General features: G+C 33.8%; 1 protein-coding gene and 2 pseudogenes across 1 annotated transcript; all 3 read left to right on the top strand.

Moving 5' to 3' along the window:
• The first annotated feature begins 3,182 nt into the window (after positions 1-3,182).
• On the top strand, positions 3,183-8,394 carry LOC148585349 (protein FAR1-RELATED SEQUENCE 4-like; annotated as a pseudogene).
• Positions 8,395-40,898: 32,504 nt separating this feature from the next.
• LOC132181772 (F-box protein At3g07870-like) lies at positions 40,899-41,961 on the top strand (annotated as a pseudogene).
• An 18,749-nt stretch (positions 41,962-60,710) lies between these two features.
• Positions 60,711-63,698, top strand: NUC (C2H2-like zinc finger protein). Its single transcript, XM_059596077.2, has 3 exons — positions 60,711-61,061; positions 61,296-61,692; positions 62,441-63,698. The coding sequence occupies exons 1-3, from the start codon at positions 60,947-60,949 to the stop codon at positions 63,198-63,200; spliced, it is 1,272 nt and encodes a 423-aa protein (XP_059452060.2). The 5' UTR covers positions 60,711-60,946; the 3' UTR covers positions 63,201-63,698.
• Positions 63,699-72,089: the final 8,391 nt, after the last annotated feature.

The raw sequence follows: 72,089 nt of genomic DNA, 5'->3' as shown, positions 1-72,089 counted from the left end.
AATACACAGCCTCCCCTATTCTTCTTCTATTCTTTCTATACTTTTCTTCTATTCTTTTTTCTCATACAAACTAACATGGTATCAAAGCCAAAACATTATCCATATACCCACTCCTTCATCATTTTTTTTCCTTTATTTTCTCTGTTATTGGTTCTACTGCAATCTGGAAAATGGGCTTCATGCCCACAAACCATGATTAACGGTAGATGGGGGTCGGCGTGGTGTTTGGCCAACCTCGTCTGTGGTGTCTGGTGATGTATGTGGCTGCCAGAGGTGACGTAAGTGGTTGACAAAGAACCTGATTTGTTTGGGCAGCAGCTGAGTTGATGTTGAATCGCTGCCTTGTGGTCATCGATTGAGTCTAAATTCGTTGGTTTTGATATTTCCAACGTGGTCTTCCGGTCTCCGGTGAGTTTGATCTGTCTCCGGCGAAGAATCTGCAGAAAAGATGATCTATGGTCGCCGATCGCTTCTGTAGCTTAAGGGTTTGGTATTGCCGGCGTTGTCTGTCTGGTTCTGGGGAGTTTGGTTGTCTCCGGGGAATCTCTGTTGAAGCTCCGACGAAGCTCCTGTTGGGTGTTTTCAACTATATTTCCACTGGTTTTTCCTCTCTCTCATTATTTTACTGATTGGTGTTGGTTTAAGCTAGGTTTTTTTTTTTTTTGCCCTTGGAGTTTGTTTTTGGCCTCTTTGTTGATTGAGATTATGGCCCCTACTAGTTCAAGTTTTGTTCAAGATTCTAATCTTATCTCCATTTCAAAAGATGAGTATGCTCAGTTCTTGGCCTATAAGCATTCCACTTCCATTGCTACTCTTGCTCAGTCAGGTATTGCATCTCACTGTCTTTTACCTCCACTTGCAACTCATAGATTATTGACTCTGGCTCCAATGAACAAGCTACTAGTTCGGTTACTTCTCTCTCTGATTATCATCTTGTTGATGCACCCCACAATGTCACCCTAGCTAATGGTTCCCTCTCTACTGTAGCCGGCTCTGGCCACACACATTTGAGTCCAGATATTAATTTGTTTGATGTTCTACATGTTCCTAGTTTTCCTTTTAATTTATTATCCATTAGTAAAATTACCAAAGCCCTTAATTGTTTTGTTAGTTTTTACCATTCTTTGTGCATTTTTTAGGATCTCAAGACGCGAAGGATGATTGGTATGGGGCTTGAAGTTGGTGGCTAATATTATCTGGATCTTGCACCTTTGGGTCCCCCTCGTGCTTTGCAGTCATCAAACTCCGCTCTTCAGTGGCATTGTCGTCTTGGTCATCCCTCCCTTCCTACGTTGAAACATCAGGTCCCGAGTCATCGTCATGAGTTGTCTGCGTCTTGCAAAGCTTGCCAGCTTAGTAAGCATCATCGTGATCCTTTTCCGTCAAGAGTTGTTAGTTGGGTTTCTCATCCTTTTCGGTTCGTTCATTCTAATTTATGGGGTCCTATGAATATTGCGTCCAATACATTTCATTATTTTGTGACATTTGTGGATGATTTTTCCCGCATGACTTGGTTACTTTTAATCAAAAATCGGTCAGAATTATTTTCAATCTTCCAAATTTTTCGAAATAGGATTAAGACTCAATTTTCTCAGAAAATTCATATTTTGCATTCTGATAATGCCAAAGAATACACTTCTAGTTCTTTTGCTTCTTATTTATCTGATAAAGGCATTATGCATCAAACCTCATGTGCTCACACTCCACAACAAAATGGTGTTGCTGAACGCAAGAATCATCATTTATTGGATGTTGTGCGTTGTCTTTTAATTCATATGCATTGATAAGCACCGAATGTTGCACATTCAAGCCCCTTAATTTACATATGTTAATTCCTTAGCATTGTTATTTGTTTGATTTTGTTTGATTTTTGTGTTTTAGGTCTTATTTGACAAACCATTGAAAATTGGGCTTAACAGGGCAAAAAACTGGGCATTCTGGATCTAGGATCGAGCGCAGCTATTCCTGAGCTTGAGCGGAAGTCTGCGGCTAGGGATCAAGCGCATGCCTGCGCTTGTGCGCATAATAGCTAGGCTTGAGCGCATTGCACTCGAGCGCACAAAACTTTGAATCGAGCGCACTCGGGCGTGTATTGCACGGCAGCAATCCTTTTCCAGCGTAAATTTGGTTTTCAGTCTCCCAATTGGAATGGGAGACTGACCTCCGGTTTTCTAGGATTTGCCTAATCCATTGTAAACAGACACACCGCTTACTAGAGCTAGAAATCAGAAATTTGTCTTTGAAGCTTAGAAGATAATGAGCAGCTACACCCCTTCATGGGGTGTTGATGTAACCCTATCCAAGCACAATGGTTTGATTGTATTTAATTTCTATATTTTCATTTTATGCATGTTGATTGTATAACCATGAGAATTGCTACCTTTTGATTCTGTTCTTAATTATTAAATGCAATTGTTCTTAAATTCCAAAATCAATAGTTGTGAAATTCTTCTATTGTCTTAGAAAGTATTTTACTTTTATTGATCTCAAATCATTCTTGTTTTCTGTGATTATGAGGAAGATGGTTATACAACGGGTTTAATTGACATATGATCAATAGGATTTAATAGGTCATGCCTAGGGAAGACGGATTGTACTACACCCTAATTTAGTGTAATTTAGGTAGATAGTCTGTGCCAACCGAAGATGGGTTACACTTATTCATTGATTGTATGTATCTTGTTAAAAAAAATTGATAATTTATACCTAAGGAAGACGGATCGTACCGTATCTTAGTGGTTAGGTGAACGATCCGTGCCAACCGAAGATAGATTATGTTTATTCTTTAATAAGTTAGTTTCTTGTTTATTTATAACATGCATATAACAAATTTCTGGGATTAATTATGATTAACCATTGTTGTGCAGATAGAGGTGAAGTCAATACCCTACATTCTCTCTTATTGTAAATCTCTTTTATTTTTATGCACTTTAAGTTTTAAAGAAAATCAAATCAATTCTCTTTTTAATTAAGTTAATTTTAATCTTTCGAATTTTGATAATAAAATCCCTGCAGTCCTTGAGGTTCGACACCCTCAATATAGCCCAATCCTACGGGATTCGTCCTATTACGAGTTGTAATTTCATAGTTGATATTTTTGGTCACAAAAATACCGCATCATGCATGTCCCCAAACATTTCTAGAGTGATGTTGTTCTCACTGCTAATTATCTCATTAATCAGATGCCCTCCTCAATCTTAGATGGTGCTTCTCCACATTCGCTCTTATACTCCTCTTCACCACCATTTGCCTTACCACTCAAGGTTTTTGGGTGTGTGTGCTATGTTCATAACTTGGGTCTTGGGTATGATAAACTTGATCCTCACTCTACTAAATGTGTCTTCCTTGGTTATTCCACAACTCATAAAGGATATCGTTGTTATAGTCCTATTCTTCGCCGCTACTTTACTAGCGCCGATGTCACATTTGTTGAGTCTCTTTCCTATTTTCCTGTTGATGCGTCTTCCAAAGCGTCTACCCTTGATCCTAATGTCTCGTCTATTCCGCTACCTGTTACATATCTCTATGAGCCTGTCGTGTTGCCTCCATGCGCTTGTGCTCCTCTCCAAGTTTATACACGTCAGCCACTCCCATCAGCTCCTACACCTCCACCATCATCCATCCCGTCTTCGGATCCGCTGCCACCTACATCTGATTCCTTGTCCATTGCCCTACGAAAAGGTACACGTTCTTGCACTACTAAACATTTTATCAATTAGTTTATATCCACTAGTTCTTTATCTCCTTCCCATTCTTGCTTTATTTCCCATCTTTCTACTGTTTCCACCCCAAGGACAGTGCAAGATGCCTTATCTGACTCTGTTTGGAAGCAAGCTATGGAATTGGAAATGAAGGCCTTACATCAAAATAGTACGTGGGAACTTGTTGATAAGTGCCAAATATTGCATATTTGGACCCCTTTATTTACATTAGTTAATCCTTTATATGTGTCGTTATTTAATGTTTTGTGTTAGTTTTGTATTAGTTTTGTATTTTTAGTATTTTGTAGGTTGTTAAAGAAAAACTACAAATTTAAAGGGAAAAATGCTAAGTTTGGAAGAAAGCATATATTGTGCAAATTCTAATATACTCGCAAGTGCACGAATCATTTGCAACATAATGTTTTGCAAGTGCATGGTCGAACCCATAGGAAATTGTGTTTTCGAAAGAGCAATTTATATCTAAACTAATTAAATCCTAATCTAGTTCCAAAAAGGGTTTTCATTTTGGTTTTAAAAATTAAAAGACAAACATAAACTAAGAGATAAAATACTACGGTTTGGGAATTCACAATCACCGAATCATAACAACATACTTTCATGTTTATCAATATTAATATGAAGTTCTCACAATTAAAATTTTAGATATGTTTTACAAATGCTTCAAACAATTAATCAAAACCATCACATGTATCCATTCATTGCACAAATCACAAGAGGAATCCAATATCAATTAAATCATCAGATGTATCCATAAATCACAAAAGATATCCAATCTTAATTGAAACACCAAATGTATCGTAGAACAAATCACAAGGGATATCCAATTATGTGGAAATTATCTTAAATCATCAAGTATATCCTTAAATCACAAAAGATATCCAAGAATCACTCTACACATTGAAAAGAGATAAAACAATTGAAATATTAAACGCAATAAAATCAGATAAATAAAGACTTACATGAAAATATTGATGTTCTTCATCAATGAGGTTTCATCCCCAACCTTAGTTGGGAATTTAACTCCATATAAAAATAAAACCTAAATTTAAAGAAAACCTAAACTAAAAAGAGAAAAATTGCAGGATTTTGCTCTCTGAAATTCTATATATTTTCTTGAATGCAAGGAATTCTATTTATAGGCTTAGGGAAGTCCTAGAAGCCTAAGTAAACCTAAATAATTCGGAGGTCTGTCTCCCAATCAAAATAGAAGTCTGAAATCGGAATAGAATTCTTCCAAATTTGTATCCTTTTATTGCGGGGCGATTTTGACATAGTAACCGTCCGAATTAGGAAAATCCTATTTCACAACGAATTGTATTATTTTGAGTTAGCTTTCCAATACAGCTTGAATCACTTCAATATGATATTTGAGCGCAAAGTTATACTCAAAATACTGAGACATTTGCAGAATCTGAATTTGAATCAAATCCGAAATTTTATCCAATCTGAACTTTAATCTAATCTGACTTTTAATCTGATTTAACCTTTTCTTGGATTTGCTTAAACTTAGCCACATCATCCAGGTCTTCTCAAAGTATGCTTTCTTCCAAACTTTGCATTTTTTCCTTTAAAGCTGTAGTTTTTCTTTAAGGGAAATGCTAGAGATCCAAACATTTTTCCAGAAAGTAATTTCCAGAATGATGTGGAGCCAACGTGGCTGATGCCATGTCTGTTAAATTCAAACAAGTAAAAAAAAAATATATGGCCCACAGAGATTGCGTTTTGGTTTGGCATTGGAGAAATGGTGTGTCAGGAGTGATGGGCGACAAAGACTATTGGTGCATAAGATGACAAAAATTCAATAAAAAAATTTTTCCTTCTCCAATTCATTCCTTTTCATTTTGCCCCAAAATTTTTCCCTCCCACCAAAGAGCACCTCCCGCCCTCCGTAACATTCTTGTGACCCACCAGCCACTCCACTACCGGACACCATCACCTGCAATCCATCATCTGTAAAGGTAACTATTTTTTTGTTTTTTTGAGATATATATTTTTTTAGAGATTTTTTAATTGTTGTTGATGACACATATGGTTGTTTGATTGCTTTCTTACTAGGACTCTCCTACAAAAATTTAGACATTTTTTTGTATTTCACTTAGTTGATTTTGTTTTATTGATAATATTATATCTCTCTTTTGTTGTTTTTTTTTTTTTTCTAACCGTATATTGAATGGAAGTTTTTTTTTTTTGTTTTTTTTGTTAATCTTGGATTTTTGAATGGAAGAACATAGTTATTTAGCTTTCTTGTATAGGGCAATCGTTTTGGTGTATAAAAGTTTTTTTTTTTTTTTTTTTAATGCTGAGTGTGGATTGACTGGATTGAAAAATGTTAAAGGGTTAACAACCTTGGTGCTTAGAACTAATGAACATTGTTTGACTTTTGTTTCTTTGATAGAGAGGTTCTTTTAGCACAAAAGTTAAAGAGTTCATTTCTCTCCATCAAGTTAGGATCTCCTGTAATTTGACATTGATACCGAGTTCAATGATGAATGTGAGCAACAATGAAGCTCTTGACCCTCCTCTTGGCCTTCAAATTGGTTAGTTAAAAAAATAATTTGCTTGTATTGTATGATTTGTTAAATTTATGTTAATTGTTTCCTTTTAACTTTGTTTAGATATAACTTCTCTTGAAAATCATATGGTTGAAGAACCAACAATTGGTATGATGTTTGATTCTGAAGAAGAGGTTTTTCATATTATAAGCAATATGCCAAGCAAGTAGGTTTTGGTGTGACAAAAAGATCTCGTAGACTTGGAGATGATGGAAATGTAAGATACTTCACCATTGCATGTCTTCGTGAGGGCAAGTCAAAAAGCAAAGCATCTAATTTCGTTAGGCCAAAACCAATGGAGAGAATGGGGTGCAAGGCAAAGATCAATGCAAAAGTAAGTCTAGATGGAAGATTTACATTGTCTAGTGTCGTGCTTGAACACACTCATGTAGTTAGCCCAAGCAAGACAAAATATTTGTGATGCCATAAGAAGTTAAATTCTCGTGTGAAAAGAAAGCTTGAACAACAAGATGATGCTGGAGTCCGTCCGAGTAAAAATTACAAAGCTCTTGCTATTGAAGCGGGTGGGTATGATAATCTTTCATTTGGAGAGAAAGATTGTCGAAATTACATTAACAAAGTAAGGAATGAGTTACTTGGAGAAGGAGATGCAGAAGCATTGCGTAACTATTTAATGAGAATGCAACAAAAAAATGACCGCTTCTTCTATGTCATAGACATTGATGATGAAAGCCGTTTGAAAAATGTGTTTTGAGCAGATGCACGAAGTAGGGCAGCATATGAATCTTTTGGAGACGTCATAACATTTGACACTACATACGGACTAATAAATACAAGATGCCATTTGCACCTTTTGTTGGAGTGAATCACCATGATCAATCCATACTTTTTGGGTGTGGGTTACTATCAAATGAGAATACCGATACTTTTGTGTGGTTATTCGAAACATGGTTGAATGCATGTCAGACCGAGCTCCAAATGCAATTACAACTGATCAAGGTAGAGCTATGCAAGCTGCAATTCGGAGAGTATTTCCAAGAGCTAATCATAGATTTTGTTTGTGGCATATAATAAGCAAAGTTCCGCATAAGCTTGGATCTTACTCTCAATATGAAAACTTTAAGGGTGCTCTATTAAATTGCGTATATGAGTCTTTGACATGTGATGAATTTGAAACAAGATGGCAACAAGTCGTTGAGAAATATAATCTTCAAGAGAATGCATGGCTATGTTAATTATATGGAGAGCGGCATCAATGGGTACCGGCATATGTGAAAGGTATATTTTGGGCCGGAATGTCCACTACACAACGAAGTGAGAGTATGAATGCCTTTTTTGATGGTTATGTGGGGCCAAAGACTCCGTTGAAGAAATTTGTTGGGGATTATGACAATGCTTTGATGAGAATGGTGGAGAACGATCGTCTTGCTGATTTTGGTTCGTACAATAAAATGTTTCCACTTATAACTCTTCATTCTATTGAGTGGCAACATCAAGCTATTTACACAAATGAAAAGTTCAAAGAAGTTCAAGAAGAGTTTAGGGGATTCATGATGTGTTTGCCATCCTTACTAAAATGCGAAGGTGCGATTTCTACATACGAAGTTATTGATCGTGTAAGAGTTAGTGGTGACTTCATAAAAGAAGCAAAATATTGTGTTTACTTTAATGACACTGAATGTGAGGTAAAATGCACTTGTAGATTGTTTGAATTCAGAGGAGTCATGTGTAAGCATGCCCTTATTATTCTTACCTTGGTGAAAGATGTGAAAGAGTTGCCATCCAAATATATTCTCGACCGATGGAGGAAGGACTTGAAACGAAAATATACTTTCGTTAAAAGTAGTTATGACGATTTGAGTGGCAATCCTAAAGCACAAAAATATGATGATTTATGCAATGATTTTTCTGAAGTAGCATTTCTCGCGTCAGATTCCAATGAAACCTATATGACAATGAAGGCTTGTGTACGTAAGTTAAAGGAGGAATTGCTTTGTAATGGGTTAAGAAGTGAAAGCAGTTTGAGTAGTGCACCTTCTCTTCACATTCCGGGTGCATATCAGATTTGTAATGAAGCAACTAATGGGAGGTATCAAAAATGTAACAAGTTGCGGAGTCCTTTAGTTGCAAAAAGTAAAGGAAAGCCGTCGTCAACATGAAAGCAATCCATTGTAGAAAAGGTTGTTAGAAAGTTAAAATTCACGAAGGTGAAGAAATGACAAGAGCAAGTTGCAATTTGTATTCCTATTTTGATCCTTGATACTCTACTGTTAGGAATACCTTGAAACTCTATAGTTTGTATTCCTATTTTGATCCTTGAAAGTCTATAGTTTCAGTTTGTATTCTTGTTTTGTATTCTTATTTTGATCCTTGAAACTCTACAATTTCAATTTGTATTCCTGTTTTGTATTCTTATTTTGATCCTTTAAACTTTACAGTTTCAGTTTCAGTTTCTGTTTGTTTTGTAGTTATGCTTCAAGAAAAGCAAATGTACCAAACTGGTTTTTTTTTTTTTTTTTTTTTCGTTGAGGATGTCATATCCAATGCTATAAAACATTCATAGCTAGAATATAGAAGAAGAAAGATTTATTAATGTCATTTAATAAATATGTTAATGATGTATACAGATCTTCGAGTTACAAAATCCATGTAAGATGTATTCAATAGCAAAACATTCTGATTTCCAGCAAATGTTTTTTTTGGATGACACTATAAACAAATAGACAAATATTAGTAGTTTCATTGCATATGATAGACTTTTTAACCTTGTTTACAACAACAATGATCAAAATATGAATACATAGTGCCAAAACTTCAAGGTCTTCAATCCCTCAAAACTTCAAGGTCTTCAATCCCTCAACGACTGCAACCTCCCAAGTACAGTAGACTACTGCAAAACCAGCTTTTTAATCGGACATACTCCAACTTTATCCATTACTTCAAGCTTTCTTTTCACACAAGCATTTATTCAACCAATTGGAGAGCCAAAATGAAAGAGCTTCATCATTGATCCTACTTCACAAGTTACAATAGATCCTAACAGATTATACCAAGAAAAAAATATCAAGATTGGTAATTTTTTGAAAAATGTATGCCCAATAACATTGCAGATACAATTAATTAGAATACACAAACAGAAAACTAATTAAAATCAAGCATCCCATTTGTGTTTTCAAGTATTCTTAGTCGTCCAAACAACAACCCACTCTACACAGATAAATCTCACAAAACAATCAACATTCAAAAGAAAACTGCCACAACCTGTAACACCCAGAACCCCATTTGGTTTGGATTCCAAAAACAGGAAAAACTGCCTAGAATTTCTCAAAACAGGAAAAGCTGTAGAAAAAAAACTAACAAACCCAAACCACCATCTGTAGAAAAAAAAAAAAACCAGAAACCCAAAAGCAAAAAATATACAAGCAAATCATCCAACAAAGCAGCTACACATGTAAAACTACCACAAATCCAAGAGCCCAACGGAGAAAACAATAGCCAAACAGTAAGTGGAAAAACATAAATCTTCTCCCAGTTGGAATCAAAATCAAAAAACGAAAAGAACAGAGAAAATTCTCATACCCATTCTGTCGGTGGGAATTTTGGTGGTACGCCAAAACGAAAAGAAGAGAGAAAAGTACTTCTTTTGGTGGCCTGGCTCGTCGGTGGTGGTAAGCCTAAGGTCGTCGGTCAGCGGCGGAGGTGTGTTGAAAGGAGGGATTTGACCAAAATCGATTCTTTGCCGGTGGCCAGAACGCTTTCGTCGGTGTGAGAGAGAGACAGGAGTGACGGAGGGAGAGCAAGGCCCGTTCTTTTTCGCCGTGGCTGGAACCCTTGCGCCGGAGTGAGAGATACGGTAAGCGGCGGAGGTGGCTGTTGGCCGTAGTGGGAGAGAGGGTGAGCGAGGGATGGAGAGTGGGAAAGGGAGAGGAGAGGCTTTCTTGTGATTTTTGATTTAGAGAGGCAGAGAGGGAGAGAGAGCGAGTTTCTGATAGAGGTCGAGAGGGGGAAAGAGCAAGAGGGAGAAAGGGAGAGGGAGAGAGGGTGGGAAACATCTGCCGACAGAGGAGAGAGAGATGGCTTTGCCTTTTCTTTTTCTTTTTTCATTTTGAAATGAGTGTGTTGTAGAGGAAAAAGACAAAAGAAAAAATAAAATGATGCAATTGGGACTTGAGACAACGTGGCATCAGCCACGTACGTTCCACGTCAGTCCGAAAATAACATTCGGGAAAATATTCGGGACGCGTAGCAGCACTCTTTCTTTAATGACCTACAGAACACTAAAAACACAAAACTAACACAAGATATTAAATAACGACACAACTAAATGATTAACTAATGTAAATAAAGAGGTCCAAATATGCAATATTTGGCACTTATCAACATACTTTGAGAAGACCTAAATGATGTAGTTAAGTTTAACCAAATCCAAGAAAAGGTTAAATCGGATTAAAGGTCAGATTGGATTAAAGTTCAGATTGGATACAATTTTGGATTGGATTCAAATTTAGATTCGGCATACATCTCAGTATTTTGACCATAACTTTTCATTCAAATATTGGATTGAAGTGATTCAAGCCGCATTGGAAAGCTAACTCAAAATACTACAGTTCATTGTGAAATAGAATTTTCTAATTCAGATGGTTACTATGCCAAAATCATTCTGCAATAAAAGGATACAAATTTGGACAAATCCTATTCCGATTTCAGACTTCTATTTTGACTGGAAGACAGACCTCCGAATTATCTAGGTTTATTAGGGCTTCTAAGACTCTCCTAAGCCTATAAATAGACCTCTTTGCATTCAAGAAAATTGAGAATTCCAGAGACTAGTTTTGTGATACAATTTTGGAGACAGAATGTAATCCACAGCTTTTCTTTTAGTTTAGTTTTTCTTTAGGTTTAGGTTTTAGTTTCATAGTCATGTGGAGCTAAATTCTCAATTAAGGTTGAGGATGAAGCCTCACCAATGAAGAACAACATCGCTTTATTGTAAGTTTTTATGATTCCGATTTTATTGGTTTATTATTTCAATTGCTTTACTTCTTTTCCATATGTGGCATGATTCTTGGATATCTTGTTGTGATTCAATGATACATTTGATGATCTAGGATAATTTCACATAATTGATTGCTTGGTTTTTAACTTATAAAAATTGGATATCCCTTATAATTTGTTCTACGAATACATCTAGTGTTTCAATTAAATTTGGATTCCTCTTGTGATTTGGTCAATGAATGGATACATGGGATGGTTTTGATTAATTCTTTGAAGCATAATATAACATACATAAGATTTAAATTGTGAGAACTTCAGATTAATATTGATGAACATAAAGTATGTTGTTATGATTTGGTGAATGTGGATTCCGCATCTTTAGTGCCTTTATCTATTGATTTACTTAGGTTATTTAGTTTCTGTTTAGTCTTTTAATTTTCAAAACCAAAATCAAAACCCTTTTGGAACTAGGTTAGGGTAAAATTAGTTTAGATATAAGTTTATCTTTCAAAAATACAATTCTCTGTGGGTTTGACCTCGCCCTTGCAATCCATTAAACTACAATCGATTCGTACACTTGCGAGTTAAATAAATTTGCACAACAAATTTTTATCGCCGTTGTTGGGGAATTGTTCAATTTTTTACACCAATTTATTTCTAAATTAGTTTTATTCTTCTACTAGTTATAATTAGGATTTTATTTTTTCTACAATTTGTTTTGTTTTATTTCTATTACTAATAAAAAATAAATAAAATAGATTTTTCTTTTGTTGTTTTTTGTTTTGTTTTTTTGGCTTGTTTTACAGTTCTGCCGCAACACCGTCCGCACACCCCTGCTAGTGCGATCGATCGCAGCCCTACTACAATCGAGCGAACTCAGGGCCAAGATAGCAAGCTCAAGTGCACCTACGTTCGTTAACTGCCGCATCTTCACTCAAGTGCGAACGAGCACACATCAGTGCGATCGAGCGCACTCAGAGCAATGGTAGCAACTGCAGCAGTTTCGTAGATTTTTGTCAAAAAAATTATTTTTGGTCCTTTTGTGAGTTTTTTTATTTAGTTAGTCATTTTTTTAAAATAAAAAATAAAAATAAATAAAAAATAAAAAATGGTTAATGTTTTATGTGGGATATTTGCATGCTAGAAAGTGAAAGGGAAGCATGAATTTTTATTTTAATGATTTTAATGCCTCTTCTAGCTATAGGACACCAGCTCCTACCAACTACCATCAAAAATTTTACCCACGTAAGCCATGTTCATACTGCTCCAATCCTTATCATCATTATAGTGATTGTCCGTCATGGGGACAAGCTTCTAATTTTTCATATGAGCGAATGAACACCAGTTTCTCCAGTCCAAGGTTGGATTCATATTCTAATTATTACAACCCGGACTTGAGCAACCAATCTAATTTCTCAAGGTCAGCTCAGGCTACAGGAAATTACGCTCACCAATTTGATGAAGTGCACCATTCAGAATATCTGTAGTTCGATCACCAGGCTCAACCACCTGCGGATCAATCCATTACTCAAATACCACAGCCTACACCACAGTCATCACTAGAAGATATGATGAAAGCATTCATGTAATCAATTGATAAGAACATGGAAGAGATGAAGCAAGATATGAACATACTCAATCAAGAGCTCAAAGAAGAATTGGGTCAATTCAATCAAGAGTTCAAAGATGCCAACACTCAAGCTACCACAGGGAGGGAAGAATGGATTGGCCAGAGTGAGAATGAACCGCCAGCTTATCAATCCATCACTCAAGTGCCACAGCCTCTTCCACAAGAGTTATCATTCGAAGACACATTCAAAGCATGCATGCAAAATATGCATCAAGCTGTACAAGAGCTCAAGAATTACAACTTAAAAACCATACAAGAACTGCTTCAAGAGCTCAAAAATGTTACTGCAGGGATGGAAGAATGGATTGGCGAGAGTGAGAATAAACATCCATCTAAACATCAACTTGACCTAATGACTCAATATTGGGACAATGAGAGCATAGAGCATAACAATAAGAAAGAAGAACTTCAAAGTCAGTTGATGGCTTAAGGACACTACATGATTGATGAGGATGAGTCCGAAAATTCTTGTCATGAGCATGTCCAAGCCACCACCAACTTCGCAAGAGAGGAAAGTGCTACATTAAATTATCTTCCTAAAGATGATTTATGGCAACTTTGTCCCACTGCTCACATTGATGACTTAGATAGAAGAAAATACCAACTCAGGGTAGCTAGGTCTATCGATGTTAGATTTATGAAGAAACGTGAACCATCTCTATTTTGTGAATATTGTTATAATCCCATTCACCACAAAAGCGAATGTCCATTCTTTTTACACTACGTAAGCATGATGGAGGATGATGCTAGCATATCTCACCATGAATATGTCAAATCTTATTATGCTTCTCTAGCAATAGTGCAACAATTTTCAACTGCTCATGTTAATGACATAGGCGAGAGATTAGCCCAGTTCAGAGAAGCTAGAGTTGACTATCTTACATTGCCTAGCAATCATCCACTATATAAGGCATGTTCATATTGTTATAATTCTTATCACAAGAGAGAAGAGTGTCCATTCATTCTAAACTACATGCTTGATGAGGAGGAAATTGTGAATAACATTGAGGAGGAAGAAAAAGAAGAAGTTGAGCACACAAAGCAAGTTAAGCACTCTGAGCAAGTTGAGCACCCTGAGCAAGTTGAGCACCATGAGAACAGTGACCCACCAACAGATCCTCATCTATCCAGTGACATGGAAGTGAGTACTGAAGCTCATGCCTGCATCGCTGTCCCTCCTGAGACATATCAAGAGCCCAAAGCTTCGTCGCATGAATGTCTCAAAGAGCCATCTTATGTCAAGATACTCAAGGACTTGTGCACACAACCACGCAAATCTAGGAACCACTTTCCTAAGAAGATCCTTCGAAGCAAGCAATTTTACATAAGATGGCAAAACATCCTTCCAGAGGGGTATGAAGTTTTGAAAAAGAAGGGGTGGAAGGGATTAGTTGGACATCCGCATGATAGGGGGAAGCGCTGTAAAGTTTTCTCCTCCAATTTATTTTCTACACTTCACTCCATAAATTCTTTCTTTCCTTTTTCATTATATTGCATTTCTTTTTATTTGTTTTTGTTTATAACAGCAATTCATCTTTTGATGTTTTGTTTCTGTGAAAAAAATATTGCTATTAGTTTTTGTTGACAGGTGTTTTGGAGTTTAAGTTTAGGGGACGCCCTGGCTTTGTTCACACTTAGATTTTCTTACTTCTGGTAATGTATTTCTATACTACACATTGAGGACAATGTGTAATTCAAGTTTGGGGGTATAGTAAAACACTTTGTCAGTTTATTTTTGCTCTTATTTGTTTATTTTTATTTGTCATTTTGTGTTAAAAATTTTGAAAATTTTTTTAAAAAAAAAAAAAAAAAAAAAAAAAAAATGTGCTACGTTGTTGTCATGTTTGAGTTAAACTGTAACTGTGAATTACATTTCATTAGCTTGCTTAAAGGATTGAACACATCATTAATGCATTAGAAGTCTAAGTCCTTTGACTTATTTTTGGGTAAAAGAGATTTCACTTATTTTGAGATAAATTTTTATGAGGACATTAGCATGTTTTCTGTGAGGTATGATGTTTGAGCTTAAGCTTGTTCTCTTTGAGATTTGTTGGATGACCTATTGATATATAACCATTAGCTTGCAAGATATAAAAAAATAATAAATAAATAAATAAGAGAAGGAAAAAGAAAAGAAAGATCATGTTGAGTTTTCCGCTGAGCAACCGGACCTCTTGCCTCATTAAGCATAGAGGTTCGCGTCAAAAGTTGTGAAGTTTAGTGTTGATTTATGATATGGCTAATTTGACTTTGTAACCTTTTTGACTTAAGTTAATAAGCCCTTATGGATGTTTTACATCTAGTGCCCTAAAGCCATCTGGCTTAGGAGTTATTGGCCTAACACTTGTTACATGGGTCAATTAGAAAGCTTAAGGGAGTTAGACATTGCAGAGCTTGTAAAAAAAAAAAATGCATATCTTGCCTTGGTTGTTTCATTTGTTAGAAATTCTTACAAATTTTATGGAACTTGTCTTGAGTTTAAACTTAAAGCTTCATGATTGTATGCTAATTACACTTTACACTTTTTAGAACATATGAGGTCTCAATTGACCATATATGAGTTATTTGATTCTAGATTTCCTTTTGACTATGATGATGGTGTTTGTCTTTTTAAGTTTGCTCATGAATAAGAACCATGGTTGATAAGCACCGAATGTTGCACATTCAATCCCCTTAATTTGCATATGTTAATTCCTTAGCGTTGTTATTTGTTTGATTTTGTTTTGTTTTTATTGTTTTCAGGTTATAAATAAAGACGCAATTAATTCCATTGATTTTGGGCTTAAAAGCACACTTTGAGAAGACCTAGAAGATATGGTTAAACTTAACCAATCATGGTTAAGTTTAATCAAATAAAGAAAATGATTAATTCGGAATTTTTCAAATTGGAGTCAAAATCGGATTTGATTCAAATTTGGATTATGTATATATCTCGGTATTTTGGCTATACCTTTCATCTCAAATATCCGATTAAGGTGATTCAAGCGACACTGGAAAGCTAACTCAAATTGCTACAAACCATTGTGAAATATAATTTTCCTAATTCGGAGTACCGCAATGCCAAAATCGCCCCGTAAGATAGGAACACAATTCTGGGCGAATCCTATTCCGATTTGGACTTAGGTTTTCTTTATTCTAATTGGACTTGGACTTAAATCTCCGAAATTTCTAGGTTTCCTAGGGCTTCTAGGACTGGCTTGCTCCCTATAAATAGACACTTAACCTTCAAGAGAAGGTGTGCTTAGTTTTAGATACAAAAATCTTCTTGGAGGCTTGACAAGTTGAAGAGGAGATAATCCATGGCAAGAGGCCATCCTAGCACCTCGATGAGCGGCTAATTATGTAATAGGGTGTTGATGTAACCCTTTTCCAAGTAACAATGGTATAATTGTATTTCTAGATTTTCAATTTATGCATGTTGATTGTATAACTATGAGAATGACTACCTTTTGATTATGTTCTTAATTATTAAATGCAATTGTTCTTAAATTTCAAAATCAATATTTGTGAAATTCTTCTCTTGTCTTAGAAAGTATTTTATTTTTATTGATCTCAAATCATTCTTGTTTTCTGTGATCATGAGAATGATGGTTATACAATGGGTTTAATTGACATATGATCAATAGGATTTGATAGGCCATGCCTAGGGAAGACGGATTGTACTACACCCTAGTTTAGTGTAATTTAGGTAGACAGTCCGTGCCAACCAAAGATGGGTTACACTTACTCATTGATTGTATGTATCCTGTTATAGAATTTGATAATTCATACCTAGGGAAGACGGGTCATACCGCATCTTAGTGGTTAGGTGGACAATCCATGCCAACCGAAGATGGATTATACTTATTCTTTAATAAGGTAGTTTCTTGTTTATTTATAACATGCATAGAATGAATTTTTGGATTAAATCTGATTGACCATTGTTATGCGGTTAGTGGTGAAATCAACCCCCTATTCTATCTCTCATACCTTTTTATCTTTATTTTCATGCACTTTACTTTTAAGGAAAATCAAATCAATTCTCTTTATAATTAAGTTAATTTTGATCTTTCAAATTTGATAACAAAACCCCTGCAGTCCTTGAGGTTCGACACCCTCTCTATAGTCGTATCCTACAAAGATTCGTCCTATTGCGAGTGGTTATTTTTATAATTGATATTTTTGGTCACAAAAATACCACATCAATGGTTTATGTGAAACTTCTTTCGTGTTAACAACATGGTGCTACAATGTTTGTGGATATCATTCCTATTAAGCCTTCATGAGACTTCACTCGTCCACTAGAGATGCCTATGGGTTTAAAAGGCTTGTTGCATATGCTAAATACAATCGTCTTTCCCACGATGGAAGATTTGTGTTTCTTATTTTCATTTTGTTTTGCTAAGGGACTAGCAAAATGTAAGTTTGGGGGTGTTTGACAAGTGCCAAATATTGCATATTTGGACCCCTTTCTTTACATTAGGTAATCCTTTAGACGTGTCATTATTTAATGTATTATGCTACTTTTGTGTTTTTAGTATTTTGTAGGTCGTTGAAAAAAAACTATAGCTTTAAAGGGAAAAATGCAAAGTTTGGAAAAAAGCATACTTTGAGAAAACCTAGATGATGTGGTTAAGTTTAACCAAATCCAAGAAAAGGTTAAATCGGATTAAAGATTAGATTGGATTAAAGTTTAGATTGGATTAAAGTTTAGATTGGATAAAATTTCTGATTGGATTCAAATTTAGATTCTGCACACACCTCAGTATTCTGACCATAACTTTTTTCCCAAATATGGTATTGAAGTGATTTAAGCGGCATTGGAAGGATAATTCAAAATACTACAGTTCATTGTGAAATAGAATTTTCCTAATTCGGACGGTTACTATGCCAAAATCACCCCGCAATAAAAGGATATAAATCTGGACGAATCCTATTCCGATTTCAGACTTCTATTTTGACTGGGAGATAGACCTCCGAATTATCTAGGTTTACAAGGGCTTCTAGAACTCTTCTAAGCCTATAAATAGACCTCTTTGCATTCAAGAAAATGGAGAATTCCAAAGACTAGTTTTGGAATGCAATTTTGGAGACAAAAGTAATCCACAGCTTTTCTTTTAGTTTAGTTTTTCTTTAGGTTTAGGTTTTAGTTCCATAATCATGTGGTGCTAAATTCTCAACTAAGGTTGGGGATGAAGCCTCACCAATGAAGAACAACATCGCTTTATTGTAAGTTTTTATGATTCCGATTATATTAGTTTATTATTTCAATTGTTTTACTTCTTTTCAATATGTGGCATGATTCTTGGATATCTTGTTGTGATTCAAGGATACACTTGATGATTTAGGATAATTTCACATAATTGATTGCTTGGTTTTTAACTCATAAAAATTGGATATCCCTTGTGATTTGTTCTACTGATACATCTGGTGTTTCAATTAAATTTGGATTCCTCTTGTGATTTGGTCAATGAATGGATACGTGGGATGGTTTTGATCAATTCTTTAAAGCATAGTAAAACATACATAAGATTTAAATTGTGAGAACTTCGGATTAATATTGATGAACATAAAGTATGTTGATATGATTTGGTCAGTGTGGATTCCGCATCCTTAGTGCTTTTATTTATTGATTTACTTAGTTTATTTAGTTTATGTTTAGTCTTTAATTTTCAAAACCAAAATCAAAACCCTTTTGGAACTAGATTAGGGTAAAATTTGTTTAGATTTAAGTTGATATTTCAAAAATATAATTCTTTGTGGGTTGACCTCTCACTTGCAATCCATTAAACTACAATCGATTCGTGCACTTGCGAGTTAAATAAATTTGCACAACACTTGGTCCATTACCGCCTACTAAGAAGACAGTTGGTTGCAAATGGGTATACACAATGAAGTTTAATCCTGATGGTTCAGTTGAACGGGTGAAAGCTCGTTTGGTTGCTAAGGGTTATACCCAAACATACGGTATTGATTATGATGAGACGTTTTCTCTAGTTGCCAAAACCTCTTCCGTCCATATTCTTATTTCTTTGATTGCTAATCTGAATTGGCCCATGTTTCAGTTGGATGTCAAAAATGCCTTTTTACATGGGGATTTACATGAGGAGGTTTATATGGAGCAACCACCTGGGTTTGTTGCTCAAGGGGAGTATCGGAGTTGTGTCTGTAAGTTAAAAAAGGTCTTGTATGGCCTCAAGCAATTTCTATGGGCATGGTTTGAGAAGTTCTCTGAGGCGGTTCTGGAGTTTGGTCTTCAGCGTTGTCAGACAGATCATTCAGTATTTCACTTGCATAGGAGTACAGGCTACATTCTTCTTGTGGTATATGTAGATGATATTGTGATTACAAGTGATGATTCAAGAGGAATTGCTCGAATGAAACTTTTTCTACAGCAGGAGTTTCATACAAAAGATTTGGGAAAACTAAAATATTTATTGGGGATTGAAGTTGCTCGATCACAAAAAGGTATCAATTTATCTCAAAGAACATATGTTCTGGATTTGTTAGAAGAGACAGGTTTTCTTGGTGCTCGTCCTATTGACATTCCAATGGATCCTAATCAGAAATTAGTAAAAGATGAAGGGGAATTATTTGAAGATCCTGGTAGGTATCGTCGTTTGGTTGGAAAGTTGACTTACCTTACTACTACTAGGCCAGACATCTCATATGCAGTGAGTGTTGTTAGTCAGTTCTTGGAAGCTCCTGGGGTTTCACATTGGGAAGCCGTTACTCGTATTCTTTGATATTTGAAAAGAGCTCCTAGCCTTGGGATTGTGTATAGACTGAATGGACACCTCCGAGTAGAAGGGTTTACTTATACAAATTGGGTAGGTTCTCCCTTAGATAGGCGATCCACTACAGGATATTGTACATTCTTGGGTGGTAATTTGGTGACTTGGGAAAGCAAGAAACAGATGGTGGTGGCACGGTCCAATGCCGAGGCAGAATATAGGGATTATGTCTAATACTACTAGTGAGTTGACATGGTTACAACATTTCCTCCAAGACATTGGATTCGCCGCTCCTACTCCTATCCCGTTATTTTGTGATAATCAAGCTGCTATACTTATTGCGTCCAACTCTGTTTTTCATGAAAGAACCAAGCATATTGAGGTCGATTGTCATTTTGTTTGAGACAAGATACTCAGCGGAGATATATCTACACCATTTGTGAAGTCTAGAGATCAACTAGCTAATATGTTTACAAAACCCTTATGTTGGAAGAAGTTAGAGTTTATTTGTTCCAAGCTAGACTTATATGATATATATGCTCCAACTTAAAGGGGAGTGTTAGAAAGGTGTATTAGAGTTAATAGGTTATGGGTAAAACAAGTATATTTTCAAATGTTATCTTTAGCAAAGCCTTTAAGTTTTATGGGATGTAAGCTTTGTGCCGTCAATGTGCAGTCAGCGCAATTAGGCCGGGTAGGCTTGTAAGTTGGGAGGACACACAGTAAGACACACAAATAGCTATTCCAGAACACTTAAAGACTCGTTAAAGAGAATCATTTGGAAGTAGAAAGTCTGTAGTTTTGTTGTCATGTCCTTAACAAATATTTTGAATTATGTCTAGGTTGTTTAGATCCACATCTTCTATAAGCTCTAGATCTAGTTTACCTTCTTTACCTGATATAGTTAATGAAGAAGAATATAACATTCCTGAAACAAATATAGATTCACATGATTGGAACATACCCAAGGTCCCAACTAAAGAAATTTATAAATCAAGCTTTTCACCCCTGTCTTTTAGCAATGATTACAGTATAAAAATAGTTGAACAAGTTTATGCTTTAAATAAACATCATGATACATGTCAATTACTTTCTAAAGAAGTAATTAAAAAACTTAGAGAAAAGAAAATGAATTTCCTTCATGTAGGATTAATCCAAGTTGCGATAAAACCCCTAGTCCATCTAGGAATTACTGTCTCTGTACTTTGTATTTAAGAGATGCAAGACATAAAGATTACAGCACTAGCATGTTAGGAGTCGTTGAATCTAGTCTACATAAAGGACCAATTCATTTCGGTTGTTTCCTTAACTTCACTTTAAGTTTAAGTGATCCACAAATTTTAAAAGCTTTAACTTTGAACATTAAAATAGCAGGTTATGATATGTTAGAAGGAAGCCAACCTTTAGCATTAATTTACAGATTTTATTATAAATCAATAAAAACAAATCTTAATGTGCATGATCTTGTTAAAAGTCCCAAAGATAAAACTTTACTTATACAGACACATTCTTATGATGCAAATGTTAGAGTACCAAAATCAGTAGTTTGGTCTGAAGTAGAATTTCCATCAGAATGGTTATTAGAAAATGAAAACATTCCAACAAAAACAGAAAATACAGCATTTGATATAAATTGTTTACAACAATACTTAGATGGTACTGTTAGGTTAAGTTTTGATAGACCAAGACTCAGCAAACCACCCTTCATGATAAAAGAAACAGCTTTCCAAGATACACCAACAAGCCATAGAAATCCACAAGATACAAGCGTAGAAATTCTGCCTCTTCCTCCGTTAATATTGAACCTTTAAGAAAAGATAAAAATTTAAAGTTAAAAGGTATAAAAGTAGAATCTATAAAAGGCTCCCCATGTTATACAGCTAATCAAGAAAATTTTGAAGAAGAAGGACCAAATTCCCCAACACAAACAGATATAGAAGAACCTCCTTTACACCCACAATTAATGACTATAAGTAAACCGTTTACTTTAGACCTCCAACCCTTAATAAAAAAAACTATAATTCTACTAAGAAAACAAAAAAAAAAAAAAAAGAGAGAAAAATATAAGTTAAAATACACAAAAAAATAAAAAATAAAAATCTTTGCAGAATGGGAAAAATTTATGAATGAACATAAGTTACATATAAAATTCTTTGACTTTATAAAAATTTATGAAAATAAAAAATTAAACATGTTAACCTAGTGGGAAAAAGAAGATAAAACAATAATAGAAGCAAGTCACCCTCCAAAAGAACCGATCTTTAAACTTTAAATGATCAAAAATTTTAGCCTCCCCTTTTAAAACTTCCAAAGATGACAAAAACATAAAAAAGCTAATGGAACAAAACAATTACACAAACCAAAGCCTCATAACCATAGGAAAACAATTAGACCGAATAGAAAACAGAATTACACCCCCAACTAAAACTCAAACTGAAAAGAAAAAAGCCCATTACGAACAACCACTCTTAAAAATTTCACAACCCAAAATGTTATACTTAAAGGATAAAGACAAAACCTGTCTTGAAAAGGTCAATAATATGCTAAAACAACTTGGATATGTCAAAAATGACGCGCTAAAACAACTTGAACATGTCAAAAGTGAAACCTCACCCTCTAAAATGGTCCAAGTCATTAGAAAAGACAAACAAATAATCACATATGAAACAACAAGTGAAACACAAAGTTCAGAATCTGAACAAACTACAGATCAAGAAATACAACAAATTGAACAACAATTCAGTGAATTCCAAGTTAATAGAATGATTAGACCAACGCCTAACGCTCTCACTTGGTACACTAGACCTACACCACCAGGTATTCAATATGAAGAACGAAAGGTTTTTAACCAATTCTCAGTCTCTACTGACAAGATTTATGAATGGAATATTGATGGTTTGTCTGAACAAAAAATTTTAAATAAACTACAGCACATGTCAATGGTTACTAATAATTACCTCACAAATTCAGGAAAAAAAAAAAAACTAATACAGAAATTGTAGACATTTTAACATCAGGATTTACAGGAACACTAAAAGCTTGGTGGGAAAAATATCTAACTGAAGCAGGTCAAGACATAATGATAAATTTAAACAGAGACTGCAGACAAGATTGTAGGCTGAATATGAACAGAATATCTAGAAGGATACACAAAGATATAAACATAAATATGAATATGAAATGTTGAATCTACTTCAATTGGAAACATATATTCAAGAATATACATAATGAAAATAAGATATATGAAAATAAAGACTTACGAAAATATGATGTTGTAAACTTAGCTTGAAGAAGCTTTCATTGAATGAAACATTCTGTAATACATAGATGAAACTCTGACATACATATTGTGAGATTTCACTAATGGTCAGAGAGGGAGAAGAGAAAAGAGTAGTTCAAAGTTCGGAAGAATCCAATTTGCGTTTATAAGAGCTGAAGGGACTTTAAATAAAAAATTAAAAGTTGAACACTGTAGATGAACAGTGATTTGTCGGGTGAATAGTGCTATGAACAGTGTTGAATAGTGCTATGAACAGTGTTGAATAGTGCTATGAACAGTAGCTGCCGACATGAACAGTACGTAAACAGTAATGGCCGCCAAACAATAATGACCGCCAAAACAGTGACATGAACAGTGCTGTATTTGGGAATAGTGTTTGATGTATTTTGGAACAGTGATTACTGTATTTGAGCTTCTCTAAGTCTCAATCTTCACCAAGATCATAGGGGTCTTGGGCATCCTGGTAAATGGGCTGTACTCGGTTTGTCGAAGAGGAGGACGAAGCTGGGCTTTATTCTCCTTGTTCTTCAATGCCTTCTGCTTTAAGAAGAAGGCTTCTGCAAAGGTCCTTGAGGTCTTCTTTACATTGGACCTGGGCCATAGCTGCTGCAATTTCTATCTGTAGATGTGATTTACTTGCCAAGAATTGGTTTTGAGTGGTGAATGAAGGAAATTCTCTTTGTATTGATGAAAGGATTTTTTGAATGTTGTATTTGTCCCACCAGCGGACATCTCTATTTCTTCTGCAAATTCCTTGGTCAATGACATAATCCCATTTGAAGAGCCATGGGATCTTATATTTCTTTGCCATATGGAGCAAGGAAGGAAATTGACTTTCTGCTTCATTAACTCTGTAGGCTGTAGAGAACTGCTATAATGCATCTGCAAGCTCTGGGGGTAAAATCTCGGGAATCATCCCATGACTTTGCCACCATCTGTTGAACCAAATAGGGAGCTGACTACTGAAATTGTTATCAAAACAAAGATACCAGGAATGACTGTTATTATTGTTTTGATAAAGAAGTACTTTTGACCATGCTTCAATGTAATCATAATAGCTGTATTGAACTTGGTGGCCCTGCATGACTTTGAGATTAGTTGGGTGACCCCATTCTTTTGCTGAAATGATCTTTGTAATATACATTTTATCAAAGATTATTCTTTTATGTTCTAGATCATATTTGTCTGGGACAAAGTCTTTGGTAATTGATGCTGTTTGGAGTAAAATGTCTCTGTATAAATTGATGGATTTGGATGGGTGAAATGGAATGAAATTCCATTTAGGAGGGAAATAATTCTTTACAAGATTCAAAGGATCCTTAAGATGACACTGGTCATGTTCTACAAAAAACAGGTTTTCTATAAAGGTTTTTTGGACAAACTTAGATCTATTAGTATAGGTAATAGGCTGGTTGGTATAGAATTTTTATTGCCGTATGTTTTTTGAAGAGTTCTGTTGGGTAGGGATAACGGTTGCTGTAGGACATTCTACCAACTGGTAAGAGTTGGTAGGGTCCGGATGACTTGGGGATGCTAAAATGGATGAAAAAGTAGGTCTTGGGGAACCAAGAACCTGAAACTTGTTTAATATGTTAATGGGTGAACATGTGTCATAAGGGTTTACATTTCTTGGGCTTAGGACTATATGGTGACTGGGTTGTGACTTGATGGAAGGTGTTTTATTTTTGTTTTACTGGATTGTGGCTTTTCAGCTATCTTTTCCCTGTAAAAATTCACGAGTGAGGAAATCAGGTATAGAATTTTGATCTCCTTTGATGTATTCAATATCAAAATCAAAGATACTTAAAATTGATTGCTATCTGGCAAAAATCTATTTATTTGCTATATTTTGAACATCTTTTACTAAAACATGTTTTGCACTTTTGCAATCAACTCGAATTAAAAATTTTTGGTTTAACAAATCACTTTGAAACTTTGAGATGCATAATACTATAGATAAAATTTCTTTTTTAATAGTACTATAATTACTTTGTGCTGAATTCCAAATTCCTGAATAGAAACAAACAATTTGTTCAGGAGAATCTGGAGAGATTTTCTGTTTGAGAATACCCCCATATCCAATGTTGAAGGCGTCTGTCTCTACAATTTTGAAAGCTTTTACATCAGGAATGCCAAGACAGGGCAAAGTCTTGGCCTTTTTTTTGACTTCTTGGACAATTAAAGTATGAAGATCTGTCCAAGGTGGAGGGTTGCTTTTTAGACGATCATACAATGGTTTACAATATTTTCTAAGATTCTGATAAAATTCAGCAACATAATTTAAAGATCCTATGAACCTTTGAAGCTAGTTTTTATAAAGGATGATATCAGGAAATTTGTCTGCAAATTGAATAGCCCGGTCAATGGGTTTAACCATTCCTTGACTGATGTTGAATCCTAGAAATCTGATTTTTGTTTGAAACAAATTGATTTTTGTAGCTGAAACAACTAAACCACTAACTTTGATGATACTAAGAAACGAATGAAGATGTTTCTAGTATTCATCATTTGACTTTGAAAATATGAGGACATCATCTATATAAACAATTGAGAAATGTGCTATAGGGTCAAAGATTTCATTCATGATGTTTTGAAATTCACTTGGGGCATTTTTTAACCCAAAAGGCATAACATTCCATTCATAGTGGCCAAATGGTGTAATAAATGCTATTTTATATCTATCTTGTTCATGGATTTGGATCTACCAGAATCCACTCTTCATATCAAATTTTGAAAAAACATTTGTTTGACCTATTCTATTTATTAGGTCCTTTTTGTTTGGAATTGGATATCTTATCCACTGTAAGACTTTATTAAGAGGTTTGTAGTTTATTACTAATCTTGGAGCTCCTCTTTCTAATTCTGCATTTTTCTGTACGTAAAAGGCTGAACAGGACCATGGGGACTTGCTTTTTCTAATTATTCCCTTGTTAAGCAATTCTTAAATTTCAATTTTACAAAGTTCCATTAAATCTTGATTCGTTTGGATGGGTCTAGCTTTAGTAGGAATATTTCTTTCGTTGAAATCTTTTACATAATGGAGTTTTACAATATGCTTTTCCCTATGCCAAAAGGCATTGGGGAGATCAGAACAAACTTCATTTTGTATTTTATCTTTGAATCTTTCAATTTTCTATAAAAGAATGTCACTTGATAGTTGTTCTTCTATTCTTTTATGTTTAATTTCTTCTTTTAGAGGCTTACTCTTATTCTGTAAAATGTTAATTGTTTTAGAAATTGAAATTTCTTTTCAAATATTGAGATCTTTAATATGTGGCCTTTTGAAGAATTTAAATTTTACTTTCTCTCCTAAGACTTCTGTGGTAATTCCTTTGTGATCTGCAGTGAAGGGATAAAAAAGGCATAAAAATTGATTTCCTAATATGACTTTTGAATCAGGCATGTTTTTTATTAAGACAAATGAAGTTTTGAAACAAACATCATCTTAATAGACATGTGCTTTAGGCAACTTGTAATCTATCTGCATTTCACTGCCATTAGCTAATGATAAATGTTCTGTAGTTTTTGAATAGTATTTAGTAGGTATCATTCCTTCTTGAATACAGTTTAAATCTGCACATGAATCTATTAAAGCTATAACTTCAAACTCGAATTATAATAATTATTGTTACTCTAGAGTGCCATTTTTGGAAAATGATTCTATCAATTATGTTTAAGTATTTTTCATATGTAGTGTCTTTGAAGATTAAACTTTTGGTTGAAGATTTTGTAGATTTTTCGTCTTATGATTCTTGTTCACTCTCAGATTGACTCTGTTCAGAAAATTTTTTATTAATCTTTAAAATCATTACTTCTTGTTCTAATTATTTGTTTTTGGCTTTTAAATTTTTTATTTCTATTTTGATTTGATTAATTTCATGCTGTAAGTCTTGGAGGGTTACTTCCCTTTGTTTTGATTTAAATCTGTTGAGGATTTTATCAATACTAATTTGTGGTTCTGTAATTTTTGTTAGTCCTTTTTTTGTTTCATCTTTTATTAAATTACTCTTGAATTTTTTAAGGTATTTGGCTTTAGTTTCTAGGTCTTCTATTTCTTCTATCAAATCAATTAGCATTTCTTCATGTTTAGTTAGTACATTTATCTTAAATTTTGTTTTATAACATGAATCTTTGTAACCTAGCTCTACCTCTGAATTACTAGAATTTTGACTTGATTCATAATTTGTTGAGGTATTAAAGATTTCATCTTCATTGTCACTAGAATCAGAATTTCTGAGTTCTAAGATTTTATACAAATCTTCTTTTTCTTTGTTGGAAATTTGTAATTGATTGATTTTATCTTTTACTTTGCACTCATTTTTGTAATGGCCTGTTTTTCCACATTTGAAGCATTTTACTTTCTTTTTGTCATATTTTGTGTTTTTTGGTTTTTTGTAATATTTTCTTACTGTTTTATTTTTTTTGTAATACTGATTTGGTTCAAAGTTTTTGTTGCTTCTATAAACTTTTTTGTAGGACTTTCTATTTTTTTCGTATTTATCCTTATGTTTTCTTCTAAAGGGTGGTATAGAAGGTAAGCCATATTGTTCACAAAAAATTTCCATTTCATATTTTGCTTCTCTTTTTTCTTTGTTCAAGTTTTTATTTATCTTCATATCTATACACATTTTTAATCCTATTTTACTTATTGTACTTATGATGTCTCCGTAGGTAAGCTTATCATATTCTATGATTCCAGTTTTATTACATAATTCTTCACGGATTTTATGGGTAAATAGATTGGGTAAACCATTGATAAATTTTTCTTTTCAGAAGACATTTTTGCAGTCATCTCTTAACATTACTCTTGATATAAAAACATCTTTATACCACCTAAAATCACTTAAGGTTGGACGCTATGAATTCTGGATGTAACATTACTAGGGATTCCTGTAAAGTGTTTCATTATGGTGTAAATTAAAACATTAATTCCATCTGGGATTCCTCTGTTATGTGCTTCATCATAAATTGGGATTCTTTCTTCATCTTTTTGAACTATATATATATATATATATATATATATATATATATATATATATATATATATATCAAACAATTGATTCTTCAGTTAATTGTGATTTTTTTAGTTAATTATACTGAAGAATCAAACAATCACTTCTACATGTTACCCTTCAAACTGGAGAATGGATATCAATCATTTCCTGTTTACGAGTGAGAAGAAAAAGGATGGCCTTCCCCAATCCCTTCGTGAAGAGATCGGCAATTGATCTCCACTTCTAATGGTTGGTGTTCTGAGATGATTCCGGCAATCACCTTTTTCCCGAGAAAATATATATGTTGTTTGAGAGGAGAGTAGTTGTAGGGTGAATACACAGCCTCTCCTATTCTTCTTCTATTCTTCCTCTACTTTTCTTCTATTCTTTTCTCTCATACAAACTAACATATATATATATATACACACGATGTCTTTTTTGAGTTTAAATATAGGAAAAATTACAGTTTATCCCTACAAAGTTGATAGCGTTTTTTTAATTCAAACACCAAAATTTCAATTTTTGCAATCCATCCACCGAAGTTCTAAATTTTTGCAATTTGACCAATTGTATCCAAAACTTCTCATATTGCCCCTATTTCTTTTTTTAATAAAAACATTAAAAAAAAAAAATCGGGGTGGGGCCGTAGCCACCCTTTGCCCATTTGGCCATTTTTGCACCCCCAATTTTTTTTTTTCATAAAAAAATAAAAATAAAAATCATGGGCAATATGGAAATTTTGAGATAATATTGGTCGAATTGAAAAAAATTGAAACTTTGTGGGGGTGAACTACAAAAATTGAAACTTTGATGTTCGAATTGAAAACGCTGTCAACTTTAAGGGGATAAACTGTAATTTTTCCTTAAATATATATAAAAATATATTTATTTTTTAACTTTTTAAAAAAGTTTTCCTTTTAAAAATCAGCTAGTGATTTTAGCCAATAACCACTAACTATAACCATCTTTTCACCCCTAATTAGATGCATTGCAGTTTTGTTTTAAAATTTTTGTGAGTAGATGCATTGCAGCTATTTGTCAATGTTGGCAACCGCGTGGCCACGAATAATTGTTAAATTCAAGTCGAAGTTCTAATTTGTTGACAGATGCTCTCGCCGCAATTGCCCATTGGATACCACCAAAGTTGAACTCCAACTTCTCATTCCACCTAAATTACGAAAACGATTGCCATCTTTTTATATGAGCAAAGGATAAGAAGAAGAGTTTCACTTATTATTTAATTATTATTTATCTATGACTATGAGAGTCTTTCGCTAAAGAGGGAATAAGGGATAGGGTTTATCCTAAGTGTTAAAATAGTATTAGAATTCTTTGGAGAAGAGTTGTCTTCCAATTAAGTATACAAGGGTGAAAGGTAAAGAACCGCGAAATTGTGATTTTTCTGAGGATAAAATCTCGAGTTTTTGGAGATACCCAATTTAGATTTTTGTTCTAATTTTTATCTCTCGAGTCTCTTTTTTTTTTTTTTTTTTTTCATGAGTATGTGGTCGTTTACTTTATGTGGATTAGTGATCTCTTTACTTACTGAGAAAGTTCAAGAAAAGATAAAAATAAAATCTTTTGAGTTTTTTTATTCTGGTAAAATATATTAATGGCTTGTATTTTCTTTTTCCCTCTAATTTATAAATTATAAGGGTATTTTTGTCTTATTGAAAAATTTATAGGAACATTTTTATCTTTTTGCTAATCTTAAGGGGAGACTTTATTAGCTGTATTTTGTCTTTCTTAGTTTTTACATTCACACATAGTTCTTCTTGGGAACCCTTTTTCCGAGGAAATGGTTTCCAGGATTTTATCTATGCGTAAAACAAGCTAATAATCCTTTCTACTTGAGCTTTCTCGTCTATCAGTCTATGGAGACCTGCTCCAATGTTATTGGATTACATTTTTCTTTCAAACCTATTTAGGAATTGCTTTTTACTATTTTGTGGGAATTCTCGGCGAAGCGAATATAATCTAGTAGATTTTGGTTTTTAAGGGTTTGTTTGTATTGCCTATTTTATTTTTCAGAAACCCATTAACCACAGTAAATTTGATTTGCAACACATAGGGACATACTATGTTACATAATCTAATTTTCAATTTGATCTGTTTCTTTTTTCTTCTCCTACGAATTTTTAGGCCATGGATTGTGCTATAACAAACAGAAAAACATGAGATAAAATACTAAAGATTAGCATTAAACATGTTTGAAATCAAGTAAAACCAGTTGTCTAATGGAGGGAATTTTTTTTTTTTTTTTAAATATGGTATATTTAATTTAGAGTATGAGGGCAGGTAGAGATTAGTGGCCCTTTCATGTGAGTTCCATTATACAAGTAAAACCAGTTGTATTATGGAGGGGAATTTTTTTTTTTTCTTTTTTTTAATATTGTAAATTTAGTTTAGAGTACGAGGGCAAGCAAAGATTAGAGGCCCTTTCATTTGAGTTGCTTGGCAATAGACAAGACAATGCTACAAAGCTGGCTAAATATGGTGCCTTGACTGCCTATTGGAGACTTGCTGGGTGCCATTTCCTCTGAGCTTTGGTCACATGTATCAGCATCATCCAAGTAGGGGTGTAAACAAGCCGAGCCTGAGTGGGCTTTCTTTGTTTAAGCTTGGCTCGTTTAAATTTTACTCGAGCTCGAGCTCGAGTCGAACTCAAGGACGAGTCAAAAAATCGAACTCGAGCTAATAATAAGTCGAGCCGAGAGCTGGCTCTTATATTTAATGTTTTTGTTTTAAAAAAAAAAAATTTAACTTCAAGTACTCTTAAACGGCTTAAGAAGTTAGTTTGCATATGACTATTTGCTTAGCCTGGCTAGTTGAGTATGGAGCCTGAGTCAATACAGTAAGGCATTTGGTTTTAAAGAGAGAGAATATGCATCCTTTTATAAATAAGCAAACTTGGAGATTGATGTTTTCTTAACAATGTGGGACGAGTTAACAGGTTGCATTCAGACTGCATTGGGACAACGCCCCCTACAAAAAAATATTTTTTTAACGTCTCTCTCTCAATCCCCCTCACCAGTCACAACGGATCTTCCACTTGAACTCTCATTTCCCACTCTCTCGCTCTCACTGACCAGACATGTAGTGATAGTGTTTGGGTCTGTTTGATTCATCAATAGTTTATGTCTTTCGCAATCTCCCTCAATAGTTTCTGCTTGATTCTTCTTCCTTTCGTTTGGATCTGCTCTAATTGAATCGAGGTCTTTTAATGATTGCTCTCTCTCTCTTTCATCACGAAGGGTCTAGAATTTTTCATTCTCTAACGCTTAAATATAAATGCAATTTTAAGGTTTTAATAATTATGAAATTTATAATTAATTATCTATTACTTAGTTTATATATATATATATATATATATATATATATATATATATACACTCGAGCTTATACGAGTTGTTCACGAGCTTAGCCGAGTCGAGCCGAGCTTGCTTCGTTTAATATTTGAGCCAGGATTTGTGTTCTTGAAGTGCTTCATTTAATATTTGAGTCGAGCATGAGCCGAGCTTATGCAAACCGAGCCCGAGCTTACTTGCGAGATGCTTCACTCACTTAACAGCCCTACATCCAAGGCAGCCGACACATATGTACTAATGCCGTAATTCTTGGTTATAAAGGCAATGTTGGAGTCATCAAGTTGTTCTAGTGCATCTTGGTAAAGCTTATTGCAGTCTGTCAGAGCCGCCTTAATCGACTTGCTCGATGATTTGAGCATTTTTTTTTTTTTTTTTTCACTTGGTCATGTATTTGGGTTGCTGTGGATGTTGCATGCTTTAGTGCAACTTAGGCTAGGACTTCCAAACCAGTTGCAACACGGCTTTCTAGGTCATTTTGAAGAGTTTTTCTGCACAGTTCCTTGCACAAAGTGCTATCATAAGCTTTGATGATCAAATTTTAAGCAAGAATTTGGCTTAGCAAGAGAGTTACAAGCATGATCATCAGAAATCGAGTCCAGTCCCTTGATACCTTTTATTATATTAGCTACAATATAATCATCAGAAGTCAAGTCTACAACTCCCTCACACCAAACTCAAGCCACATCCATATATCAAACAATTTTCAAGCTAGCATTTATTTATTTATTTATTTTTTAAGGTTTTGCATGTATGGCAGGAAGTGTTAGACTTTGTTTTAATTTGGTCAACGAAAGTGAGTGATGTTTCTTTGAAGTCCATTTTTTCTTTTAATGTTTTCAATACAACAGGTCCCATGTCCCACTTTTATATTTAATTTTTTTTGTATTAGAAAACATAACAACATGCTTACATACTGTTACAAACATTTTTAATTAGAATTCAAACATGATGAGAACACAAAATTTATTGAGCTTTTTTAATTAGAATTCAACCATGAGAACACAAAAACTATTGAGCAATTTCTTTATTGTCATATGATCATCACCGATCAAATTGATGTGGCAAGAATTTTTAAATTAAAAAAAAATGCAATTTTTTTTTCTTTATTTGTCACTCACAATCTACCATATCAGTTTAAAAAAATTTCTAAATTCATTTATTTGACTGCCTTAACACTTCTCCTTATATTATTTTCCATCTCATGACATCTACAAACCTACTAATGAAACAAGCTAAAAAGTAAAATTCAAAGAAAATATCCAAATGAGTACGTCTTTTACGGCGGACGCACAAAACTCCACTTTTGTGCCGACCACTAAAAACTTGACAACTCAGCTTAGAACAAAAATAAGAAAACTCATGGACGCAGCAGATTATTTCTTCCAAACAACCAAACTTCACACACGCCGGAGAGCTTCCTCACCGCCCAGCCACCGCCCAAACCGGACCAAGCCGCCACCTCCCAGAAAAACCACTGCTGCTCCTGCTGCGGGACTGAGAAAAACCCATTGATCCACCCAGGTAAGTTCCGAGAAAAACCCAACACCACCGTTTTTTTTCACTACAAGGAAATTCATTTAAGTGCTAATTGCTGCAATTTTTTGAGTTTTTTTACATATTAATTGTGGGTTGATTGATTTTTTGCAGATGAGAAATCCAGGTAAGCAAGAATTTGTTCAAAATACATAGGTGTAACTGTAACTTGCTTATTTGGTTCAAAAGGAACGAGGAAAACTTGCTTATTTGCTGCAATTTTAGAGTTTTTTTATTTTAGGAGAAAATCTACTTTACCTCGTTAGTTTCAGAAATTTTTTAATTTGAATTTTAAAGTTTAAAAATTGACAATATATTTTCCTAATGTTTCAAAAAATTTTAATGTAAACTTTCTGTTACTAATTTTCGTTAAATTAGACATAAATTAAATTTTTTTAAAAAAAATGCTGAAGGTAATTAAGTAATTTCATAAATTTTTGTCTAATTTGACAAAAATTAGTAACGAAAGATTTAAATTAAAAATTTTTAAAACATTAAGAGAATATATTGCTAATTTTTAAACTTTGAAGAAGAAATTGAAAAACTCTTAAAATTTCAAAAGTAAAGTAGATTTTTTCACTTATTTTTTTTTTTTTTTTTTTTTTTATATTGATTGTGATTTGATTGATTTTTTGTAGATGAAGAATTTGGGTAAGGAAGGAATTGTTCAAAATACATAGGTGTAACTCACTTCTTCGCAGCAATTTTTGATCGCACTGGCGCCGCCCATCTCAGACTGTGCCACCACCCCAGCCTGCTGCACCCAGCCCCGGCTGCCACCGCCACCCACACCCCACACCCCAGGCCGAGCGCTGGAGAACGTCGCCTAGGCTTAACCCCATGCTGCAGAAAGCCAACCCCACCGGTACAGCTGCAGCTCCTCATTTGTAAAAATCAATAAAAGAAGCAACGGGCAATATATGAAATTTTAGAGGAATAGAAGAAGCAGGGGTGGTATCATCCGCAGATAAATAAGCCACAGAGAGAGAAAGATTACCGGTGGAGGAGCATAGGCGGAACGCCGGTGGTGTAGGCTGTTGTAATATATATGTGTTACAAACCTTTTTTTTTTTTTTTTCAGTTGTTTTGTTATTAAAAACTTTGCAAAAGCCATTATTTTTGTTTTAACTATTTAATCATTAAAGTTTTATTTACAAGCTTTTAATTATTTTATTAATGACCATTTACAAGTCTTCAACATATGGTCATAAGCTTTAAATGTATATATATCTTTTATGACCTTTTTTGTATTTATCACATCTTCATGAGTTTTAGTCGAAAAGAAGTATCAACTTTCACATTTTCGTTTGTATCCGTTGGTCATTAATTCTTTGTTTTGACCAAATGATTTTTTCTAAGATTTATGATCATTGGTGAGTTCAATAGTTTTTAGTCTTCAACGGTTTGACCGTTTAATATGTTTGGTATTACATTTCTTCAAGTTTTATCATAATTTTAGTTGACACCTTTCTAACAAAGTACGTAGCAATATAAAAGACTACTTTTGTTAGTTTTATTGTTGGCTTTACTTGAGAGAGAAAAAATAGCTTCTATATTTACATTCAATTTTTGGTGACATATTTATTTAGTTTTGCTCATAAAATGAAAGTCCTCCTAGTGTCTTTTATTCGATATTTTTCTCTACGTGGATTTTTATCAAGCAAATCAAATGGTTGTTCTATTAATCTTTATTATTAAAAGTGCGTCCTTAACGAAAGTAAACGCAATAGTATAGTCATGGGAGATTGCGTGTCAAAGGATCCGATCACATCGAGTTATACACTCCGGGAGGCACGAATTAACCTTTAAGGACAACGCTCTTGCGTGATTCTATAACATTGTGAGATCATTTCATACTCTATTTTTTATCTCTTGTATTTTATTGTTAATTTTAATAATGTAATTATTTTATATCAATGAGAATTTATGCACCATCCAAAATTATTTCCAACAATCTTAAAGGTTGATTCTGATGATTGCACAAATATTTTAATTAAAATCATGACAATAGTATTTAAATTTATGAAAAGTCAAATACTGTAAGAGTTTGCGGTATGTAATTCACATATGAGAAAGATGAAATCAATTCTTGAGTAGAAAGATTTTGTTGTAAAATATATATATATATATATATATATATATATATGATAATTGATTTGTTTATCAGAAGAAGAGTTTAATTTCATGTATAGGTATTGAAAGTGAAAATATTTTGATTGAAAGAATTTTGGATTATTTGACATCCAATTTGTGTTATTTAATTTGTTTGACAAATATTTTTTTTATTGTTGGGTCATGAATCTTGCAATAAAAAGTTGAGCTTTTTTATAAATTTTAAGAACTTGGCAATTTTTGCTATGTTGTGCTAAGCTTGTTGGAGAATACCTATGTCGATAAATAACAAAAAGTAAGCAAATAGTAAGAGGAAGAGATTTTGTGAGCATATTGAGTCGATTGGTTCTCATGACACCCAGTTGGTGTGCTGTGGCGACAGTCTATTTTGGAGGATCTTTGAATAAAATGGTTGGCTCCACTGTGAGTTCTTATACTCTGATTTATAGGTCTTAATTTTTTTTTTTTTTTAAGACATGATATACAATTTCATTTATTAAAAGAAAAATCAAGTGATGAAGGTGCTCCTTGATTGAATTGTAATTTGATAAGAGATGATTCTCTATTGATTATTTTATTTCAAAATGGAAATAGCATCTAGCATTTATATTAGCAATGGCATGCTAGATTAGCTTAAATACTTTAAAAGTATTTGGTAATTCTTCATATATGTTATTCAGTTTTCAAATTTCTCTGATATGATGTTCAGAATAAAATATATATGATTATTGATGTTCTTATTGAGGCTTACTTGATATATAATAAATTTATCATATCATAATAATGATACCAATGGCGTATTTATGAAAATGAGCCAATACTAGCTAGTTGATTATTATATTGTTGAGCTTGATACTTTGCATATTTATTGGAAGCTTTAGTCAAAAACATTTTATTCTAATATCTTGATAAAACTTGTGATATGCAACTCCTATATATAATAACCACGCATGTTGAAAAATCACAAGTCGTGATTAGTATTTTTTTTTAACAAATCAATGCTTCAGAAAACTGTCAATTGAGAGAAAAGAAATAAGAGAAAATGACAAATCATATTTAGAGAAAGATGGGCTTATATAAGTCATTTATTAATGGAATTTTATTTTATTGTGTTTACTTGGTTTATTCTATTAATATTTGACATGATAGATTTTTACATGTAAATCTTGGCAACACCAAGGGAATGAAAAGAAATTAGAATATTGGAATAAATTATGAATTGTATGATTGTCAATTTTTAGGTTATCTACCAAAGTGTGGAGGGAAGCCATTATTTTGTTTGTCACATTCATAAGCATTATTTGAAAAAACCCCAGAGTGTGGAGTATTTGGAAAATGTTATGTTACTCGAACCTAACATGAGGAAACTTGGTTTTAAAACCTCTGATTGTGATTTTATTGGTTTTGCATGTAATAATTTATGTTATAGAATCTTTATTATTAAAAGTGATGTTTTAGATTACAGTATTATTATTGAATTTAAAAATGCTATTTTCCTTGAGCATGTGTTTCCTTTGAAAAATAAGGAAAAATTATTTTATAAATTTTCTGTTGCTTCTAATAAATTGTTGATGATATATATGAATTGAGAAGAAGCAAGCGAACTAGAACGAAAGGAATCTTGGTAATGATTTTATTGCTTATATTGTTGATAATGATCTAACATATTATGATGAAACAATTAAATCTCTATTTGATGCATTTTTTGGTTAGAAGCTATAAATATTGAATTGGAGCAATTATGTCTAACCATACTTGGGAACTGGTTGAGTTACCTCCTAAGACCAAATCAATTGGTTATAAATAGATGGTTAAGAAGAAGCTTAAACCGGATGATACAATAGATAAGTACATAGTAGACTTGGTAGCTAAAAGCTATAAGTAAATATAAAATGTTGATTATTTGATATTTATATTATGATTACTAGAATTGCATCTATTGTAACATTATTTGCCATTGCTTCTATTTATAAACTTGTTGCACATCAAATGGATGTCAAAATTATTTTTTTAAATGGTGAAGAGATATATATGGAGTAGCCCGAGGGGCTAGGAATCCTCGGTCAAGAACATAAAATGCGCAAACTGGTGAAATCCTTGTATGGATTAAAGCAAGTTCCTAAATAATGGCGTTTGACGAGGTGATGTTGTCTAATTTATATTTGATTAATGGTGCAAGTAAATGCATAGCAAGTTTTACAATAATGAATGTGTCATTATTTGTTTATATATATATAGCATTAATGTTGTGCATGATACTAAAATATTTCTTGCATCTAATTTTGATATGTAAGACGTAGAAAAAGTTAATGTCATGTTGGACATTAAAGTTATTAGAGATAATGATTGCATTATTTTATCTCGGATATATTATGTGGAAAAGATGCTTAAAAGATTTAAACATTTTTATTATACACCTATGTCTACAAACTCTACACCATATGATTTAAAAATATACTTGGTTAAGAATCATGGTGATGGTATTTTTGCAAGAAAAATATGCATAAATTATTGATAGCTTGATATTTTGACAAATTGCACATGCCCTTCTATTGCATATATTATTAGCAAATTGAGTAGATATATTCATAATCATGGTATTGAGCCATTGTGATGCTATCTCTAAATTGTTGAGATACTTAAAGGGCACAATTAATTTTAGTTTGTCATATTGTGATTATCCTATTATATTGAAAGGATATTGTGATGTTAACTAGATTTTTGATTCAGATGAGCAAAGCCTACTAGTGGCTATGTGTTTACTCTGGCTAGAGAAGCTATCTCTTGGAAGTCCTCAAAAAAAGAATTGCGTTGCAAGATTTACTATGGAGTCAGAGTTAGTTGCCTTGGAGGAGGTAGGAACTGGAGATGAATGGCTAAAGAACTTATTAGTTAATTTATTTGCATTTATATGCTAATACAGTTCTACCTGTGTGTTTATTGTCATTGACAGGCTACGAAAGTTCTAGCAAATAATTTATAATTAGAAAGTGTACAATATTGTGAGGCAACTTATTGAGACCGGTATATGTCCATGGACTTTGTGAGGTTATAAAAGAATTCTGCAGATTCTTTGACCAAGCCACTAGCAAGAAGGTTAGTGAGAGAAGCATTGAGGAGAATAAGACTGATATCCAGATTATGATATTGTGATTGATACCCAACCTCTATAATTGGAGATCCCATGAATGAGGTTTTATAGGAAACGAAATCACATGTGATCACGGTATGGTATTATCGATTTATATTTATTAATTATCTTGTTGAGAAGATTATTGATGAGTCCATCCCTATGGTGTAAGACAGTACAAGATGCAGAGTGATTAATGATGAACTTAAAGCTTTTAATGGATTTATAGTCCCTACCTGTTGGGATGAGGTGTTCTCTGCACACACTCTTGATGGATACCACCTATTATGAGTGTGGAAGTGCTATCTCCTATGAGACTTGGGTAGGTCTCTAGAGCGCTCATGAAAGTCATTTTATGGTATAACAACAAAAGATGCAGTGTGGGTGAGGATGAGTTTAAAACTCTTAATGGGTCTATAGTCCTTACTTATTGGGATGGGGTGTTCTTTGCATACATTCCTGATGGACGCCACATATGTGAGTGTGGAGGCGGTGCCGCTTCCTATGAGACTTTGACAAGTCTCTAGAGCACTCAAGAAACTCAGAGGCGCATGGCCTGTATAAGGCGCCAACCTACTATAGAACAACCCAATTTTTTAATTTTTTTTTTTAATTTTGATTTGATTTAAATTTGTTTTGAAGAAAGTTTTGTGGGTGATAAGTTTGGTCAACTTGTGGATTTGGTTAAAAGAGTTTAACTTTACCACGATTCATTAAGTTCCTACTTATTTATCCTAGGTGTGGTTAAAACCTCCGGGTACCACATCGATACATGCTTTTAATCTCTTTCTATTTTAATGTTTGTAACATGTAGATGATTGTTGTAATATATGTGTTACAAACAATTTTTTTTTTTTAGTTGTTTTGTTATTAAAAACTTTGCAAAAGCCATTATTTTTGTTTTAACCGTTTAATCATTAAAGTTTTATTTACAAGCTTTAATTATTTTATTAATGACTATTTACAAGTGTTCAACATATGGTCATAAGCTTTAAATGTATATATATATATCTTTTATGACTTTTTTTGTATTTATCACATCTTCATGAGTTTTAGTGGAAAAGAAATATCAACTTTCACATTTCCTTTTGTATTCGTTGGTCATTAATTCTCTGTTTTGACCAAATAATTTTCTCTAAGATTTATGACCATTGGTGAGTTTAATGGTTTTTAGTCTTAAACGGTTTGATCATTTACTTAGTTTGGTATTACATTTCTTCAAGTTTTACCATAATTTTAGTTGACTCCTTCTAACAAAGTAGCAATATAAAAGACTACTTTTGTTAGTTTGATTGTCGGTTTTACTTGAGAGAAAAAAAAATAGCAATTTTTGGTGACATATTTATCTAGTTTTGCTCATAAAATAAAAGTCCTGCTAGTGTCTTTTATTTGATGTTTTTCTTTATGTGGATTTTTATGAAGCAAATTAAAGGATTGTTCTATTAATCTTTGTTATTGGAAGTGCGTCCTTAATTAAGGTAGACGTTATAATCTAATCCTGAGAAGTTGCGTGTCAAAAGATTCAATCGCACCGAGTTATACACTTTAAGAAGCACGAATCAATCTTTAAATATAATATTTTTGCGTGATTCTATAATATTGTGAGATCATTTCATATTCTATTTTTTATCTCTTATATTTTATTATTAATTTTAATAATATAAGTATTTTATATCAAAGAAATTTTATGCAACATCCAAAATTATTTTCAACATAGGCAGCGGCGAAACCGGCTGTGTGCCTGTGTGGTGTGAGCTCATGTGACAAAAAATCTGAAGAGATGTGTGGGATAATAATCTGATGCATTCAAGACTTCTTTCTAATTTGTAATAAGCGATGTGGCACTCATTTAGTGGCAACACAAAAGCAACCTTATCTACAGCAGTAAAATCATATCTTTTTTATGTCTTTTCAAAACTCCGTACACGTCATGTTTGTAACAACTTTCGGCGATTTTTTTTTTTAAAATTCAAATAAGGAAAAATCAGAGGAGGAGTTACTTTCGGCGAGTTTTTAAAATAAGGCTATCTTTTTCTCAAGCTCGTGGGCTCGATGGGAAATTCGTCCGTACTTTAGTATGAAAAGTCGACTTTCTCATGTGGACTACAAAATCCAAATATCGCAAAAATTCAAAGATCTAGAAGGACGTACACTGTTTACAAACAAAAATAAAATAAAAGACTTACACTTGTACACGTGGGTTAATATTACGCATGCTCACTTAAAATTCTCTATTTATTCCCTCTGCCGCCGTTTGAACTTTCCAATCCCGTTCATCTCGGCTTAATGCTGGATACAATTTGTTTATTCTTTTAAAATTCTTTTAAAGTTGTTGTTAATTTTAAAATTATTATTAAATTTTAAATAAATTATATTAATTTTTAAAAAATAACAAAATAATATCTAATATTACTCGTATCACCGAAGTTGAATTCTTAATAAAATATTGAGATAGTTATATTTAAAAAAAAAATTTATTTTTTAACTTTTTAAAAATAAATATATATCTTAAATATAATTAATTGGATACTCTATAATTAATTTAAATTAAAAAAAGAGTTTTCTTTAAATAGGGTTTTGTTTTTTTTGGTCTAATGTGATAAGAGAAGTTTTTAAAATTTTTTTTATTTAGTATTTTGTCAACAAAGTTGACCTTTTGAGTTAGAAATAAAAAATCTTAACCAAAATACCCATAATACCTCATATTACTCTTGTGTAAAAAAAAAATAAAAAAAAAAAAGGAAAAAAAATTGATGCTATTCTGATTTCTGAGTCACTGACCCACGGGTTCCATGTTCTTTTTATAATTTTTAATTATTTAAAATTAAATATTTTTTAAATATAAGGATATAAAAGATATTTTACTTATATTTCCTCTATAATATAAATTGCCACACTCTCAGCCATTGTAAGACAATTCACCGTTCTCTCAAGCGAGCTTCTACCAAACACCGAAAATGCGATCGTGTAACAATCACCAGCTTTCCTCTACAATTGAAACCAACCAACCAACAACCTTTCTCCCTGAGGATGTGGTTCTGAAAATCCTCTCCAGGCTGCCTCCAAAGTCTCTTCTCCGATTCAGATCCGTCTGCAAATCCTGGCTCTCCCTCATCGGCACCCCCAATTACGTATCCAAAAACCTCCTCAACCACTCCATTCTCACCACCGCCGCCGCCCCCCATCACCTCCTCCTCGTAAAACGCACCACCGCATCGATACCCAGAACGGACACTTGCTCCTTCCTCTCCTACCAAACCCTTTCCTCCGCCTCCCAAACCCCTCAAAATATTCCCATACGAAGCACACGCGGGTTAAGCATTGTGGGTTCCTGTAATGGCTTGCTCTGCCTTTTTGACTACTTCGCTGGCGGCGACATTTTTGTCTGGAACCCCGCCACTTCAGAGCTGAAGGCCCTGCCTGGCGCGTCCAGGGCGGACACTGTTAGTTTTGGCTTCGACCACAAACGAAATGAGTTTAAGGTTATGCGGATTCGTTATGTTATGGATCGTGAACCGCCGGTTCTTTCTCTGAACCGGGTAGCGGAGGTGTATAGTCTAAGAAGCGGCGGTTCTTGGAGAAATCTCACCGTCGATGGAGAGGTGCCCGATTCCAATACACCCAATTCACGGTGTCGGTGGGCATACGCATATGGGGTTTGTTTCTGGTGGACGTCACGCCGTGCCGAGGATGAAAAGATTATTGCTTTCGATGTGAGCGAGGAGGTGTTCAGAACGACGCCGTTGCCGGACGCTAGTGTTCTTGGGAGGCGCAGTTATGTGAGGGCTCTCACGGTGCTAAACGAATCGGTCGCCATGCTTGTTGTGCGCAATGAAAGCAAATGGGAGGGGAAATCGTTTGATTTATGGGTTTTGCTTGAATTTGGTGTAAAGGAATCGTGGACTCAGCTTCTGAGGATTGAAGCTTTTCCGGGTCTGGAATGGCCGTTGGGTTTTTGGAAGAACGGAGAGTTGTTCATGGAGAACCACGAGGGGCAGCTGGTTTATTATGACCCATTTACAAATACAGTAACAAAAGTAGAGGTTGGTGATAATGATATTGATAGGGTAAAGGAATCTTTACAAGTTTTAGCTTACACACCCACTTCTCATTCCATCCATGGAGGGAGGGATTACGCTTTTGTTGTAGATAATAATAATAATAATTGGTGAGCTGTTTTCTTTTTGATTTTTAAGTTGTTGTTTGGATATTTTTCTTTGAAATTAAGTTTTCAGCTTGTTTGGTATGCATCATTAATGTCTTTTTAGATGGCTTTAGGTGAGATAGGTGGAGTGGGAAGAAGGGAACTTCGAATTGAATTTTTGTGCAATCCCATTGCGTAAGATTCAGTGAATAGATGACAAGTTGGACTACATCTATTGCAGCCTTCTGCAGATAAAAACAAAAATCTGCATAGACGTTACGAACAACAAAAAACTAGGGGTGGGCAAATTAACCGTTACCGTTTAACCGGCCGTTTATCGGCTTCGACCGAACCGATATAAACCGTAGCTGATATGCCGATATCCTTATCGGTTAAAAAAAGTATACCGGAATTCGGTCCGGTCCGGTCCGGTTAAGCGGTTCTTATCGGTTAACCGGTTCTTATCTGTTAATCGATTTAACCGATAAGAAACCGAAATTTTTTTTTTTTTTTTTTTTTTTTAATTCTAGTCCCAAAACGGCGCCGTTTAGTCTTTTAGAGAGGTTTCCAAATTCTCACAAGTGACACAGGTTTCCGAATTTGTTTAATGGTGTTGCCCATGACTTATTTTCCTTTTGCTAAGTGACTTTAATTAGTTAATACTTTGTTTATTATTCATTAATGAATTTTATTTTAATTTGGGTTTGGGTAGGTTTGATTTTTTTTTTTAAGTGATGGCATTTGATGGGATTTCTTTGCCTTTGGTAAAAGCATTTTTCATTAACTAGTTTTGCTAGTCTAATTAGCATTCATGATGTTAATTAGTCCATTTGCTTTGGAAAAATGTATTTTATAATATATAAAAAAAAAAAAGTTGAAGTGGATCAATATAAAAAAGCTTCAATTTTTAGCCCAAAAAACAAATATTTGGGTCCCAACAAAAAGTATTTGGTCCCTAAAACAACTCATTTTTAATAAGTTATTTTAGCCCAACAAAAAATATTTGGGCTCTCAAAAGTCAAAAAAACTCATTTTTGGTTTTTGGCCCAACAAAATAAATCAATATAAAGCTCTCGGTTAAATCGGTTAACCGGTTTAACCGAACCGTTTAACCGTGTACCGTTTTAACCGAAATTATCGGTTAAAATTCTTATTGGTTCGGTATCGGTTAATAAACCGTTTAACCAAAAATTATCGGTTAATAACCGATAAGGTCCTTAACCGGACCGTTTTGACCGATACCCAGGCCTACAAAAAACCAAAACTGACTTACAAAAATCTGCGTGTTGGGCCACCTTGTCTTGATCATCACGTTAGCTGTTGGGTGTTGTCTTATCTTGACCATGAGGAGAGGAGAATTGAATGAGTTGACAAGGCACCTGAAGAACCATGGAAAGGACAGTCCAAATTCGAGGGCAAATTCTCTCAAATCTGGGAAGAATGATGTAGATCGACGAGCCTCGTTTGCAAGCAACCCGAGAGCCTTGTGTGAAGTCCTCGTCTAGAGACCATCTGAATGCTTACATTTATTTAGGGTTTTTTACACTTTATGTGAAGGACCGTTCGGAAGGCCTTATGTCCCGTCTAGACTGCCATATGGTTTTTGTGTGTATTTTAGGTGATCGTCTGGACGGGGATATGTCCCGTTCGAACAAGATATCCTCATCCGGACAGGCTTCGTAGCTTTTCATGGGTTTTTAGGTGTTATGTCGTGGGCGTTCGTACAGACTTAAGTGTTGTCCGGACGGGCATCGTAGAAGTTCAATTCCAATTCTAATTCGTAGTTTTATTAGGTTTAGGAGTCTTGGGGCTATAAATACATGCTTATAGCCTCCAAAAACGGAGAGTTATTGATTATATATGAGTTTTGTTCAATACGAAATATCAGAGTTGAGTGTTTTTCAGTTTTCCTTCAAAACCTAGAGAGTATCTAGCATTTTAGAGAAGATTTCTTAGATTACTTGATAGAATGAAGATTTAGAAATACATATATGTTTCTTATTGTTGTTATTCGCTGCAGCTCACTAAGTCACGCTGCATCAAGGGGCCAAAACAATGTGGGCAACTTTAGCCTCTTTTGTGGTCATCTTTGACCTTTTTTATTATTATTTTTTTTTTCCTGGAAAAGTCACTGGAGAAAGGCGGTAGGTGGCAGCCGGAAAAGGTACATGGCGGCAGCAGGTGGCAGCAGGCAGTGAACGTGTTGGGCCGTAGAAATGGGCCTGAGACATGGGTTGTGACCTTCTTGGATAGGCCATTGGCTTGGGCATGCTAACCTAGGGAACTAGCCCATGGATTTGGGCTTGAACTCAATTGGAATGAGCATAATAGGCTGAAGTGACTTGGACCCTCAATGTGGGCCTAGATACAATGGCCTTAATGACCCAAAAATAAGTGATCCAAATGGTCCGGGTTGAGAATGTTGGATCCTGGTGGGTTGACCCGTTCCTAACCTGGTAATTTTTTTTTTTTTTTTTTTTTTTAAGGAACAGAGCGCTTGGGACACGAGTCTGACGTGGCAATGGTGTTGTCGTGGCACTAGGGTTGATGTGGAAGTAGGGCTGACGTGGTTGAAGGAAGCGTCTAGCGCGTGTGGTGAACGCTTGGGAAAATGGGAGTGCCTGGGCACATGGAGAAGATGCGCAGATGTTGGAGCAGCGCGTGGAGGCGCATAGCAAGGCTGATGGAAACGTTGCTGATTGTTCTGGAGTCACTAGAGGGAGATCTATCCATCAGAGGGCGAAGAAAATCAAACTGACCACCATGGCAGGCTGTGGCAAACCAACTGTGTCGGAATGACAAGGACTTGTAGCGGCCCGTGAGGGCGAGTCACAGGTCTGATGGAGATGTGGTCGGCAGTTCAAGAGTCGCCGAAGGGAGATCTATCGAACGGAGAGTCGAAAAATGTAATGGTGGCAGAGAGTGAGGCGCGTAGAGATTGATCGACGGCGTGTGGAAGAGCGTGAAAGTTTAGTTAGAATATTCAGGTGGCGCGTGTGATGGTTGGTGGCGACGGATCTTTCACAGATCTTTCAATATATAAATGTTATGGACCTGATTCTGGTATTAGTTTTCCAAAATACGGTCCGAGGAAGGCCGCGAAGGACGAGTAGCACAACTATGGTGATGCAAATGGTGGCCCCTAACCAATGAGGACTATTGCGATGGGTGGAAACAACCCCACTCGTATTCTAACCAGCGAAAATGAGTGCTACCAACACCCAAAATACAACGGCAAAAGAAAATGCCAAGGCTTTTGTGCAATAGAAAAACTCGTCTGTGCAACAACAAAAATAAACTTGCAAAAGGTTTCGTGATTGTGAAAACAATTCAAAACGAAGAAAAAGAAATTAAAGGGAAATAGAAACAAAAGAACTAAGAAATTATAGGAAATATAAACAAAAGAACTAACCCAGAATTTAATAATTGGCGTTAGCCTATTAGCTTCGATACCATATAAGATTTCATAATGTGGAAATATAAAGTGGAATAATGAACAAGAGAATAGAAAGAGACGACAAGATTGAGGTGGTTTGGCAATGTCCTCAAAAGGTAGCTTAATCGGCTGGGACCATGCCTAATGAAGTAGAGGTCACTAGTTCGAATCTCCCTTCCCCATCTTGTGCGGACTTGTCAAAAAAAAAAAAAAAAAGTTTTTCGGCAATATGCCTAGATTCATACACTAAAGCCCTATAGGCTACATCTTGCTTTTATTGAGTTGATATAAATACATAAGAGTATTCTCTATTTATAGAGAGCACATGAGGAATAGGTTTCATTCCTTAACAATGTTGGACAAGAAGATGAGGTTTTTATACAAGCAAATGGCCAAAGCCTCTCCTTACTTAGACAATGTGGGACAACCCATATATTATCTCTAACACCATCCCATATTCCCAGTGGTGTCCCAAAGGAGTCCCGCCCAGGGAGCGACAATGTTTAGGCCAAGTCTCACTGGGGACCTACCAATGTCCCAACAAAGTTCTAGATCGGTCTCGAAGGAGTCTTGGCCAAGTCTCAGTAGTGTCCAAATAAAGTCTTGGCCAGGTCCTAGCAGAGTTTCGGCGGGTCCTAATGAAGTCTCGACAATGTCCAAGTCGGGTCCCAGCAAAGTCCTAATGGTGTTCCAGCAGAGTCCCTATAGTGTCCCAACGGTGTCTTGGCTGGCATCAATAGTGTCCCAACAGTGTCCAAGTTGGGTCCCAACAAAGTCCTGATAGTGTCCCGATGGAGTTAATGAAATTTTTTCGGTCAAACTAAAAATGTTTTTCATTGAATATTATTTTTCGTTGCATAAATTACTAAAAAATTCGAAAGATATTTTTCAAAAGTTATTTTATGCAAAAAACAAACGGAACTTAAGTGTAACTAAAAAAAAAAAAAAAAACACAATGTTTTATGTATAAGTTTAAATGGACAAGATCTTACCAAAAAAAAAAAATGAACAAGATATTCTCTAAATGTAGAGTTTATTGCTTGAGGGCAAAGATACTTCTATAAGGAGGTGGTGTAAACTACTTTCTTTGTGCCCACCAATAAAAAGCTACCACCTAGGATTATTGCACAAACCCAAATAAGAACAAAAACACCAAATTATTTAGGTTTATTCAATTTTTTTTTTTAAGAATATTTGCAGGGCTGAGGGTGGTGGCGCACCCTCAGCCCATCTAGGGTGGTGGGGGGGCTACCCCATGGGCCGAGGTGGCCGCGCAGGCCACATCCAACCCATCTAGGGTGGCCGGCGAGCCACCCCAGATGGGCTGGGGGTGGCTTGCGTGGGGTGGCTCGCCGGCCACCCCATGGCCTGGGGATGGCCAGCTCGGCAACCCCAGCACATGGGGTGGCTCACCAGCCACCCCATCAATTTTTGTTTTTTTTTTGTTTTTAAAAAAATAATGTTGATTTTTTAGAGTTTAGGTAGAATAATCTAGTGTGGTAATGTTTTTTCCTTAAACTTAAGTTTATTCTAAAATGCTGGGGTGTTACTTGATGAGTGGTGGGCAAAAGAGGTGGGTTTATACCACCTCCTTATAGAAGTCACTCTCTAATGTATATCCAAGATATGGTGTTGATGCAGACTACTACGAATATTCACGGTACAATGTAAAATGAAAGTCTTTACAACAGGGTGAAAAAGATGCTCGAAAATTGGTTCCTGTAAGGTATATCCATTCCTGAATTATCACTCTTTTTGAGAAGATTTCTAAATTTTAAAAACTTTTAATTTTACCTCTTAAATTTTCAATTTGATACAATGTACCCTGGGGCGGGACCACCTCTTAAATTTTCAATTTGATACAATGTACCCTGGGGCGGGACCACCATAAGCCTCGAGTGGCCCCCCAAAAAAAATAAAATTTCTTTTAAAATATATATATATATATATATATATATTTTATAATTTTGCTCCCCCAAATTAAAAGTTCTAGTTCCACCCCTCAATGTACCCCTTCGTCAATTTCTGGACATTAAAAGTGATAAAATAATCTTTATATCCTTAACATTTTTATAAAATTTCAAATTGACCTTTAATTTCAAATTAAAAATTAAAAAAATTGAAGGGTAATTTAATCTTTTTTGTGGTGACGGGATGAGATAATTGCATCAAATTGAAAGTTTAGAGAGTGAAATTAAGAGTTTTTAAAATTTGAAAATTTTCTTAAAACAGTGATAGTTTAGGGATTCTAAGTGAAGTTATCATACATAAACACACACAATATATATATATATATATATATATATATATATATATATATATATATATATATATCACGTGCTAATTCAACACTCTTTCTTTCACTAAGGTGGAAGACGGAAGACCCTTTAGAATATTTAAACTAATTTAATGAAAAAGGAGTGAGATACCTTTTCTTTTCCGCTGTTAAAGAAATTGAAATGGGTACTCGTAGTACAATTTTTAAATTTTTTATAAAATTATGTAACCACCACTATAAAAATTGAAATAAGTACTCTTTAAGTACTACAATTTTTATTATAAATTTTTTACAAATTGATGTAACAATTGTAACGTCTATTTTTAAACAATTATATTTATTTATCAAATTTTGCTGCTCATTTTTTTTTTCACCATTAAAAATACTATCACATAATGTTTTTTTTTATAATTATAATAAAAAATTTAGTACCCAACTATTTTGCCAATTGAAATAGATAATCTCAAAATGAGTAGTCTTTACCGATGGAACCAGTCCAACGGGATCCAAAATTGTTGAGGCCTATTTGGGCCTCCAATTTTCAGCGAATTATTTTTTATTAAAAAATATTGGGCCTCTAATGGGTGTAACCCAAAACCCAATGTATAAATTCTACTGTATACGTATTGGCCTGAAATCCAAGTCTTACAAAACGAACAAGGCATGGCATAAGTCTTTATTTTATTTTTACTAATTTCTCCAAAATAAAACGGTTTTGAAAGGCTTAAAAATTATAGAATACTTGTAAAATTGTGCTCTAAATACATGATTTCATATTGAACAACACGAAGAATTTTTCACCGCACTTCAATACTTCCGGGTTAAATAATATGGGCAGTAAATTATACTGGATCTCAATCTTACTCTTGAAAGCGTTCTATTCTCACAAACTCGTTTCTTCCGTAGCTTGTTTATGTAGTCTCTCGCTCTTCCTTGCAAGTAATATATATTCTATAAAAATATACGATCATTGGTAATCAATATTGGGGTAGACATTGTGGCTTGGAAGGATTGAAGATCCTAATCAATCATTTAGTTCCACCTCTATCTATAGGTTAATATTATTGAATGAAAAATATAAGAAATATTTGTTGAGCCAAATGCTAAACAATATTTTTACTTGAAATAATTTTTCAAAAAATTATCTCATCTGAAAATATTTTTCAGCCGAAAAGATTTTTCGTTACACTAAACTGTATCAATTTGGAAACTAAGAGATACAAGAACGATCTTTTTTAATAAAAAAATAAAAAAATAAATTGTTTAAATTAAAATATTTTTCAACTGAAAACATTTTTCGTTTAACGAGCATCAATTTGGAAACCAAGAGATATTATAACGATCTTTTTGTAAAAAAAAAAAAATAATAATAATAATAAATAAATACATTGTTGTAATTGAAATATTTTTCAATCAAAAACATTTTATGTTGAACCAAAAACTCCATCAATTTGGGAACTTAAGAGATATAAGAACATCTTCTTCTTTTTTTTAATTAATATATATATATATATTAAAGTGACTTTTCATTTGAACCGTTCTAGCTAGTGATAAACCAAATTGAAGATGGATCTTCTTTTGAATGTTCCAATTCTTTATCTTGAAAAAGTCTTTGTCATCATCTACGAATACTAAAAAAGAAAAAACAAGTCCTTATCATTTCTTTCTTCCCAATCTAATCAACCAATAATTCAATGCATTTATAACCATAAATCATCAATCACCAACCGGATTCTTCTCGTATTGCTTAATTGTATGTTCTTTTCCATAGTGGAACAACTAGTGCTCATATAATTTGATGGTAACCTTCCCATCCAAGCACCAATAAATAGAAAATAAAAAAGAAAAAAATAAAAAGGAAAAGAAAAAAATAAATAAATAAAAATAAATAAATAAAAGGAAAAGAAAAAAATAAAAAATAAAAATAAATAAATAAAAGGAAAAGATGATGTTGATCTTGGATTCTTGGTTTCCCTTAATACAGCTTGTCTAGATTTTCATGAATACTTAATTCTTTGTTTGGGCATTATGTGGACTCTCTCTTTCTCTCTCCATGGGAATTGGATGGTCCCTACCTCTTCTCCATGAAAGGATAGCTTATGTTTGATTCACCATTATAAATTTATAACAAAGAGAGAGAGATAGAGTGGGTGCTTTAGCTTTGCTTTCCAATTAAGCAAAAAGATAATTTGTAATCTTCTAATACGGCATTGCTTGATGAGTACAATATCATTTGAAATATGATCTTCTAGTGGGTGGCCCCATGAAAGCAGTACAAGCCACCGAAGCCCTGAAGTTCTTAGAAACCAATATGCAACCCTATGATTCTTTTAATTAACATAGAGGAGATTAACATCTTAATAAGGGTGCGTTTGAGATTACAATTCGTAGATAAAAGATACGATTTTAAATTAAATAGTAAAAAATAGATCGTTTGGGACTGGGTTTTAAAAAAAATTGTGTTTTGAAAACGCAGAAAATCTATGTTTTCAAAAAGCAGGCAAGTATGTGCTTTTTTAAAAACACACAATTTTAAAAGTTAAACTGCGATTTTACCAAATTCTTGACTGCATTTTTAAAAATCACGTTGCACATATTTAGATTGCACTTTTTAAAATTAAAAACCTAAACGGGCCTCAAGTATATATATAGACAATACTCAACCTAAAAGGTTAAGTTAATGGATTTGGTACGATTGTGTTATTTTAACCATTTACACTTGTTAAATATTTCCGAGAATTAACAATTCTAGTTATGATAATTTACCATCCCTAAAGTTTCAGAGGTTTTTCAATTTTAACCCCAAAGTTCAAAAATTGGCAATTTAAACCTTCCGTTAATTTTTTCCGAAAATCTATTAAATTACATCATTACCCTCATGCTTTTTTTTAAAAATTTCTGTTCAATTTAACGGAAAAATTAAACGGAATGTTTAAATTGCCAATTTTTGAAACTTCAAGGGGGTAGATTGCCAATTTTTAAACTTTAGGGTTAAAATTGAAAAACTCCTGAAACTTCAGGGAGGTAAACTACATTTTCCCCTTTTTTTTGTTTTATATACGAGCAAAATTTTCCTTTAAAGTGGGTTAAATGACTTTCTTCCAATTTAATCTATTAAATTGACAAATATTTTTATAATATGTGATTCTCACTTGCATTCTAAAAAATACACGTAAAAATCGCTTGCTCTAAGAACAAATTAATGTATTTTAGGAAGAAAATTCCTATCCTTGATCTACTAGTGTAGATCAGTAGATCTTTTGCAATAGAGGCATGCTACACATCATTTTGTTAACCATCTTTCAATTATCTATTTTTGGCAAATTTAATAGATTTACCATTGAATTTGTAGAGTCATGTGAGTCCCACAAAAATTTAATAATAGATTCACTCATTCACTATATAGAGATAATTGAAAAATAATTGAGAGAATGAGTTTTATCATTTCTCTGCGATAAAATTAGCTTGTCCTAGCTCTACTGTCTTAAGAAGGAAAGGATATTATTCTTTTACCAAATGCCACACGTTCTAACTGTCACGATGAATGGTCATTTTAAATTGCTTCATGACTAATTAACCCAGTATCCAAAAAATAAATAAATAATTAATTAATCCAGTATTTTTTAAACCAAATCTTCTTTGAAAAGATATGCAGCATTTTTTTTACCTTCTCTAATTATAATACTTATATACAAAATTTACATTTGCATAATTAACCAAGTCTTGATATTCTAGCCCTTATAAAATAATAGAAGTATTAATAGTATTCTTCAAATAAAGAAGAATCCACTTAACATGAGGCTAATAGTTTATACCCATATTTTCCATGTTCTTACATACATTTTTTTTTTTTTTTGAACAAACAAGTTATTTTTATTGATATAAAATCAATCTAGAGCAAAATGCTCCATCATTCAATGCCAAAGATATAAGTTGAAAACTTTACAACCCCAACACTATTTATGACATATCCAATAGCTTCTAGGGTTATTACAAAACAATACCTTAGAAATGTCATCATCACAATCACGTCTTTGGTCGCTGTCTCTTTCATCAATGACAATTCTTCCATAAACTTGATAATTCATATAGTTTGCTCGCAGAAAAAAATCAGAAGAAAACAAAAGGCCTACTAGAAACCATGTCGATATTCTTAAGTAAAACCTAAGAAAATAACAAATTCAAGACCTGCTACAACCAGAGCAACAACATACTTGTCTTATTTAGAAGCAAAAACGAAAATACATAATAAAAAATAAAAAAGTAAAAAAACACCCCACTCTCAGTGATGACGTTGCTAACACGATGGCGCATGGCTGGCAGAATGATGCATGAAGGCTGGCAGCTGGAAGACAGGGTGGCCGGAGAGCACGGTGAGCGGTAGCGTGGATGGACGGAACTGATAGAGAAAGCCAAATATGATTCTGGGAAAGAAAAAAAAAATGAATGATCTAGAAACTCCATCAAGTCTAGTAGGATGGCGGTGCAGAGAACATGACAGGCTGGTAGAGAGTTTGGACGACGGATCTAAGCAAAGGAGGAAAGAAGAGAGGGGAAGAGAAAGGAAGAGAGGGGGGAGGGGGGTTTCCCTCCTCCCCTACCACCTAGGGTTTCCCGACTATTCCTACTACTAAACAATTTCTAGTATACTACAAACTAAAATGAGCATAAAGCTTTTTATTATTATTATTATGGTGCATTAGACATATTATTTGCAACCATATGTTGTAAATAACTAAGCAGCCATATGTTCCTACTTCTGCTTCATATGTTGAAGATTGATCAAAAAACTATTTACAACCAACAAAAAACGGGTACTAACTAGCTTCAAGTTTACATATTGAAGCAACACAACTTTTTCGACATAAACTTGAGTTATCCATATTTTCTTGCTCTTTTTGTCTCTAATTACTATTATTTCCAAGTATTTGATTAATTGTCTCTAAATTTTTTATGTCAAACTCTCCAGCTAGATGACTTTTTAATGTTGTAACACTTAAGCTCCGTTTATTTCAACGTAAAATGTTTTCTGTGTGGTGTTTGGCGACATAAACTTGAGTTATCCATATTTTCTTGCTCTTTTTGTCTCTATTTACTATTATTTCCAAGTATTTGATTAATTGTCTCTAAATTTTTTATGTCAAACTCTCCAGCTAGATGACTTTTTAATGTTGTAACACTTAAGCTCCGTTTATTTCAACGTAAAATGTTTTCTGTGTAGTGTTTGGCGCATACAGAAAATCAAAATTATATATATATATATATATTAAACTCTCTAAATTACAAAAATGTCCTAGACAAGTCTTAAAGGTATCCTAACCGAGTCCCGCATGGACCTAACTGCGACTCGCCTGGGACATGCCCAGACCCCCCAGACCCTATCGAGACCCCGCCAGGATCAGCTCGGGACCCTGGCGGGACCCGCCTAAGACCCGACAGGGACATTTTCGTAATTTAGTGCTTAACATGATTTTGCGTACACACCACATACCAGAAAATTTTTTTTTGCTAAAAACATTTTTCGACGTGAGGGGCCGCCCTGATTTTCCGTACATGCCAAATACTGGAAAATGTTTTCTAAGAAATCATTTTCAAGGAAAATATTTTCTAAGAAATCAATTTCAAGGAAAATATTTTCCAACATTTGGTTCCGACGGGGTCCCAATCAAGTCGCTGCAGGGTCTTGGGTAGGTCCTAGTAGGGTCTTGGGTAGGTTCTGAGCGAGTCCCGAAGGGTCCCAAGTAGGTCTTGGGCGAGTCCCAACAAGGTCCAGGGCAGGTCCAGTCGTGTCCTGGGTGGGTCTTGGTCAAGTCCCGAGCAGGTCCTGGGTGAGTCCTAGCGAGGTCCCGGGTAGGTCACAGCGGGATCCCGGGCAAGTCCAGGGTTGGTCCTGGCGAGGTCTTGGGCAGGTCCTGGGCGAGTCCTAGCGAGATCTCGGACAGGTCCAGTTGGATCACAGGCTGATTTTGGTTAAGTTCCGACGAGGTCCTGGGCGGGTCTTGGTATGGTCCATTAATTTGATAATAAGATGCTCAAATTCGGAAAATGGTTTATGGTTTTTAAAAATGAAAACCATTTTTCAAAAATTAAAGAAGAATTTTTGGTCAAAGGGAAAATATTTTCCGTTGACTATTACTTTACGTCGCACCAAACACCTGAAAATACGGAAAACATTTTTTGTAAATCATTTTACGGTGAAACAAACGAAGCCTTAGGGTGTGTTTGGGATTGCGATTTCGCAAGAATAATCTGCGTTTTTAAAATATATCGCAAAACGTAAGGTGTTTGGTATTGCGATTTAAAAATCACTTAATTTAAAATAGAAAATATATATATATATATATATATATATATATATATATATATATATATATAAGAAGACACAAATTTAAACAAAAATCACGATTTTGCATAATAAATATTTGATAAAAAAAATAAAAAAATTTAACATGTTTTACTAAACTCCTTTGCAATTTTAAAAGTTGTGATTTCAAAAACGCAATTTTTAAAATCGCCCTTATTGAAACCGCAATTCCAAACGGATCCTTAGTTTGCTTGTATCCACAACAATTATGTCTTCCATACACATTAGCACAATAGTGAAACCATTATTCTCCAAACTCTATACATAAGCACAATAATCAGATTCACATATATGTAAATCTTTTTGCTAAACAATTGATTTCATTGCATGATAACATGTACACTATGTGTATTTATTACTCACTAAGTTGTAGACTCACACTTGTATTTTTTTCATTTGTAAAACATGTGTTATTTTATAGTTAGCCTATCTTTGGATGCCAAATTTGAGTGAGGATGATTTTGAGGTAGTTGCAGCCATTTGGCATTATTCTAGTGATCGAGTTAACACTTGAAGACTTATCACAAGATTTCAAAGGTCATTCATGATAATTAGTATTCTTGGTTGATATTGTAGACTAGAGTTTAGAGGCATGTTGTGTATTAAGGTTTAGTTTAGATATTTTTATCGATCATATGTATAGTATAATTTTTAGTTAATATAATGATTTTTAGTAGATGATCTGGTTGTAATAATTAATGTTAATAGAGATATCGTGTGTTTTCACTGTTTAGTATTCTCTTTTGAGAATTAGATCTTTTGGTCTTATTCTTTGGGGGAATTAGATCAGGAGACGAACTGTAAAGTTAATTATGAGTTAATTAATTTCTCGGGACGTTACATAAGGTTTATGAGCTCTCTTACGATGACTTTGATCCCCCTGAGTTTCAATTTCAGATATATCTATATGCTCAATAATATTATTAACAACTTCAATTGACTCATTATCTTCACAAGTTGGCATACAATGATCATTAACTTCTCTCTCTTTCTAAAACCTTAAACTAATTATTTTGATACAATACAAAAAGCCTATTAATTAAAATGAGTTTTATATATAGATACGCAAAAGTATATATTCCTATAGAAACTAAAGTTCATGAACTATATTAAAAAAAAAAATAGAAGTTACAATCTTAGTGGACTATGATTCATTATAAGGATTTACAAATCCTTTGGAAAAAGAGAGTAAGATTTTCAAGTTGTGGGGTATAATTATCATCGTATGGTGAGTTGCCAAGTTGCAAATTTTCAATAGTTTTATCCGCGTGGTTCTTTTATTTCCTTGAAAAACATTGCTTTAATGGTCGCACTCAACAAGCATTGAAAGCTACTTCATTTTAAAGTATTTCCTCTAACATATATATGATCTTTTCATTCTGACCGTAGCCCGTGAAAGACAGAGTCATAGGGGTTAGTGAGTTGGTCGTTTTGGGTAAAACTAGAATCCATTAACATCCATCCACTAGGTGACACATACATACTTTACTCTCAGCTGGTCGAATTTCTCTCCATGAATATGTTTTTTCTGTAAAGAAGGTTGAATTCATAGAGATGTTTGTCTTGTTCGATACTGTTGAATGGTTTGATACTCTCACATTAAGAAAGGAGGGCCAATGACAGATTGCATCCCCTCCCTTGAGTTTTGTCTTGTCTTCTTTCTTTTTATTTTCTTCTTTTGGTTCTGCAGAATTTGTCCACCTCATGAACACTAATCATCAAGTGAATGCCTAGATATATTCCTCTTGATTTTACATTTTTATTTGTTTTGTTTTGTTTTTTTTTTTTTTTTGCTTTAATTCTTTGATTCCAGCTTGAGACTATGATTGGCAAAAAGCAACTTGAAGAGAGAACTATTCCGCCTACATTTCCATATAAAGCAATGGATATAATTTTTTTAAGATTTGGGTCGTATGATTTTTTCAAATTGAGTGTCTAAATGAGTCATATGCGTCTTTTGAACATGTGAGAAATACATGTTTTACTAGTAATTTAATTAAAATTAAAGCATGTAAGAAAAAAATATATTTTTCTCACACATTTAGTGCGAAACACATGACAATTTTAGAGATCGAGTTAAAAAGAATTTTCTTACCATCTTCCGATTAATGTTTTGATTTGGCCTAAACTCTTTACTACTGGAAAATCAAGCAATTTTCTAACCGATCAATATTATTCCTTTGCTATTAAGAAACATTGTTAATGCAGGTCCATTTCAAATTTTATTGTTCATTCTAGCTAATACCCCAATGGAAAATTATTTCTGTCCAATCAATTCTTACAATATCTCTATTTCTTTTATTTTTTTTTTAAAAATTGAGTCTATCACTTGTCCCTTTCATTTCATCATAAATTAAAGAACAATTGCCAATTTTTCCAAAACGTTCTTTTCCCACATTAATTAGTCAAGATGACTCATGAGTCATGAACAGAGCATTTCCCCCCTCAAAATGAAAGTCTTTGATAAGTTCAAAAAATAATAATAATTCTAGTGCCCTTAAATGCTGAAATAATAATAATAATATTGGGTACATTTAATAAAACTTTTTAGATACTATTTTTTGCCGAAAAGTGTCACGATCGATGTAACGTGAAAACCAAAGTAATTTTAAGTGTTTTATAAGCACTTAATTTGTAACTAAAGCTCTATGTTTGTTTTCTTTCTAAAAATAGGAAAATACTTCTTAAATAAGTATTGTCAAACGAGGCAATATCCATGCATCCAAGAGTACTTTAATTAGGTGTTACATTAAAAATAAATCGGCGTGTAATATTCAAAGTGTAGTTATTCTTTCCAAAAAGAGGAAGATTTTGATATTAAACTTGGGTTTACTCTAAAGAAAGTGAGGTAATTAATTAACCCATGGCTACGTATTATGATTCCATTGGGCTCTCAGTTCTCAGCTTTGGGACTGCCTTGCATTATCACTAATTTTCAATTTGACAGTAAACCTAGGGAAGAGGAGAAAAAGGAATTAAATAAAAATCATAAAATTTATAAGCCATAAACATTTCCATAAAATATACTACAAACCCCAAAATGCAAAAGAATATTCATGCATATACCCCTACTATTTTACAACTGTAAAGAATGTTGGGCAAAATGCAAGGGGCTCTTCTAGGATTTCGCCATGTGTATTAAGATGATTAAAGAAGTAAAGAAAAAGGAAGGAAAAATAATGAGAAAAAAAAAAAAAAAAAAACTGGGTTTGTAAAAAGGCAAATATTCTTCAACTTTTGATGAGCCAAAGCATGTGGGTTTCTGCAATGGAATCCTGGATCCAAATCTACTCAACTTTTAGGACATTTATTCACGAGTTGTAATTAATTAAAAACTTACCCTCCCATGCAAATTATCCCATCTTTAGTTAGACTAAATTGCCCTTCCTTTTGAACCTATAATAATTACACATAATTTGTAATAAATTAGACGAATTAACAATATCACAAGCCTTTGGATTTTCATAGGTTTTTTTTATTATTATTATTTTCTTTTTTATATGTCCACATAAGGAGAGAAAAAAATGAAAGAGGATTTGAACTAATGACCTTAATTTACTTCATCAAGCATGATTTTCACATAATTTTTCGATTGTGAACCTTACTAAGTAGGAAATGAAGAAATAGCAATTAGTTATCTGATAATTTTGCTACCAATATCAGCATTCCGTGAGGAAATATTCCATCTGGAGGCTTGTTTGAATTACACAAAACAATTTTAAAATAACATGTTCTTCAAAAGCAAAAGACAAGCTAAGAAAACAAACATACCCTTGTTGACAACACTTTGCTTTTCCCGAAACCCTTCTATTTCAAATGCATATGGTCTCTTAGACAAATTGTTTTATAATGTAGTTTTTAATTAACTCCAAGAGAGAGAGAGAGAGAGTTGGGGGGGTTTGCATAAGAATCTTACAAGGCCTTGAAAGTTGAAGCTTTTGTGAGAGTGTTGGAGAAGGAGAGAATATTCTGGAGACACCAAAGTTCAACAGCAAAAATCCAAAGATTATATACTAAACAAACTTAGAAAGCAAGAACATCATTAGATTATGATTAAGGGTTAGGAAGAAAGGTCAGCCCACAAGGAGACGACTGCTCACACTTCCAAAAATTCACTGCCTTTGTCAGCTGGCTGTCTTTTGATTTAACCCCCTTTCCTTGCAAAGTAATCTCAGTAATTTTTGTGCAAATTTTAACTAAGTAGCCCTTGATTAGCTTTCCCAAGTCTAGAAGCATATATGCATGTGACTTCTACTTTCTAGTCTATTTTAAAACATATATTTTCAATTTTCTAAAGGTAAAAAGGGGTTTTGGCTAAAATTCAATGCATGCATGTAGAAAATAAATGGGGTTTTTTTGAAAACCTAAAAGCAAACGAGCCACAGTGAAAACCCTAGCTATCATTTCACAATCTGAATAAAATGTCATGTTTCAAATACTCTGTAGATTAAACATGCCAAGCAATCTGAAAAAAAAAATGCAGTAAAAGTACTCTTGCATGTCAGCTATACAGATAAGCATCTACCATTCCAGCAATGACCAGCATATCAAACTTTCCACATTTTGCTCATGTAGATTTCTTCTTCTTTTTTTTTTTTTTTCTTTTTTTATTATTATTTTGAATACAGAATTTAGTTTTTTCAACGACCCAGATTTAATTTTAGTTTTTCATTCTTGTATAAAATTGAAAATTAAATTTGGACGGAAAAAAAAAAATATTAAAAACTAGGCCAAGTGGGTAACAGATCTAGTTTCATGACATGACTTTGGGGATGGCATAGGCAATCTGTCATGAGGACGAATGTGTTTGTTTCGTCGTATCCGTTGGATTTACATACATTGGCAGTTGGGCACCTGCATGGATGCACGTGCATGCTGATTTAGATCATTAAAATCTAGAGAAACCATGGCCGTTTGATCTGATGATGATATGATCAGAATCAATCATGGGGATTAAAATGTTGTTGGCATGGATACATCAATCTTCCTAGGGAAATGCCTTAACTTCCACTTTTTGAGTGTCTACTTTGACTAAGGAGTAAACTGACTGATTCTTGGCCTTGTGGAAAATGAGGATTAAAGAAGGTGGTGTGATTGGATGGCCATGCCTTGCCAGTCGCACTCACTCAAGACATGTTTGAGTTGTCTTTTTGACAAACACACAATCCCAGCATATTGCTTTTCCACTAGTACTCAAATTGTTGAATCATAAGGAAATCCTTATATATCATGACTCCTCATGAATCATTGGTACGGATTCACTGTAATTATTTGTACGAATTGTTAGTAATTTGAACAAGTAATGTGAGACATTAATCCATATGTGACTTATATGTTCAAATAAAATTTGAGTTATCTGATTATTTATTCGGACAGATGAATTTCATATATAATCTTTCACATTACTTACCTAAATTGTTAATAATTTAAACAGATAATTGTTGTGAGTTCCAATCCAAAAATCATACCAGAACTTGAATGGAGACAGCAGAAAGTGCTCTTTCATCTACCACTTGACCTCCCGTTGTTTACAAGGAGAATGTTGAGTTGGACATTTGGGCCCATCGGAAAGAAATGAATTTGCATAGGAGAAGGTATCTCAATGCATAACCTATCATTTTCTTTTAATAAACAGAAGGTACAAAAATAAATAAATAAATTCGATTTTAACCTGAGAGCGTTGGAAGTCAAGTAGCCTTGTGAAAATGTATGGGTTACGTATTAGTATAAAAGCACTATAAATTAAGTATAATTAATACTTAACTTGTTTTTCCGAGTGGGCAATCTTTGTTCTAGATTTATTGAATAGGACACAAAACAAATAGTAAATCATGTGAAAAAGAGGGTAAAAACAAATTTAAAATAAATTAAAACTAGGATATCATAATTGGTTTGAGTTTGCATATATTTAGCCCTATTAAAAATATATATATACACTTAAAAATAAGTTTGTCCTACTAAAATTAGGTTTCTTTGTTTTCTCGTGATAAATTGTGGTTCCTTATCTCTAGCTAGTTAGCATGGTCAATATTCTAGCTGCAACATATTGTAAATCTAAAGAAATTCAATAGTTATTCACTTAAATATTATATTTACAAACATCTATTACATATAGGATATGACCTAGGGTTCCTTTGAAGTATTATGTTCATGCATATATATATATATATATATATATATATATATATATATATATATATAAATCAAAACAAACATGTATATAGGTGATTGGAAGAGAGTCGAATAGAAAAATGGCAAAAACAAAAGGTAAACAAATTATGGGATAATCATTCCAAATAGAAAAGCGAGGAACTAGCTTTTCTCCCCTCCAAATGATATGTGTCATCATACACACCTTTGCTCATCAACCCTCTCTCTCTCTCACAGTCCCTGCCAACTTTAACTTTTCACCGCCTCCCACAACATAATAGTATTCTATTCCACCTAAAAAGTAGATAACAAAAAATGCAACTACAAATTTTTTATTTTTCAAGAGAGAGACAGAGAGAGATCCAATCTTCAATCTTTGCATATATCAGCTTGAGTTGTTGCTAGGGCTGAGAGTACTATCTACTTGAGGCTATAAGAAAGCAACTCATTCTCTGGGTTTTCTCTTACTAATCTTCACTACTTTGGTGATCAGCTGAGCTGAGCTGAACCTTTTCTGGGTTACCAAGAAAAATACCTTTTAGATTGAGTCAAACTGATCAGAAAAAGAGAAAAGCTTTGGATACATGCTAGGAAAGATGGCTGAAGAAACCCTTCCAAATGGTTTTGTCGAAAACTCAATTCCTGGATCCAATATTCCTCCACTGCCAAAGAAGAAGAGGAACCTCCCTGGCACCCCAGGCAAGCTTTTTCATGCAATTCCCTTCCAACCATATTGTCTCTGCTCTTCAACATTTTTTTTTTTTTTTTTTCCTGATGAATAAAAATTTGGACCGTTTCTTGATTTATGCGTGTCATTTTCGCATAACGGGTCACGCTAATCTTCTCTGTATCGGCGATTAATTAAAAATCCTAAATGATTATTTATTTTGAGCGATTAATTAAAAATTCTAAATGATTATTTATTTTGAGCAGATCCTGAAGCAGAAGTGATAGCCTTATCGCCAAAGACCCTGATGGCGACCAACAGATTCTTGTGTGAAATTTGCGGGAAGGGTTTCCAAAGGGATCAAAATCTGCAACTCCACCGGCGGGGGCACAACCTTCCATGGAAGCTGAAGCAACGGAGCAGCAAAGAGCCGAGGAAGCGCGTTTATGTGTGCCCTGAGAAAAGCTGCGTCCACAACCACCCTTCTAGGGCTCTCGGAGACCTAACCGGAATAAAAAAGCACTTTTGCAGAAAACACGGCGAGAAGAAGTGGAAGTGTGAGAAGTGCTCGAAGCGGTATGCTGTGCAGTCAGATTGGAAAGCGCACTCCAAGACCTGTGGCACTAGGGAATACAAATGCGACTGTGGGACTATATTTTCAAGGTAATTCTATTTTCTTTTATCTTTATTTTATTTATTTCTTCAAACTTTTGTCGGTAGATTTTATTTACTGAAGAAAATTAAAGCTAGGAAATGATAGAACTAATTGTCTTTTAATTTCACAAATTTCTTCATGCAACAGTATATATATATATATATATATATATATATATATATATCAAATACCTCAAAAGAAGAAAATCAAGAAACCAAATCATCAAGCATGAAAGTGATTTTTGTGGCTGTTGATTTTCTTCTTTGAGGTATTTGATATATATATATCAAATACCTCAAAGAAGAAAATCAAGAAACCAAATCATCAAGCATGAAAGTGATTCTTGTGGCTGTTAGATATCCTTGCTGTCTGTTCCCTTTCTCTTTCTCTCTCTAGGAGGAAAAGGAGAAGGGGCCTAGTGAAGACAAATAACAAATGTGAATTAATTCATCTTCTTAATTATGTAAAATTTCCTTCCTTGGTATTTGTGTTGCACTGTTTATGTGTTTGTAAATTTTTTCCAACAAAAGGGTTGGTGCCTTGGTTCATGGGTTCCTCAGAATTTCGATGCCAATGTGGAAGGTTCTTGCCTATGGTTTGAGTTCATTTGAGTGAAAGTATCCGATTAGTTATATTTGAAGGATATTTTTGCTGCTTGAGAAAAAAAAAAACCATTTAAATTAAGTTCATGAATTTATTTATTGAAACTGATGATTAATTAACTGAAGTTAGTAAAACATTTTTGTGATCGAGCAGGAGAGATAGCTTCATCACTCACAGGGCCTTCTGTGACGCCTTAGCCGAAGAAACAGCAAGAGTAAATGCGGTGTCCAGCATCAACAATGTGGTCGGCGCCGGCAACATGAACTACCATTTCATAGCACCGACCATGGCACAAAATTTCTCTTCCATTTTCAAGCCAATCTCATGCAATGACGAAACAGTTAACCCAACGACGTCGCAGGGGCTACCCCTATGGATGAGCCAAGGAATATTTCAAGGCCAGGAAGGAATATTTGGAGATCCACTAATTTCATGCTCGAATAATCCTCCACCGTCGGATTATCATCAGCAGAATTGGGTGTTTGGAGCTAAGCTCTCCTCGAGTAATTCACAAAGAGATGTGAAGGAGGCTGTGGGAGGGACTCAGCATCTAAGTGTTCCTTCCTTGTACAGCACGCAACACCAACCCCATCAAACACCTTCTGCAAACATGTCAGCCACGGCTTTGTTGCAGAAAGCTGCTCAAATTGGAGCAACCTCAACAGACCCATCATTCCTAGGGAGCTTTGGATTGAAATGCAATGATGGGCAGGTTCTATATGGATCAAACACAACACTTTCTAGTCTTGGAAATGATGTAGAGAGCTCTGCAGATGATGTATTAGAGATACACCCTGCAAAACGCAGGCACATACAGAATGAGCAAGATGGGGGAGGAGGGCAAACAAGGGACTTTCTGGGGGTGGGGGTACAACCTGTTTGCCACCCTCCATCAATCAATGGATGGATTTGAGATAATAAGGGAATTTTAATGGGTTGCAATTAATGTAAAGCAAATTAATTAAGTTGATAATAAAGTGAAGTTTTTGGGGGGGTTGGGAGGAGAAATAAGTAATTTTGGTGACTTTGCAGAGAGGAAAAGGTGGGCATTGAGTAGTGCTTGATGGGGGGGGCTAAAAGTTTGCTTAGAAAACTATTTAAGAGGTGAAGGAAGGAGATCCATGCATATTCTCTTGAACCCTGAAAGCTGATCCCTTTTGAAAATGGTGGCTTTTATTTTTGATTAAAGGGGGTAAGGTGGTGGGGGAAAAGCAAGAGCCCCTTTTGGACTCCATTATTGCTTTGGTTCACATTTGTTGTGGTTCTTGCTTGTCAAACTGGACTTAAAAAGAGAATTTCCAGTGGCAAAAGCTTATTCTAGTACATATAGGCTTTACCCTATTGCTTAAAATAAACTATTGTAGCTTTTCAATAGCACATCCCTGAACACTTGTACTATATAACAAGATTAGCTATAATATATGCAAAATATGGAGTCCATAATTAAAGTTTTTGTATTATCCCCATAGTAATGTAATCCAATGTTTTAATTTTTTTTTTAATTAAAAAAAAATTAACAACAAACAACCAAACTACAAGAGAGGAAAAACAACGGGGTTGGGTCTTTCCCACTTACAATAGGAACAAAAGATAAATGGTGAAAATCTATGAAATGCTATCAGAAAAATATCTGATTGTGGCCCAACGTGCTATATAATAAATATGAAAGTTTGCACTTTTATTAACTTTCTTAACTTCTCAAAAAGAAGAAGTTGGAATAGCGTATGAAGAAGGGTTTAACAATGGAGGTATAGGGGAGGGTTTTTATTCTTAATTTCTTTTTGATGAATATATTTTCTCTTGACTCCTTCAAAATGGGTTTTATGAGGCCTTTGCATGAGTGCATCATTCGAATCATCAAACATGGAAAGGGAAAATGAGGATCAAAAGAAAAAGAAACAAAGGGGGAAAAGAGAAAAAAGGAAGAGATATTCTTGCACCCGTCTCTTTGACTTTGTTCTTCTTTTGGTTACATGATAGAATGTGAATGTTACGTGGCGTGCAGTACAAGTTATGAGTGTGCTGTTCATACCACAAATCTATTATAGCCGAGCATAATGTTTAAAGTCGGATCGAATCGTTAATAATTCAGGCAGTAAATATATATATATATATATTAATAAATAGACAGATCGTTTGAAACATGTTCAAATAAGCTAGCATGCCTACAATTTTTTTTTTTTTTTTTATATTTATTGTCTAAATAACTAGTTTTTCGACCGAGAAAATTGATGAAAATTTCCTTTGAAACCCCGAATTTAAATGAACAGCTTGGATGAATTGATGGGATAAAAGAAAAAGATTGTCATCAAGTGTACGTCGCATCATCCACGTGTTCATGTTTGCCTTTTCAACTATTGCCAAGGAACACAATGGGGGCCTCAAGGATCCGAAAATAAACCTGCCAAAGAGGACAAGGGATAAGGGTTTTTATCTCCTGGCTTATTTGGTCCGAGTATGGTGATTGGTGACCCCAAGTTGACCTATTATTATTATTATTATTATTTTTTATTCATTATAATTACTTTAATAAGTTTTTATCAGGTTTCTTTCTTCTATTTAGTGCTTCACAGCTTGAAATGGTCCATCAGAAGCAAAAAGCAGAGACAATGAGTCATGCATAATTTTCTCAAAATTTTCCATAAAAAAATTATATTAAGTTATATATATATAGGCTTAAAAGTAAAAATACTAAGCTTGATCCTAATAAAATTAAGCTTGCTTGCCCATCATGTTAGCACGTAAAACAACAGAAATTCTGAATTTAATAAAGGGGTGTCTTTTTCTAATAAGGACTATACAATTTTCTTAATTATTTCTCTCATAAAAAAATAATAATTAGTTTCAATTTTAATTTCACAAATAATTTTTTACATCAATTAAATGACTGAACTCCTTTAATTTGTGTCTAACTAAGTGTACATGGTATGTATGTCACACTTTAATACTCTGCTCTCTCTCCTTGAACGAACTAACCAGTTGCCGGTGCTAGAGGAAGAGGAGAAGGTTTCCTTTTTTTTTTTTTTTTTAGGCTTTTCTTTTTGCTGGGTTTCTCTCTTCATGAGAGAACTGTTATCTCTTTAGAGCTTGCTCTGAATCTATCCCGACCCTCACTAAACAACAGCTACATCTTCCACCCATTTTCGGCTGCTTCTCCCCCGTCGTGGATCTTCTCCTTCAACGTTTCGCCTGCCAGATCTATGAAGTCTTGAAGATCGACCTTTTCAAAGCCCGATCTCCTCCTCCCCATCAGCCCTTGGCCGAATGCGCCATGCAGTTCACCACTGACGACCTCCTCCAGAGCAACCGCTCTTTTTTGAGTTTATGCTATTATTTTATGTAACTTTCTGTTGTTGTATTGCTTATTGGTTAACCCGAACCGAATGGGACTCTTTGGAGTTGGTCATTTTTTCTTTTCTTTTTGGTTTTTTTTTTAAAACCTTTTTTTTACAGTTACTTTTCATCTAAATCTCCATGGCTTTTTAGGAAGCATATTTAGATGTTTGATATGAGTATTCGTACTCTCGATAGTAGCATCCATCACCAGTATGCGCAGCAACAAAGATTTTTTCGAACTGCATTCACATCTTTTTTTTCCCTTTATGATCTCATTCTTTTTTTTGAGATCTGTCCAGTTGAGGTTGTAGTAACCTTGCCTTTCTTTCTTTTATGTCCACTGTAACCTCTTTGTTTGAATGAATGTTGGTTTGTTTAAAAAAAAAAAAAAAAAGGGGAAAAAAAAAATGGGGGGAGGGCATTTCTAACTATCATTTAAATGAATAAAAAAAACCTTTGGAATAAAAAATTATGTTCCATCCGTGACTATATATATACCTTGATCATGTGAACACAATACTGCAGTTACATGTACTTTTGAAAGTTTCAGTCGCATGACAAACTGATGTCAGATTCTCTTCTAAAAATCATTGTTAGCAATTTTGACATTTAATTTTTTTGTTTCCTAAGCAATGCTGAAAATTACTTAATTGCTAGAGAAATAATCCGAGATTTAACTGGCAGTGATCAAATTTGAAATGAGAAACTTCACAATTTTTTTTTTTTTTTTCTGACTTTTCACGCATTTTAAAAGTACTCATTTGAAATTCAAAAACTCTCAGTGAAAGGTATTAAACTTTTAATTTTTTTCAATTACATAATTTCGTTAGAATTTTTCGTTAAATTTTGCCAAAATTCTCAAAATGTTCATATTTTTTTATTAGAGAAAGATAAAATAAAAATTTGTAAAGATTCAGGCATTGTTTTTTTTATATATAAACAAAACATCTTTGCAATATTTTTGTAATATCTTACAATGTTATTTTGAGAATTTTGACCAAATTTAACCAAAAATCATAACAAACTGGAATAATTGAAAGAAATTAAAACTTTAATACTCTTAATTGAGAATTTTTAAATTTAGAGGGTAATGTCAAAATGAGTAAAAGTTCAAAGCAAGTTTTGTGAAATTTCTCCAATTATAAAAGTTACTTTTTTTTTTCTTCTACTTTTACCTATTCGATTAAAAGTACTATCACTCTTAAGATAACTTTGGCATTTATAAACCATCATCTATCTAGTCTATCTTTACACTTTTATTACAGAGAATTCACCAATATGGAACAAACTACTTTCGTTAACTCTCCCTTTTTTTACTTTTTTTCTTTTTGAAAAGTGTTCTCAGTACTCTGAAGTTAACTTGGGCATTTATAAGCCATCATCTATCTTTACACTTTTTTTAACATAGAATTCACCAATATGGAACAAAATAATTTGCTTAACTCACCGGATTGCATTTTTTGTCGGCCTATGAGTTGCTCCATTCATCTCCCATCTGATGTGAGACACCCTCCGCTGTTGAAAAGACTTCAACACAATGTGAATGTCGTCAATTAATTGGCTGTATATAGCGATACCAATTTTTGTCATCCTTTTTTAATGCGTGCACCACCTATAAAGCATCACCTTCCAATTCAACCTTCTACCATCCGCTCTCTTTGAAAAAAGTTATTGCCCTTAAACTAGTATTGGATTCTGCAACAGGCAGACCATTGATATTAACTTTTCCATCGATAGATTAACATCATTAAGGTTGGTTATAGGTTGATCATAGCCACATTTAGAGGAGATTGCAAAGCGGCAAGCACCTCCCTCATGGGGAACCCGTACAATCACTCCTACACCCATCTTCCTTATTGCTTTGTAATAGTGCAAAGGTGACATTTTAGTGCAGTATTCTTGAATCTTGATTTCTAGACTTTAGAAGAAAAGGTTTAAGAATGTTATATTTACGTTTTTATGAATAACTACTCCACAACGTTGATGTTGTAGACTTAACAAATTTTTTATTTTGTATTTTTTAAATAAGAATTGAACAATGATTTATTAAAACTGGCACATTAACATTATGGGATAGCTATGAGTAGAAATGGAGGGAGGGAAGGGCCGGTACTTGTCATGGCCCTCCCCCTTCTTTTGAAAATTTTCTTTACTATGGTTTATAAAGAGCTAAATGATCTATATATATATATATATATATATATATATATGGGCCAAAATAATTACTCCTGGCTCCTGTCCAGAAAAAAATAGGCTTCGCCCTTGGCCCAATTATTACAAAAATGATTTTATACCCAAAATTTAAACAACCCAAATTTATCATGGGCAACAATCCAAATTTATCATTAAAAAATTAGGCAAGAGGGAATGTAAAAGAGTTTTTAACGTAGCAAAAGTAATAATGTAAAAGCTGAAGTAGCATGCACAACTGGCAACTGCGATCCAAGTCGAATTTATTTTGATAGGTGTTTGAATTAAAAGTTGGTATATATAAAGAAACAATTCTTCTGTTTAATTTTTGTTAATACTGAATGGATATTATATATATATATATATATATATATATATATATATATATATATAATTTTTGATCTTAATAAATATTTTATTCATACTTTGGTCCCAATATGTTAATATATACCTCATTCATGTTTTGATTCTTTTTAATAAAAATTTTTGACTTTATTTCTAGTCCTAAAATAAAAATATAATTTCTAGAAAAAATTACACTTTTACCCCCCCAAGTTTGGAGTCATTTTCAATTCGACTTCCAATGTTTCAATTTTTGCAATCTACTCTCCAAACTTGCCAAACTTTTGCAATTCTGTCTGTTTTACTCTTGCCGCATCTATGTTAGACATTATCTATTTTGTCAGTCAAAGCCTCTTTGACTGACGAAACAGTGATCACTTCTGGCCTGTTTATATCCAAAATGCCCGCATCCCTTCCAACTCACTGGAAAAAAAACTGAGTTGTAGGAGAGGTTTTGATGGGTTGTAAGAGTCAGAAGGTTGTGCAAGTCGCTGGAGATGCCTACAGATCAACGAATGAGAGGGCAAACGTTTACCCATCAATGCACCGCCGGCAAGATTCCTTCATTCCTGTGACAAGGTTTCGAGCTGAGACCATGTCCACTGGCTTCAGGTCCACAAGCAAGGGCAACATCAGTCACTGTCACCTCGAGAATACATGGCTTTTCTTGCTTTCTACAACTGAATGATAAATTTCATCTAGAGATCTCCCACACAAAGGCTGAACACCAGTCAACATCTCAACAATGCTACACCCGAATCCCCGTGAATTCGGTCTCCAAGGATATTGGACCTCTCACTTCTAGTTGCCACTGCTCTAGAGCCATATAGTTGGGTGTTCCAAGCCTGCGAGCCATATCTGAGCTTGGCAATGGGATTCCAAACAGTAGATAAGGAATACCAAAATCTCCTAGAAGTGCTTGATCATTTTCATTAAGAAGCACATTAGAAGGTTTAAGGTTAAGCACTAATTTTTTTTTTTTCTAGTGGGTTGGAAGGAATGGGGGTATTTTGGATAGAAAAAGGCTAGAAGGGATTACATGCGTCGCACTCGCACGTGATCACTATTCCATCAGTCAAAGACGGAATGGCCGAATTGCAAAAGTTTGATAAGTTTGAGGAGTGAATTGCAAAAATTAAAATATTAAAGGTCGAATTAAAAATGGCCCTAAACTTTAGAGGGATAAAATATAATTTTTCCTAATTTCTATTTTTGAGTCAAGGTGTAAACAAGAATATTGCGCTTAAAAAATTTTCTACTTTCTAATAATCTTGCCCAAGTATCAATATGACTCGTGCCTATAGTCTATCCTTGCTGCGTAGCATATGGACCTATTTATGTGACATTGCCTTTTAAAAAGAAAAGTTTTTATATTTTTTTATTGGGAAAATTCAAAATAGGCATCCCATTATTAATTTTTATAATTAACGGTATGAATTTTGTCCCTTTTTTTATCGAAACCACTTGACTACCACGTGTCCAGCCAACCATGTCAAATTTATTAAAAAAAATTAAACCATTTATTATATAAAAAAATAGGAAAAGAAAAAGAAGAAACGAAAGGTGATGGGTTTTGAAGTGAGTTTACATATCTACTTTACAACCGTGTTAAACTATTGAGAGCAACTAAAATTTCAGTTTAAAACGGAACTTAAGGCCTTGTTTGGAAGCAGTTTTGTCTATTTTATGAAATGTTTTTGGTTTCAAACCAAACTCCAATGCAAAACCATCATGGGACTAATTTTGAGTAATGTGAAAAAATTCAGATAGAAATGTTTACAAAACTTGCATTCAAACGGTTTCAATTTTGTGAGAACTTGGGGATAATCATTGGCAATTAATAACCCTAACCATTCTTAAATGATGATGCACAAAATTTGATGTTGTTATTCTTTTTTCCCCCAATAGCCGACAATCTACTAATATGGCTTTGTTATTAATTTTTTTTAAAAAAAAAAATCAATTGTTGGTTCTCTACATCATATATATATATATATATATATATATATATAAAATCTTCTACATGGGTAATGTCCATTCGATTAGTAATGTGCATTCCCATAGAATTGCCACATTGGCATGATCCCTTTTTTTTTTTTTTTTTTTGAGAATTTTAAAATTTAATAAAAACTTCACATTTTGCCCATAAAAGTCTAAGTGGCAAGATATCACATTATATTTTTTGTGGAGGAAAAAAGACAAAAAAAAAAAAAAAAAAAAAAGATGACGTGGCATCTTGCCACTTGGACTTTTATAGACAAAATATGGAGCTTTTATTAGATTCTAGCATATCTCTTTTTTTAAAAGGTTAAACCGGTTTTTTAAAGCATAAATTTTGAACCGGTTTTTTAAGAGTGAACCGATCATTAAATTAGTTTAATTAAGAGCTTAATTATATTTCAATAATTTTCCTTATATGTGATTTTATTATGTTCAAAAATTTAATGTACTATAAAATTTTCTCATAATTTATTACTTTCCAAAATATATAAAGACAACATTTAGAATTAAAAAACATACTACATTAATTAACAACTCATAATCGGCCATATATGTTTTTCCAATAGATATCATGCTAAAAATATTAAATATTCATACTAATTTTTTATATTATAATTCATGTATTTTTCTTACTTTTTTATTTTTTATACTTTTCATTTTAAATCATATATACTTATACAAACAAAGAATTAAACATGTTTTAGTTTATATAAATTAAACTAAATCCAATGGGCTTATGTTTTAATTCTTCTGTGTGTGATTGTATCATTAAGTACATGTTCAGTACACTTAAAAAAAAAAGGTGCATGTTCAATAATGTACTGGTGTATAACCTTTAGTACGTCTTTTCGTTAAAAGAGGTATGATAGATTTTTTCACATGAAAAGTAAGATGAGAATTCCTTTAAAATTTAAAATTAAATTATAAAAAAATAAATAAAAAAATAAAAATTCAGCACATAGCGCAGGTCATGTGCTAGTTCATATAATTACTGATACATGTAATGGATGTTTTTTTTTTGCTGATAATAACGGGTATTACAAATTACAAATTTAAAGTTAATACATCCCAACTACAATCCTTGTTAATTTAACATAGAAGGCAGTGTCCATAGGATAAACTACTCACTGCAACTCAAAATACATAGTGTGACATCATGCTCATTCAAAATAACAAATTTTTGGATTTTGCTAACTAATTTGCAACACCTCAACCAAGCATGATGAAAATGATATGGATTAACATCAAGAATCCTAAAATAACATGTTTGTAGTAATAATTTTCTTAAAATTCTCTTCATCCTCAGCTAAAGATCATGACAATTGACAACCTCGTAAAGAAAAAACCACATGTGCTGGCCATTTCCATTTTCATACAACTTAAGAACATTTTATTGAAATCACACTCTCTGTGCCTCTAATATCTCAGTACTCACACCCAGATTTGATGCAAACGCAAAATATGATGCAAAAGATGATGATGAGGTAATTACTTACAGTTACAGTGCTAGACGGGCTGCCTTCCAAAACCGCGGCTCTTAAAATCGTACAGTGACATTACCCACGTAAACATCCTAAAATGACAGTTTTTTTACTATTATATTACAAAATATAAGCAATTATGTAATGACAATAAAATAACCCACGCAATTGATAACAAAGGAATACCACATCAGATAGCAAATCTGAAATTACATCACAGTCTCCTTACAACAAAAGTCCAAAATATAATAGCGTTATACCAAATACTTTAACTCGTTATCATGGTTATGCATGGATAGAGACAAAACAACAGTTTCTGTAACGAAAGTACAAACTATTGAAAACAAATCCAGCATACCCCCCAACACCAAACATACATAATGGTGTTCCGAACAGACACACGAACAACTATTTAAACTAGCATATAGGTGTTAGGTAATGACCTAGGGATG

The sequence above is a fragment of the Corylus avellana genome, chromosome 5 (assembly GCF_965113065.1).
Source record: "Corylus avellana chromosome 5, dhCorAvel1.hap1.2, whole genome shotgun sequence".
Taxonomy (NCBI): Eukaryota; Viridiplantae; Streptophyta; class Magnoliopsida; order Fagales; family Betulaceae; genus Corylus; species Corylus avellana.
The sequence above is the reverse complement of the archived record's forward strand: the minus strand, read 5'-3'. Positions and strand labels throughout refer to the sequence as shown.

Coding starts and splice junctions, on each gene's coding strand:
- NUC (XM_059596077.2), top strand. CDS start 60,947: ATGCTAGGAAAGATGGCTGAAGAAACCCTTCCAAATGGTTTTGTCGAA. Junction 61,062..61,295: donor GAACCTCCCTGGCACCCCAG/GCAAGCTTTTTC, acceptor TATTTTGAGCAG/ATCCTGAAGCAGAAGTGATA. Junction 61,693..62,440: donor TGTGGGACTATATTTTCAAG/GTAATTCTATTT, acceptor GTGATCGAGCAG/GAGAGATAGCTTCATCACTC.